This window comes from Pelmatolapia mariae, linkage group LG10_11 (genome assembly GCF_036321145.2).
Source record: "Pelmatolapia mariae isolate MD_Pm_ZW linkage group LG10_11, Pm_UMD_F_2, whole genome shotgun sequence".
In the NCBI taxonomy this organism is placed as follows: Eukaryota; Metazoa; Chordata; class Actinopteri; order Cichliformes; family Cichlidae; genus Pelmatolapia; species Pelmatolapia mariae.
In genome coordinates, this window is record NC_086236.1 from 9,880,276 (window position 1) to 9,952,218 (window position 71,943).

The window sequence follows — 71,943 nt, forward strand, 5'->3', positions numbered from 1 at the left end:
GAAGGTGGTGAGGACAGGATCCAAGGAGATATCAGGGATGATGCTGGCATCTCGAGCCACCGAGAAGAGCTCCTGGACGGTGGCTTGAGAAGGAAGACACAAACTGCGGCCCGTCAGGATCATGGCTGAATCTGTCTGTGTGTGCTCAGTGTTATCAGTGTTTCTAACCCACTGTGTGTTTATTTGACCCAGTCCGAAGGATGTTATCAGCACGACCAGTCCTATAAAAGAACTCATGAGCAAAAACACTAATCAGCGAACCATTTGCTCAAATAAAACAAGGTTTTTACACACATACATATAGTAGCTGCACAAAAAGCTTGTTTTTTATGTTGGTGCAAAGCTGTTTGAGTCAAACAGTGACTCTCTTGTGTGCTTTTTAATTTCCTGTCTCTAAATGTGCAGAAGTAGGAGTGGAACAGCAGGTGGTTTGGTGCTTATTTTGGCATCAAACTATTTATATTTCTACAAAGAAAGCAGTTTCTGTACCCTTAAAGAGAAGCTTAACAGTGGGTTGGTTTCACTTCCCTTCATCCTTGAAGATTTCGAGTCTGGTTCACCTCAGTAGTCAGAACACTCTCATCATGTTCAGTCAATCACTGAAGTCAAAAATCTTTCATAGGTTTTATTGCTGGGGCAAAAAGGAAGTAGAGCAAGTAGATGCATTCATACTCCATACCTCTCATGGTCTGTATCTAAGATTTGTATGATCAAAACTCTGAGGTTTTTGTGTCTTTTGAAGAGCTGAGGTATAAATTCAGTATAAAAAGAATAAGTTACTTTAAATGTGATTTTTCTGTATATAATGTTCTGCTTGAGCTGTTTCCCTCTCATTTCTTAACATTTTGCTTCCTTCAAAAAAAAAACTTTGTTCACATTTCTTTAGCTAAATCTACAAGAAATTCCAAAGATTTGACATTTGACAGGGATAAATTGTATTTTTGGACCAGCAAGGTGATTCCACAAGATCTGTTAGCTCATATCCTGCCATGGTGTGCAGTGCACTGTGTCCCTAAAAACACTTGTGGAACCTGGAAAAATGAGGGACAGAAGAAGACATGGCAGCAGTAGAGGGGTAGAGTAATATTTTTTTAAATGCCTGTCAGGGCATCCCCACTGAAAGTGGGGGCCTAGGTAACCCTCTACCATCCTTTGATATGTCAACCAATCATACCCTTCACTCTCATTGGTAGTCTCTTCAGTCACTTAAATTTACTGTGCTGCCCTTCGGCAAAGTCTGAGGCTCAAATAAAAGACCATACCAAAGACCACCAAGCTCATTTTTCAGTCCTAGGTTGGTTAATATTTAGCTAACAGCACTTCTTGGCCAGGCCTAGGAAACATGAGGGCCTTAAAGGGTGACATCAGACTCTTACCCATTTGTTTGAGCTCCTCAAGATTCTGTTTATATTTTTCATATACAGAATGAACAGCGTACTTTCTCTATACAGTCCATACATTAAGTTTCTCTTTAGTCTTTCGGTTTATAATATTCAAAGTCTTGAGTTTAAAGTTTTTATGGTACTCTGTGCAGTCCTGTGAAAAGCTGAGTACATACCATGATTCAATAGTGTCATGTTTTGTAGTGGGTAGAGGACCCGAATGCAGGACTCCAAAGTAAACAAGATAAACAAGATAAACAAAAAAACAAACCTTTATTAAAGATCAAAGGTAAAAGTCCCAAATACACTTCTCCAGGGCAAAAGCATGACTGTTGAGTAGGGACACACAAGAACAACAAGCAGGGTAAAGTAAGACACTGACAAGGGGGAATTGAGGGCTATTAATAATCACAGAAAACACTCAAGGTTAATCGGGACGATGAAGCACAGTTGGAGAACAAGGAACAGGTGAAACTAATCAAAGACAATGAGACATTAGAAATAAAATTGAGGACAAAGTGGAAGTGAGATAACAGACTATAGTCTGTTATCTCACTTCCCATACCAAAATAAAATGGGAAGTGAGATAACAGAGGAACAGTATAAGAGCTTTGCATTGAAATGCTGTGGTTTTCTCCAAATATGGTGCAGTACATTATGGCCAAACATTTTCACTTGTTTGGCCAAGAAACCCCACGACGTCCAAGAAGTCGTGCGCTTTGCTCAGATGTTATGATGTACTTTTTCGAGAGAAGAGGCTTTCTTCCAGACAAATTATACATAAGTTTCACAAGCATGCAGAGTCTCGTTTCTATATTGAATTCATATTCAATTCAATTTTATTTTTAGAGCTCCAAATCACAACAACAGTTGCCTTAACGCGCTTTGAGGCAACTGTTGTAAACATGAATGTAAACGGTTTTAGACATGCACCCCAGGGGTCTGCCAAGTTTAAAATGTTTAGTTTCAGATCTGTTGTTAGGTTTGTGAAAGTTTTGTGCCTTTCTTCTGGGAGGTGTAAATTATAATGAACATGTAAGGACGAGAGAGTCAATGGGGGCGGGAAAAGTGAGAGTCAGTGTCGAAACTGCATATTGTGAATGATCTCAGCCTGTTCATCAATATGACAGCAATAACCCATCCTTTAAAAAAAGTCCTCCATCTGAAACCGAAGGCACTCTAACCACAATCCTAGGAGAGACCTGTACGTTTCTACTTCCGCTCCTCTGGGTAGTAAAATGCTTGCGAATAAATGAGATATCGCGTAGCTGCCGGACTTCCGTGTTGTCTGCGTGATGACGTAGTCGTCCGGACCCTCACGGTCTGGTCAGCATACCGGGCACAAACGCATCGGAGGCGTAGGTCTGTTTCCAGCTCCTGGACGGTGAAATCACAAACAGGTGAGTACCTGATCGGCACAGCGGGCACACGGCGTGTTCAAAAAGTAACAAAACAAGTAATATTTTAATTTAACTCCCTTATTTTCCTGCGACGGTCGTTAAAATACAGCTGGACTGGCTGCTCGATGACCTCCAGACTCCAGAAAAATTGAAAGGGAAACCTGATTGAAAGCTTTAAGGAACTTGAAGGAGGGCTAAAACTTGTGATGTGTGTATTTGCGACCATCTGATCTTGGCTAAATCGACCACCCGTGAGAGATTTGGGCGATACAAAAATACAGGGTAGCGAAACATTTTCGTAAGGAGGGTCATTCTTCACTGATTGGACTGCTCGGGAGCTTTAAATCTGCTCTGAAGCTGTAGCTGGAACGTATTAACGGTTTAACAAACCCTCTTTTGGAAGCTGGAACAAAGAAGCAGCTGGGGGTGTCGGGAGTTGCAAGAGCGTTCATGGCCCTCTTATGGTTGTAATGGACAGGGCAGCTCCCAGGATCACGGCAGTGGGGGGCCCACGGCAAATCAAAATGCTTGATCCGGAGAAAAACAGATGTGGAAATCGCTGCAGCCCTGTGTCCTGCAGAAGAGTTTAAACATTGTTTTGTCTTGAATAAGAAGTCCAGTAAAAGTCACACCCTGCTAATCAGTTTTAGCATCAAAATATACTTAAAGAGTTAAAGTAATCTTTCTTAGTGTTGCAGCTGGTGGTGATTTTAATTACTTATACACTGTTGGGTATCTTTAGCTATAATAATACAGCATATGATATGTTAAAAACGGCTAATAATATGTAAATAAAGTTTTCATATGAATGCCCCCTGGGGGGGTACTTTCAACCTGCAGCTATTGATACTATTGCTACTTGGGACTTGGGACACTTACATGTGTGATGTGCTATAAATAGAAAACAGCCTCAATATAAAAGAAAAGTGGGAGCTTGGATTAATGATAAGGTGGGGCTAGGTTTCACAGCGGGTTCACCTGAAACCTTGGCTGACTGTGACCTAGACCCATTTTCACACCTTGGCTCGTGTGATTCGGTAGAGGATCAACAGGGGGCCCATGTCTCTCTTGGGGGGACACTCGCATAGGGCTTTAATCTGGGACTCTCCACTGACCCTAGAACTGAAGAAGCTTCTCGGATGAGAGGTGAAACGTCTTCAAGCAACTTAGAGAAGTCCAGAAGCTTTCCTTTCCAAACTCCTTAGACCCCGAGCTTGGATTAAATGTGTCCACTGAGGACAGCGCGCGGGTGGACATGTGTATGAATAGTCACAAAGGTATTAGTAGTAATCTATGGGAAAAATTTTGATTGGAAGAATAAATTAGGGTTTTTTGAGACCATCAGGTCTCAGCATCAGATAAAGATTGGAGGAGCTGCAGGTTCATTGGGGATCATGTCGTCTGGGCCTGTCCAATAATCCGGGGATATTGGCAGTTGTTACTATGTTCTTATGGTGTTTGTACTTCCTCAGAGCGCTATAGGATAACTGTTAACTGGAGGAAAACATCACCACCAACACTAATCCAGTGGATGCTTAGACTAATATAGTTAATTGAGTGCATGACATCATAGGTAACAGTAATTCTGATGTATTTGAATGCTTGCTCAGAGGCCTCGAATACTGCATTTTTCATTAGTTTTAATTTTTATTATTATAATCTTTACTTTTACATCTTCTTAGTTTCAGCTAGCTTCTGTGTGAGTTCACGTGTTTCACTTTAGTTTTAATTTAGTTTGTAGTAGTTTCTGTATTTGCATTGTCTGCTAAACGAAAAAAAAAACCCAAATAATTATTTCTTATGCAGAAATAATTCAGGAAACACAGCGATCCCATTCACTCTGAGGAGTATTTATCATTTATTACTGCTGTTCATGCAACATTTATAGAATAATTATGAAGTTAAATTGAACAAAGTGAGAACTGAAGCAAATAAAATTGCTGTAATATGTGCAATATTCTCATTCTCATGTTTTCAGACTAATGTAATTCAATCAGATGTAATAATACTGTTTAAATTATTAAATTCCACTTCCACTTAGTGCTGTTTGGCCTGCTGTGCCATTTGACTTAACTGACAGTAATGAGGAAAAGCTAACCTATGAAGACGAGTTTTTAGCAAGTTTAAGATTCCTGATAGAACCTGATAGGCTGAGAAAGGCTGTTCCAAAGTTTATGTGCTACAACCTTAAAAGTGTGATTGCCTCTAGATTTAAAATAAGATTGTGGAGCCTCTTAGATCAGATGAACTAAGAGGCTCACTGCTGTTATAAGGTCTCAGTAGCACTGCTATATATATATATATATATATATATATATACATACATATAGGACCATGTTGTGGGGTTTTATATGTTAGTAATAAAATGCAAAAATGGATTCTGAATTTCACTGGAAGCCAATCAAGGGTGGCAAGAATACGAGTGATGCGTGAGCACCGCCTAGTTTAGTAGATAATGTCAAAAAAGCAACAGAATAAAAGCCAGTTGGTTTAAAAAAAAGAATGAATAGATATTCCACTACAATAGATTCCTACATAGCAAACAAAACAGCCTGCTTTGATGACAGTGTTTTTCCACTTTGCTGCATATTGTCATTTGCAGCCATCTTTTGCCCGCAGTGTCATGTTCCCTGCATTTTGGGAGCTCATGATTCTTATTGATTCTGAGAACCTGTCATTAGAGCCTTGCATTTTAGGTTCACCTTTGGAGTGGGTCATCTGTATGTCTATGCTCTAGGTCAGTGTTTCCCAACCTTTTGGAGCCACGGAACATATTTCACATTAGGAAATACACACGGCACACCACCAAACAATAATATCACAAAAAGCATATTAATCATTTTCCCCCCGCGCATCAGGTATAGCGGAATTGACTCGGTTTATCCCCAGTATACCTTTTTGTTTTCTTTTGACCACTAGTCATGTTAGGACCTTCATCTGGGTCGGAATTTCTCCAGGATCCAGGTCAGATTGACTACTTTTTCTTTTCAAATATTTATCTATTGCTATTACACGCTGTGCTGTCTCACTCACAGCATGACTATTATGTAATTTCTTCTTCGTCTTCTTCAGTTGTGCTTCCCTCTAGTCGAAGACAATGTAATTGTTCTGCCCATTACTCACGCCGGTCGCTTAGAGTACTAATCAGGTGGAAACAGATAATCTTCCAGGGCACACCTGATCATTTCTCACGGCACACCTATGTGCCGCAGCACAGTGGTTGGGAAACACTGCTCCAGGTAGTACTTAATTTACTGCTTGTAGAGTTGTTGCTTTAATTTAGTTACTTGTATTTAGAAGTTTAAATGTGTTTTTTATTTTCTGATGTGCTCTTTGGGCTGTTTATGGTTTGAGCTACGCTGTATTCTTCCATCTGTTTTAGACTCTGTTAGCTTTAGTTACCTGTGACTGAGGGTCGTATTCAGTTAGTTCCCATTTTGTGTTTTCATTCACTTCCTCCTTCTCTCTTGTCTGTTTGTCTTTTGACTTTAGGCGTTCCCCTGCCTTCCTCTTTCTTCGTTCATGTCAAGTTAATCTTATTTCAGTTTTATTCTCAGTTTTCCTTTGTTGTGTCGTCTATGTAGCTGTTTGTATTTCTAGTGATTTCTGGCTTTCCTCCTTGTGTATTCTCGCATTTTGGACTTTATAATTCTCTATTCTCTTGCTGCATTAAATGCTGACTTTGTGTTTGATTTTCACCTGCTGCTCTTGGAGCTGTAAAACTATGAATAGGACATGCAAATCTTCATACTGAGGAACGGGCAACTCTTAGATCATAGTTAGAGGTAATAAACAAGTGAAACTGGCTTTGTGTTCTACAGCGTCACAGACCACAGGTTTTTTTGAACAATGCCATGAATTACAGGCAGGTTAGGGTTTATCTGCTCTCAGGATTGCAGGTCCTAAAAGTGAAAATCATTTTAGACTGATTCCCACCAAGGGGACATGCAGAATATTTACTTTAATTATTCTGACACATCTGATACATTCTGAACTTCTTAAGAAGTTCAGAAGAGACTTTACTATACTAACTCAGGCACCAACGCCAACCCCATTATGGTTGCCTGCTGCTTAGTGCGAATGTACATTGACTAGCTAAACAACAAGCAGAAATGTGTACATGCTGACATTTGACACATTGATAGTCACTCAGATACTCGGATCCATCATGGAAGTTGTTACAGTGGTAAATGTGGTATGTGTCCCTTTAGTCACGCCTCTTGAGTAGGTAATCCCCACTTAAAGTCTCGGTTATAGAAAATCTTTTCAAAGCACGGTCTGAAACCACACTACAGTGAAAAAATAATTAGCATTCATCCAAGTCAAGGCTTTTATTCTCTGTATCATGAATAATAATACTGTTAGATAAGAGGAGTTTGAGACACAGATTGCAGGTCATGCTGGTTGTTAGAAGAGCTGCAGGTTTAAGGCACTCTGCCATAGGGTTCAGGTCCATCTTTTATATGCAGTCTATGGTTAATTGCATAAGCAAATACTAGTCAAACAGAAAATTTAAAAAATGCTTAGAAGTCATTGTATAAGGGTAAAAATAGAAACTGTAAACTATCAAAAATTCACCAGAGGGTGCTAAAATAACTTTTCGTCCTTTGATTTCTCTCAACTTTCCTGTGATGGACTAAGATACAGGAACAGGTGGAAGAAATCATGGATGCTGGGAAGTAAGGAGAGGAGAAAGACAAAGTGAAACTGAGTTACGAAGAGTCTGTATTAAGACTGTTTTTATTTTAGTCTGTGTCTGAGTGTTACGGAAGAACTCGATAATTAGAGCGTTCCATTTTTATTGCAGAGTGTTATTAGTGTAGCGCTGCTGGACTGGCATGTTATTCCTGCCTTAACTGTGTGTGTAAACTGTTTAATAATCTGAGCTGCATAAACAGGCAGTGCCGGGGAGATGGGTCTGACCAGCAGCGCATACAAACACACTAATAAATCAGATGATGAATTTTTCATCCCGTGTCGTCCAGCACTATGAGTCAGCGGACGGAGCGACGGGGGATACACGTGGACCAATCAGACTTGCTGTGCAAAAAAGGATGCGGTTACTATGGCAACGCAGCCTGGCAGGGCCTGTGCTCAAAGTGCTGGAGGGAGGAGTACCAGCGGGTACGGCAGAAACAGATCCAGGACGACTGGGCACTGGCAGAGAAGTAAGACCTTTAGCAGCTAGTCCTCAAACGTCTCCAGAGGAAAGCAAAGTGTGAGACAGGCTAAAAGCAGAAACACAGAACATTGTTCTAAATAGCTCCATTAATGAATGAACCACTTTATAAATCACCAGGTGCATTCATTTGAAAAGAAACAGACATGCTCATTGCAAGCTTATTGTTTCCCCTCTGATCAACTTTGCTTGGTTCCAGGCTGCAACGAGAGGAGGAGGCAGCGTATGCCAGTAGTCACGGCGTGCAGACTCAGTCCACAACGCCCCCGCAGCCTGGACATGCCTCGCTGGGTCCGTTCTCCAAGTTTGAAGAGAAGAAAACCAACGAAAAGACTCGGAAAGTGACCACCGTCAAGAAGTTCTTCAGCCCTTCGTCACGAACTGCTTCTAAAAAAGGTATCACATTCATTAACATCAATGTGTGTGCACTCGGGGTGCTTTGTGAGTGTTTTGTTGATTGACTCGCAGCTGCATGCTTTAGCTTGAAATAGTCAGGGGTTGGGATTAGGTGGATATTGGTGTTAGTGTCTTACCACGTCCTGGTTTTTTTTTTTTAGTGGGACAAATGCCAATAATAAGCAACTGCAGGTTGTAAAAATTTTTAAGGTGGAAGGTTGTGGTGATAACAGCTCTGCAAATGAGGATGGTTACTGATGATAAGTCATCAGTTAAAAGCAGGAATATGAAAAACTGGTGGTTTAATATACAACTGGAGGTCCCAAGAGAAATGAAGACTTCAGGAAGCACATGCTGACTTTAGAAAGTGGTTTCTGTCCTAAGAACAACATCTATATTCTTCCCCTGTCATCAGAGCACCCAGCTGCTTGTCACATTAAAAATGGCTTAAATGCATAAAGCTTAGTTTGCTTTGGCTGCCAAAGCTGAGGAGAATTGCTGTTTTTCTCAGTCCATTCAGTTAAAAGAACCTGAAAGTAATATTTAAATGTTTATAGCTTTCCTTTGTTTTTAAATCTTAAGGTTAAAACAGATGTTGTTGTTCTAGGGGTATCATGCAGTTGTTGGTCAGGGGATAACAACAACTGAAGTTCAAACCAGGCATCAGAAGGATGAAGAAAGGTGATTTAAAAGATTTTAAACGTGGGATGGTTGTTGGTACTAGATGAGCCAGTATTTCAGACCCTGCTGATCTGCTGGAAGCATCTCTGGGGTTTAACAAATATAGTTTGAAAAAGAGAAAATCCCTCATTGATGCAGGAAGTCAGAGGAGAATGGCCAGAGTGCTTTGAGCTGATAAGAAGGCAACAGTCACTCAGATAGTTATTGTAGAAGAGGATCTCTGAGCTCACAGCATGTGGAGCCTTGAAGCAGATGGGCTGAAGCAGCAGCAGAAGACCACCTGACTGCCATTTCTCTCAGCTAAGAGCAGTAAGCTGAGGCTACAAATCACATAGGTTAACCAAAATTTTAAAAATAGTAGATTGGAAAAATGTTATCTGTCTGTGAGTCTTGATTTCTGCTGTGGCATGTGGTAAGGTCAGAATTTAGTGTAAACAACATGAAAGCATGAACCACCTGGCCCTGTATCAGTGGTTCAGGATGTGTCCGGTGTCCAGGATATGCTCTTGGCACACTTTTGGGCTCCTTAGTACCAACTGTGCATCACAAGCCCACAGCCTAGCTGAGTATTGTTGCCAATTATTTCCATCCATTCATAGTCTAATCTGTTGGTAGCAAGGTGTACTTAATACAGTGTTTAGTGAGTGGACGTTACAAGTGTCCTGAGTTCTTCTGATGGTTTAAGGGGGGAAAGAGCGATTCCTTCATCCACACTTGATGTTGCACAGCATTTGTAATAACTTGTGACAAATGACAAAAACATTTTTTGGTGTTTTGCTGTGAAATTTAAAAATTTTGCTCTGAAGAGGTAATTCTTGCAATTATTTAGTGGCATGACAGCTGTGTAGGGAGTTATGTGTCCTATGATGAAAGTAAATAATACATGTTTATCTGAAGTACCTACATATATACACCCATTGCGGGGGAGAATTTCTTTTTAAAATTTTAAACGTTATTTTTTTTTTCCTAACTAGAAACCCAAGAAGGTAAAACCAGTCCGTCCATCAGCCGCCACGCAAGCTTCGATACGGACCAAGTGTCCAAAGACTTTGTGGAGTTCCTGAAAAACCTCCAGAAGCCCGGCCGGGAGATCCACAAGCAGTGCCGAGCCTTCCTCCTGAACATGTCAAGCAAGAAGGTACGACGTACTCTGACGCTCAGTGACTTAATGACACCAGTCGTTTACTTTTGAATGTTTCCATGACTTTCCACGCAAAGAACCTTCTAAGGTCTTTTGTCAACAGGACCTGGGTGCCGATGAGCTGTCAGAGTGCGTTCAAGATTTCTACCAGAATTTGGCCGACCGCCTGATGACTCACTTTAAAGGTAGGATTGCAGAAGTTGCAACTTTACCTCAAGTATTTACAACAATCATTAAGACGTTCTCAATGCAAACAGTCTGAGAAGCCACTAGATGGCAGCACAAGCAGTATTTTATATGCTCTAATGTGCCTTTGTTCACCAGGATCCTCTGAGTCTGTGGAGCAGGTGATGGACCAAGTGGAAAAGTACATCATGACTCGTCTGTACAAAAGCGTTTTCTGTCCAGAAACCACTGATGACGAGAGGAAGGACTTGGCCACACAGAACAGGATAAGGTGGTTCTTCCTGGACTCAATAACTCAGCACAGCCTGATGTTTTTACAATATAATATTTTATGTTATATTGTCATTTTTGTGGAGTTTCCTGGCTTTGGCATTAGATTTTGTGCAAACATGGGGTTTTTATGTGCAAGCTGTGTGTCTGCCTGGTGAATAGAAAGCCTCAGTGCACAGCGCTCGCCTTTAATCTTCATCCGCCTGTGAAAACTTCAGTCTGAATGCTTTCTGAGTCTGTGCAGTTGATTACACAATAGCCATTTTTAGCTGTGTTTTTCTTACATGTGAAAGCACAGTGGCAGCTGCTGACTGCACGTGTCTGATGTGTTTGTCACCCTGGAGCGAAGTGACTGTAACAAATGTGTATGGTTACATCATATCCAGACACGCAAAATACAAAAAATTAGGGTGTCAGGCTTATGTGAATGAACACAATGTTGTGTGCCTTTTTTTTCTCTGATTCTGATTCTCTGTGTTGCAGGGCTTTGCATTGGGTGACCATCCAGATGCTCTGTGTGTCCATGGATGAAGAAATCCCGGAAGTCTCTGAGAATGTGGTGAAAGCGATAACAGGTCAGCGAGCGCTCAGACGTGCTGTGTGATTGTATTTGAACCTAGCGGTGCTGTCGTTTTGCAGTCTTGTCGTGAACTTCACCGAGACCAAAATCTGAGTTAAAAAAGAGTGAATATTTTACCCCATCAGATAAACGATTGCTCATGAGTATCACCGCTGTCCTCGCTTGTTTCTGCCACACACAATGTGTCCACATTAAAACAGTTTTGGGGAGTTAAAAATCCAAGTAAAATTGTACAGAAAATGGCTATAAACCACAGAGTCACTGGGTGCTGGAATTCACGTGGGCATCTGTCCACCTGGTACATGTTGTTGGAAACCTAGAAATGACTCCCAACCCTTTAAAGACAGTGGCCTACCCCAGAAAGATAGTATACCCCACCATTCTGCAGAAAAATATTGAGGAACAGCTCGAGAAACACAATGAAGCGCTTCCAAGCTCCCAGAATTGCAATCCATCCATCTCCAGAAGCGAAATGTATAAATCCACCTGAATATGGGCCATCTCTCCTGTAGGGATCCGTTGCAGGCAAAGGCCTTGGCCGTCTGAAACCCTGCTACTGAAAGTGATTGAAAATGTGAATTAGAACCCAAAACTAAAAACTGCAGTTTTTCTGATGGCCACTTGAGGCTGGCTCCAAAAGTGACTCTGTCCTCATAGACTCCCATGTTAAAATCTTAAAGTTAACAGCATTAAAAACCATATTTACAGCCACCTACAAAACATGGCTTTGACCTCTGTGAATTATGCCTTTTTATAACATCTCTATAACTTCACACACAGATGTGCCAGCAGTCCATGAGGGTTTACCTTCACTGCTTAGACTCACTTAAATTTAGTTTGACTCATTTACTCCATTTATGAGTCTTTTATTAGAATTGTAGGTGTTGCAGCATGGGAAAAGGTGCAGACTGAGAAATCCTGACTGTGCACATCTTTACATCAATGTCTGCAAATATTTATCAAAATTAGGGGCAGAGATAGCTGAGTAGGTAGAGTGGTTTGAAGGTCGGGGGTTCAAATCCACTGAATGGCTATCCTGAAGTACCCCTGAGCAAGGTACCGTCCCTACACACTGCTCCCTCGGTGCTGGATTGGCTGCCCACTGCTTCACTAGAGTGAATGGGATGCAGAGAGTAATTTCCATACAGGGATAAATAAAGTATACATTATATTACAAATTTATGTCAGAAAATGTAGTTTATTGAACATTTTAACCATTTCTGTTGTTTAAACTCCAAATAAACAACATTTTGTCCCGCTCAGTGCAGCCACACACACCTAGAAGGGCGATGGGGTCAGTGAAACTTGCCCCCTTTAATGACGCTGGCAACCTTTCCATCTTGGGCCTGAGGCAATAATGCTGTGTGGTTTGCAATTGATTGGCTGTTCTTGTAAACCTGGTGAGTTTTTATCTGAAGTTTAATCATTTACTAAAGTTCAATAATCCAAAGAACAGAGACAGTTTGACACAGTTAAGTTAAGCCTATCAGCCACTGCCTATCTACAGGGTCCTATCCCTTGCACGGGGCCCAACGGATATGAGCCACAGGACACCTCCTGATGGTTTTTGTAGCCCAGAGGGGACATAGGCTGTTTCAGGCAGGTGTTCTTAATATTGTGGAAAAACAGTGTATATCTGCTCTTTGTTCTATGTTCTCCTTTGAGAAATAAGCAGCCTTTTTTCTGCCTTTGAAGAGGTTTTTCTTGTCTTTGTAGTCTTTAAAACTGAGCTGTATGGCTTTCAAACAGTCGCTCCATCCATCCTTCATGTGTAGAAATGAGCTTAACTTGCTAATGGATTTGATCTGGCAGCGCCGTGCGACGTCTGGTGCTGCAGATGGTGAAGACAGACGCTCTGCTGTGAATATATAATGTTCTTTAAGTGCCAAGATGGAAATAAGTCATTTGTAAATCATCCTTATATATATTTTACCTCCAGAACAGAACAAATAAGTTTTACTTAATAAACATACGATCTGATTAGCTCTTTGTTTCAGCCTTCATGAGCGAATCTTGGTCTGTTCCAGATATCATTGAGATGGATTCGAAGAGGGTTCCTCGGGACAAACTGGCCTGCATCACACGCTGCAGTAAACACATCTTCAGCGCTATTAGGATCACCAAGAACGAACCGGCGTCCGCCGACGACTTTCTCCCTGCGCTCATTTACATCGTGTTGAAGGCTAATCCTCCACGACTTCAGTCCAACATCCAGTACATCACCCGATTCTGCAACCCCAGTAGGCTGATGACCGGAGAGGATGGATACTACTTTACCAACCTGGTCTGTTTTTCTTTCTTCTTGTCCTACTTCAAAGCCTGTTGGAGCTGGTGGGGTCCAATTAGGGTTTTCTCTCCAGTAGTTTAACATGTCTGTAATAGTGTTTCTCCTGCCTCACCAACAGATTTTGAGGGGTGATTGTTCATGAGAGCACAATGACGTCATGCACGAGAAAGGCAATGAGTCTGAGTTGCTTTACTTGAAAGAATGCACAGAGAAAAAAAAGTTTAGTTGTAGTGTCGGTAATTTCCTTCCAGGATTCATTATAAGGAATCGATTTGTGTTGTTTTACCTAAGAAGTGTGTTTGCTTCAGGTGGCAGAAAAGCTGATTTAATGTGTTTTTGTATACTTAAGCTAAATTGGCAAACATTATGCATGAACATTTTCTGGTCAAAGCTTCTAAACTGTGACAATTTCTTCTTCTTCCTGTTGGATTTTATTGTGAACGGATTAATTATTTATTTTTAGTTTTTACTCGAGTCTCTGAAAGTTAAATTTGGAGGATTCTGTGAGATTTTACAGTAAAAATTGATGAATCCAGATAATGAAAAGTGAAATAAGTTTTGTGTTATAATTGTAAAGTCAGAGTAAAGATTTCAGTGGTTATTTAACAGGCAACACATGTTAACAAACATCAATACACCAAACCTAGCAAACCTGCTAATTTACATAACATAAGACCACTGTTCAAGATGAGCCTTAAATGCTGTGAATGTGGAGCACCTCTTTATTGTCTTTGCTGAGCTATTCGTGCACTTAGTTCCCTTTACTGATGGCACAGTTTGTCCAAATGTAATTAAACCCCTTAATGAATAATATCCAAATATATGTGGGTGTACGGAGTATTTAATGAGTGTTATGTCATAGACAAATACATTTTTCAGATTTGGAGGGCTTAAACGTCTCTGTCTGCTTTTTTTTTTCTTTTAAAGAAACAAGAAATAACCTTATATAATGCTTATCTGCCAGTTTTAGAGGCACTGATAGGTGCAATCGCATGGCCTTCAGACAGAGCCACACAAGCTCTTCCTCACTAAGCTAAGCAGAACAAGATACACACTCAAAGGCCACTTTATTAGTTATACTTTGCTAGGATGCCATTCTTGCAGCTTCACGGCATAGTAGGAACAATCAGTGTTACAGCAGAAACCGAGACTCATCAGACCAGGCGACATTTTTCCAATCTTCTGTTGTCCAATTTTGGTGATCCTGTGTGAATTGTAGCCTCAGTTTTCTATTCTTAGCTGATAGGAGCGACACCCAGTGTGGTCTTCTGCTGCAGTAGCCCATCTGCTTCAAGGTGTGATGTGCTGTAAATTTAAAGATGCTCTTCTGCACATCTTGGTTGTAACGAGTAGTTATTTATGTTATTGTTGCCTTCCTAACAGCTCAAAGGAGTTTGGTCATTCTCCTCTGACCTCTGGCTTCCTCATTTTCTCCCAGAGAACTGACCGCTTTCTTTGGCTGTGTGGGAAAATCCCAGCATATAATCTGTTACTGAAATATTCGGGCAAACGACCATGCCACGTTCAGTTTCTCTTATGTCATGTTTTGTCCTTATTATGATGCTTGGCAGGTCGACTACATGCCTAAATGCACTGAGTTGATACCATGTGATTGGCCGATTAGATATTTGCATTAACGAGTGGTTGAACAGGTGTATCTGATATAGTTGCCGGTGAGTATATTTCCGAGTTGGTTTAATTTTCACGTGTGTTTATACCTGCATCCTAACAGGCTTTAAATGAGGCCTGCAGAGACGTTTATTTGAATCTTTAGAGAAGCATAATTGTCATGTCATGGCACTCTGTTTCCCAAAATGTTGGACTAACCCTTGTAACGTAAGGCCATCTGGCTCTCTGTGACTCAGTTTGACGTGCTGTCAGAAAATCATCCATGATTTCAGTTGGTTTTCTTTTTTTTTAATTAATTAATTAATTAATTTTTATTTTTTAGTGCTGTGCAGCTGCCTTCATCGAGAAGTTGGACGCTCAGTCTCTCAATCTTTCCCCGGAGGAGTTTGAGCGTTACATGTCAGGCCAAGCTTCGCCAAGATGCAGCAGCGCAGAGGGCGAGTGGCCCCACACCGGTCCAGGAGCTGGCGTGGCTGCCACCAACCCTGTCCTGGCCCAGCTCAACCACAATCTGGAGCAGCTGTCGACCATCAGCAGCCGGCAGGAGAAGGTGATGGAGGCCGCTCAGAGCCTCCAGGCTGACCTGCTCTCGTGGACCGAGAGCGTCCAGCGGGAGGTGAACGACATCCTGGAAAAATATCCGCTGACCTGCACAGTTTCTGCCATTGATGCCAACAACATAGACAACGACAACCTGCCGCCGCCGCTGACCCCCCAGGTGTTCGCAGGGTAGTAAAGTTAGTAAAGGGAGAAGAAGCATTTCACATGCCATGAAGGTACTTTTACTTTGAAAATGGGAGTTTCCCAGTAGCCTCTGCACCTTAAATTTAAAGTGAAGTCATTTCAGTGAAAAAAGAAGAGAGAGGGGTGAGCTACAGGGAGAAGCTGCTTTTATTTGATTACTATTATTATTATTATAACTGTAACTATAAAAACACACTCCACGTACAATTGTTAACAAGGGATGCACGAGCTATGGAACATTTCTTTTTGTATAAGTTTGTTGTATTTTGGGGCATTTTACATGGAAGTTTATGCTGACAGTCTCCATTTATGAGACTGCCTCATGTGGCCATTTATGGAACTGCAGGAACTGTATTTGGCAGCTCAGTTTTGGCTTTTAGCCATCAAGGTTTCTGCAGTTATGTTGCACAGTTCACTTTTATTCAACACCAAATGGACAAAAAAGACAAAAATCTAACAAATTTGAAACAAAACTTAGTAGGTTCAACAAAAAGGTGTGGTCAATGGTCATTTTACAAGAAAATAGGAAATTTATTAGGAAAAAAAACCTTGTAGAGTGGTGAGAAAAAACAGGCAAGTTTGCATTAAAAAATCCAGAAAAAATTACAAAGTTATGAGGAAAAAAATGGCTAATTTCTCAGAAATAAATTGTCCAATTACAAGGAAAACTAGAAAATTCATAAATAAAAAAAACTGAGAAGTTTTAAAGAAAGAAATTTGTGAGAAAAAAAAAAACAGACAAATTTGCGAGGAAAAAAATCTCAAATTTGCTGTAAAAATGGTGAATTAACAAAACGAAAATGAACAACTTTATGAAAAAAACAGATAATTTTGCAACAAAAACCAAACAAATTTATGAGAAAGAAATGGCAAAAATATAGCACATTAAACTGGCCAGCTGCTGTTATACCTAAAACTTATCACTATTTTGTCCAAACATAACAGGCAGATGATGCTAACCGGCTGGAGAAGACAACACTCATGTTAGTACTAAATGATATGAAATAAACGTACCTAAATTTACGTAACAATTAAAATAGACTTTAAGTGCGCAAATACAACAACCAGCTTCAGATGACTATCACTTATTGTCAGCTGTGATTTCGATTTTGCTCTTATTAACGGCAAAATAAGCTCCTAAATGTAGACTGATGATAAGCTTCTGTCTGCCCACATTTCTTTACATGTTCACTCTTTATTTCACTTAAAAGCGATCCGCAAAAAGGAATTAAATTATGTGTAAAAGTAGCAGAGCACTGCAGTTAAACCTTTGTGTGTGTGTGCATTTACAGTTTCCCTGTAACGCCTTCAGCTGCCATTGTTATCTGCCACAGTCTTTAATTTTTGTTGGCGTAGAAGTGCAAACATCCGCAGGCCTGCAGATCGACGTTTTAGTCTGAGGAGTTTCACGTTTGTCATTTGGTGGAGAACTGCTCACAGTTATCCCGCAAGAGTTAATTTACCGTGAATACACACTTCAGGTTTTGTGTAATTTAAGTTCCAATATTGTACTGTTTTTTTTGTTTTGTTTTTTTGTTTTTTAAAGACAGTGTTTGTCTGGCTTTCTGCACCACATACCGGCCTCTGTAACAAACCATTGCAAAAATATGCATGTAACATGATAAAAATACTATTACTAATGTATTTTAGATATTAATTTTTTTTAAAAATCTCATTTTGTGTACTGTATATTGTTAAAACAGTCCAGTGTCTGCCACTTTAAACCACTCCTGGTCCTGTTTCTGTGTTTATTTATTGACCGAGGATTTTTTAAGTACTGTCAAATTCAATAACATTGCTAGTCGCTGAAATAAAAGCAAAGGGATCGTATAAAAGCCTATAAAATGTTTGATTACTGTAAATTTACTCAGCTGCAAAAAGCATCTCCATTTGCCACGTGTGGCTTGTTTAATCCTGAGTAGCAACTGCTTGATCTTGAAAAGGTTTTTGCTGTATATTTCTTTTTCTCTGTGCCACAGAGCTCTAATATCGGAGCGACATGTTGAGGCAGTAGCAGCAGCGCCAAATGTGTATTAATCCACAGCTGAAACTAGTCCCATGCAATTTCACTATTCACTCTAAGCTACAGTTCCCAGCTATTTCATATAAATTTTATATGTTTGTGATTTTAAAAAAATAGATTTATGCCTTAAGACGTAATTGAAATATTTTGAATGTGTATGAAAAATAATTAAATCTGTTGAATTGAAATGGTAAAATAATGTGTGATGAGCCAGACTTGTGAAGTAAGTCTGCTACTTTAACTTTAACTGATACTTAACTAAAGTTTTAAGTAAATTAAAGTGAAATCTTCAGATGAACCACATATGAAAAAATTAACACAGTTAATAAATATTGGAGTGATGGATGATGTTTTGTTTTTTTTATTTTTTTTTTCTGAGTGGAATAAAGAAAACAAAAAAAAATGTTTTGGTCTTGTTCCTTATTCCAAGGTTGTTAAACATATGGCCCAGGGACCATGACAGGCCCACCAAAGGGTCCAGTACGGCCCACTGGGTGACTTTGAAAAAAAAAAAATTTAATCGGTGAAGAAATTTTGACTTTTAATGTTATTTGTTGTAAATAATAGGACATAAAAACAGAGCTGAAAGTGTTTATGAATTCAGAGCCAGAGGTTTAAATCATTGTTAGTTTTACAGCCATCATACTGACAAAGACCTCACCGATGGTGTGTACACAGAAATGTTAAAAGCATTAACCCTGTCAAGACCGAACCATTAAATGATTACAAAAAGTAATCATTTAATGGTTAAATCTGGAGTGTTTATTGAACAATTTAGCAATTTAAAAACAAAAGAAACATCAATTTAAATTTTTATCATTTTGGCCAAATCCAGCTATTTTTGTGCAGTTTCAGATTTATCAGCAATTTCCTTTACAAAGGTCTCATGTATCAGAGATCAGGGTATATTCCTAGTATTAGTAATGCATAAAATAACAATGCTGGGGATTTAGTTTTTCCAGTTGAGCTGAACACAGTTCTGCTCAATAGTAATTTTATCTCTTCATGGGTGCAGCCCTCCACAACAGTCTCTGTGGCCTCTGCTAGATGAACCGTTAAACGCCAGAAAATTCACACAGTAAAAAAACAAATAAAATTCTCTTTTAATTATGGGTCATACTGCAGGTAACGAGCTGCCAGTGTCAGTATGTGTGGTTAAAAAACAGGCTGTCCATCATCAGGTAAAGGGAAAAACTTCACACACTAAAAAGGTTATTAGGAAAAAAACAACAATGATTTTAGCACACCAGACTTCATCTAGTCTGTGAACAGGAGCAGAAATACACTGTACACCTCCTTATCTGCTCCTTAATGCAACTATCTAATCAGCCAATCACACGGCAGCAACTCAGTGCTTTTTTGTAGTCATGGTGAGAATTAGAGCTGCAGTAAACAGAAACTAAACAGTTAATTTAACCATGAAATAAGAACCTAAAATATGAATTCAAAGTAAAATTACATTTCTCATTATTTTTACTTTAATATTCCAAAATCAAAAGCGTTTACCTAAATGTACATCTACAAATTATTTTACCGTCTCGGGACAGTCAAATCTTATGTTTTGTTGCCAGTTTGTGGTCAAAGTCAGCTTTTCCACATGTGCAAGTGAACAGATGCATGTCAAAAGAAGGAAAGGTTTTTTGGACGTTTTTTGTTTTTTAGAACACCTTCCAGTGATGTTTACCTTCTCTCTCCTTCGCTGCAGAGAAAATGTTCAGTAGGGTTTAAATCTGGTGCCTGAAGTGGACACTTTATTTAAGACTGAGGCTGATAAAAGCTTTGGTTGCACCTCGGTGTGGCTGGGGGGTGGGTGTCACTGTCTTGTTGCAGGATGAAGGTCCTGCCAAAATAATCTTTACACTTCTAAACAACACCTGCTGCTCCCCCCTGCTGTCATCTGTTCCTCTGTCAGTGAGAATGAATTATCCAAGTCTGTCGAGGATGACGGTTTTTGCTGCTGTGTTCTTCGCTGAGGAGCGGGAATGATTTGAGTCAAGGGCACTTTGTGGTTTTCTTCACACTGTTGGCTTTCCCTGACTTTGGCAAAGGTTGCATTTATGCTCTCATCTGTCTCATAACTTTGCTTCAAGGCCAATTTTGGGTGCACACCACCAACTTTTTTAACGTTTTTGAGGCTGTTGATTGTTGTGCTGTCACACTTGTTTTGTGGTTGTTCTTCAAAGCTTGGAGGATACAGTTTATTTTGAAGTCCATCACTAGTTTCTTTTCTCTGTTTTCTGAGCTTGATGTCAATCCTTTACTTTTTGTTTCCTCTTCTTACAGATAAGTTGTTTTTCTGTCATGTTCAGCTCTTTGGTCTTCGTGCAGCCTCCTGGCTCCAACTGATGAAAGATGAAAAGATGTGAAATAATGAAATGAAGGCTGGACGCCCACTGCTCTCACCTGCTGTGAAGAACTGATTCAAAAGGAAACACCTGGGCAGCGAGTTACACCTGCCACTGTGTTGCTTGCTAACTTTTGCACAAAAGACTCCAGCCTCTACTTTTGCCAGTTTGATCTCAGATTTAAAAGCCTGAAATTACTAAAATCAACAAATTTTGCTGTACTGTTTACACACTTTTGAAGTGCTGTGACGGAGACATTCATATTTCATCTTCTGTCAAGTTACAAACTAACAAAGATTAACCAAGAAAATAAATTAAGATGATCATTACTTATGTTGATACCTCACTTTTGTTTGTGCTAAGCATTAGATTATCATAGTAAATTAATAAAAGCTTTATTTTTGGATACATATTTATGAGATAAAAAGGACACATGTTACAATGATGCAGGCTTTAGTTGTGGGTTAACAAACTCACACTGAAACTTGTCCACCTAATTGTAGGTGTGCAAAAAAGCAGTGGACTGATGCGCTACATTGATGGACATTGGCTACTTGCGATGTCAACCAGTGGTTTGTGGAAGACTTCACCATTTTGTTTGTAACCATCTGCGTTTTGGGAGGACAGTCACAAATGTGACGTGGATCTGATTGGCGAGGACCCATGTTTGCTTTTTATATGGTAGTCTATAAAGTTGCTGCTTGATTTTAATTTATAAGAAACAAAAACATTTTATGAGTTACAGTGGTCCCTGCTATTGGAGTTACGTTCTAAAAATAACCCGCGATAGGTGAAGTTTGCGATTTTTTTTACAATTATTATAGATGTTTTAAGGCTGTAAAACCCCTCACTACACACTTTATACACTTTTGTCAGACAGGCATGAACACTTCACACTTTTCTCTCTTGTTTAAACACTCTCAAAGTTCAACCCTTCGTAGAAAAGTAAGTCCAGTATTATAGAATGAAACCAAAGATCAAACCCTGTTTTCAGGTCCAGAACATGGGAATAGAGCAACATTAATGAATCAATGGTACGGAAGTAGAGGAAGCAAGAAGAATGAGTTGAGTAAATTTTGACTTATCCTTATGGTCCGAAAAATACGGTAACTTCTACCTTCCTTTAGCATATCCAGAAGTCCAACTTTTTTGTGCGATGGGTAGCATCTTCCTCTGCCTTTTGGGTAGGGGTGGGTTTTAATAATCGATTCGTCGATTAAAATCGATTCTGGCTTGGATAACGTGAAATCGATTCATTAAAATCCTGAATCGATTTTTTTTATATAAATTTATTTTGCCCGAAACGCCAGAATCTCAGGTGAAACCTCACAAAATTTCAACAACCACCAAACAGCTAAGACAGTAAATGAGAGCAGGAACACGGATTCTGCACAAGGACGTAAACACACAGCGCGGACCCGCGGATCAGAATCAGTGAGATGTCGCCTTTCTCACCTGACGGGCGCTGCAGCTTTAAGCAGCTGCGCGCGCTCCCGCGGACGGCAATCACTTTGGCACTAATGGCTTGCCATACTTTCTGGCACAACTGCACGGACACGGTCGGGGCTGAAAGCGACAGCTCGCTGATTCTGATGTTTCGGCGGGTCCGCGCTTTGTGTTCACGCCCTTTTTGCGCTGATTCTAAAGCTGTTAGTTTTATCTCTCTCCAAACAATATTGACTGAACCAGCAGCAAAAGAAGATCCAAACTACGCTTCACATAAACATCGTCATGGATTCCCTCTGACTTTTGCTGTTTTGCTTCTACCACGATAAAATCACACTTCATGCACAGCTCTCTCTCTCTCTCTCTCTGTACTTCAAGAACAGTTTCCCGTCTAAAAATCTGTTTTCTGCATTATTCGCTTGCTTGTTACCCACAAGTCTACCGTTGTTTACAGCGCTGTCGGCCGCTTTTTTTTTTCGTTTTACATACTTCCGAAAAGAAAATCGAATTTCTGCCGTTCAATACTGAACAAATTTAAACTTTTTAAAATTATGCAAAATGCAAAACGCTTAGCCGTGTGTCTAATAAAACCGCTGTAACGTCAGAGGTAACTTCATATGTTGATTAATGGTTTTCTTTCGTTTTTGATGTATTGCAGAATATTTTTATAAAATCCCAGGCCAGGAAAACCACCTTCATGTTTTTCTGTGTTTTATCTTCAGCTACTTTGACACAAAGGCATCTGCTGTGATGCTTACACCTTTGATAAAGTCTTGCGTGTGTCAGCTTCCTTTTTATAGATACAAAAATATGTAAATGTACTGATCTGAATTATAATATTTCTGACTGTCAAAATTTCCCAGATTCAAATCGAATTTAATTGAATCGAATCGAATTGAATCGAATCGTGGATCGAATCGATTCGGGACCTTGTGAATCGGAAACAAATCGATTCTAGAAATCAGTGACGACACCCAGCCCTACTTTTGGGTGCCACCGGAAGTGCCTTTAACGGTGCAAAACGTTTCGTCGACATTGTTGTGTTTGTTGGGGGGGGGACTTACAAACATACAGTACAGCACTTCAGAGTCACACTGCTAGCGATCGAAGATTTATATAAATTTGACAAGCTGAACGCATTCTGTACCGTACAGGAGACACTGCATGGAGGAGCTTGGACAATGGTCTACAGCCAATCAGGACGCAGAACAGATGCGCTGTGGAAAAAAAAAAAAAGAAATCATGCAAAATTGCGCAATAAAAATCCGCGAAACAGCGAGGCTCGTTATAGCGAGGGACCACTGTATTCAATTTTATGTGCAAATTTCAGAATTCGTAAACTAATAGGAAAAGCAGACAAAAAACAAAAAGGTGTCCTGAAAGTACGTCAGTAGATTCTGGATTTGAGTAAAAGTGTTACAAAAACCACATCTCACCAAGTGCATAATAAGCAACTTACTGTTTATTTATTGATACTTTTAGGTGACAGGTGAGTTATTTCTGGAGACTCAAACAGCCACTAACCTTCATCAGAAGACTCCAGTGTGCAAAAGTGACAAAATGCAGTTTTTAAAGGGCCATTGTCTGAAGTCAGTCAGCTGTAAACAGCAACTCATGGCTTCGTGTAGTACTACTTTAAACAAACACTTATCATTGGGGAAGAATCTTTCATTGGTTTAAACTAGAGTTTGCATCCATTGAACTGTATGTGTTCCTTATAATAATAATAATAATAATAATAATAATAATATCATCATACAGTATATACAGAATACAAGATAAATCAACTGCAGATAATGTTTATACATGCTTATATATTCCTGAAAAACAAATAATGAAAGCTTTATACATACAGTAAGGCAGATAATATATACAGAACTAACCTAAAGGAAGTAGTATCAAACATGTGTCAAATATTCACACTGCAACAAAACAAAGAATTTAAAACATTTTGTAGTATATACAAAAATACTTAGCAAATGCCCCTAGGAATATCTTAATAGAAAAAATAATAGGAATCTTGTCAGGAGGACATCACATTATATTTGAAACATGCACTTGCCGCAGGGGGTTTTCACTCCAGCGGTGGGCCACATGTCTACGTGTTTTCTCGTTTTTGGGGTAAATGTAAATCACTGAGAAAAAAGCGGTTCGTGGTGCAGGGGTACTTGGTCTACTGTGCTCATTGGTCCTCAATGGGTGGCCTTCCTCGGCGGGAGACCAACAGTACAGTCCATTAATCTCGTTTCGACCTCACGCTTGGCTCTTGCCACGCTCGCTACACTTTGGACTCACTCTCTAAATTGGCAATGTCCCCGTTCCTCTCGGTCTTCTCACTCTTCCCCTGCTCGTCCAGGTTGGTTTTGGTCTCCTGACCCTCCTGTTCAGACTCTGGCAACCCCTGCTGGCTCAGCTTGCTAGCCAGCGACCAAGTTAGGGGCAAGCGGGCGCGGTTGGCCATATCAGCGAGCTCTTTGGCACTGCAGGTGGGTGTGTCAGTTTCGTAGATGTCGTGGAAGCTGTTGTAGTCCACCTCGTAGAAGCCGTCCTCCAGCGTCAGGACGGGCGTGAAGCGGTAGCCCCACTTGATCTCACTGCTGACGTAGGAGCTCCTTGCCTGGCAGGTCATACCTGGAGAGACAAAACAAAGAAAACCATTAGAAACTGTGGAACTAGTGTAGTCTTAGCAATCTTTAGTCAAAATAGGAGTCCTAGTCTATTTGCAGTAATTTATCTTTGGCTGTAAGGCTCCAAAGAGCAGCAACAGACACAGAAAATCTAGCATTAAATGCATGGGTGGAGGTGGGTTGCAAAGCAGCTTGCAGAGGCAGCAGCAACTTTATGTAGGCTAAAGCAGCTTAAATAGCACGCCCCATCAGAGAACTTTAGAGCGTATGGACTGGTATCATTGTCCTTTTGTACCACCCAATTTCTGCCAATTTTTAGCTGTTGGACAGGTTGTTCTAGAATATTTATACAGACGCAGTGACTTTAATCATCCCTCCACCACCATGCTTCATATCTGGTTTGAGTGTTTGTGCTGACATGTGGTGTCATCTGTCCAAAGGGTTGTTCAGTTGCGGTTTTGCAAACCTAAGCTGTGCTGCCATGTTCTTTTAGAGAGAAGAGGGTTCCTCCTGGTAACCCATCCAAACCAGCTATTTGTTCTTCAGTTTTTCCCAATCGTACTGTCACGAACTTTAACACTGAACGTGCTAACTGAGACCTGTAGAGTCCGAGATGGAGCTCTTGGGGTTTTTGCAGTTTCTCTGAGCACTGGATCGTCTGACCTTGGGTGAATCTGCTGGGATGGTCACTCCTGAAAAGATCTGGATGTTCCACACCAGTAAACTGCCAGAACACTTGCTCTTATAGAGGTTAACCAAGTAGATTTATATATATATATGGGTTTTTTGTTGTTGTTTTGTTTTACAGTTTTGCAAATTGGCACCATTTAGTTTGCTGTAACAGCAACTATCACAAATAACTGGATTATTTTGATATCGAAGACAGATTTAAAAAATGTGACAATTCTCAGGCAACGTCGGCAGCTATAGGGAGCATCTTTTTTCTATAAACACTCAGCAGATTTATGGCAGGTTATTTGCGATAAACAGCAGGAATAATGATATCCTCGGAAAGTGTAAATTACTCAGGGAAAAGGTGTGATTTTTTTCCCTTCCCTCCCTCTGTCCTCTGTCATCACTCCCAGGGTCCCGTGGGGGTCTTCACAGCTCAGAAGCAATAGTAGATTTATCCTGAAGCCTCCCCGAGGCTCCTGTCATCACCCTGGGTCACCATCCCTATCTGCCAGATGCTGCTCACACATTTCATCTTCCACAAACAACCCATTTGCTTCCCTTTGAATTGCTGCGATCAAGTGCATTTTAAGTGCTATAATTCCCTCTGCATTACAACTACAGTAACTAACTTTCTGTTATTTTCAAAGCTCCTGTCCCTTTCACCTTACATTTGCACCTATCTTTGAAAAATCAAAGCAAGAAGTGACAGCATATTCCAGTTTCCCGCTTTGTTGGGCAGAAGAATGATTTCTGAAAAATGGGCATTGGTGTCATTTATTTTCTCCTGTTTGAGCTGTGGTAGCGACATGATAACGATGGTACTAGCAGGTAGAGTTGGATTTAAATGAGGCGTATCCCTAAACGTTCCCCTGGATGTACAGGCGTGTTGTTGTAATCTTTACAGCGTTGTTACTGCAGGTGATTTAAACACACTTCCTCCATGGTTAGTTAACTGTAACCAGGAATGGGTCTTAATCACTTTCCAGCAGCGTTTACTTGTGTTTTCATATTCATCAGTGAGCTCTTTGGCTCAGCTGTCTGCAGGAAACAGAGTCCTCTGTGAGCCTCCAGCAGCTGTTTCAAAACACATCACGCAACCATTATGTAATTGGTTCTTTTTGTTTCATTGAGTCTGAGAGTGAGACAAATGATCGAACACCAGTTCAGAATTCAGGCATTTCAGCAACCGTCTCATCTAACATGGTGATGCGAATCATTTCAAGTGATTTTTGGGTTGGTGACGCAAATCGTTGGTATCTCCCTCATGTCTCCTGCTGCCCATCCAGATGTTTTGGTCATCCTGCTCTCGGCTGTGCAGCTGTGCTCTGCAGAGGCTCTCATCTTTTTAAATCTCACTCTAACACTTTACATCTGTCTTTATATACATCTCTGTTAGTGTTTCCTCATCCCGGGGACATTCTTTAAGATAGACAATGATGATGTGTGTCTGAATTGAAAACATAGTGTAATAAAAAAGAGCTACATCAATTGTGATATGACTGTTGAGGCATGACTGAAAGGAAACTTAATTGGGACAGATTTTAAAGTATACCAAGTGAATTTGATGGCTCAGCTATGATATTACAGTTTGTCATTTCTTAATTATAACATTCTACAGTGGTGTTTACAGGTAGTTGAAGGTAACAAAAGGAACAGAGCAGTAGAAGTGGGGAATAATACGAGAAAAAAGATTAATGCTGGACATATACAAAATTGTGTTGCACCTATTGTTTACATGTGTGGTGTGATGAGGTTAATTAAGCCTTAAATAATGTTGCAAAAACTAATTTTTGTGCATCACATAAATGCCGACCACATGGAGACCAAAAGATGGATAAATACCTCTGAAAAGCGATCTTGAAACCACTGACTATCCCCTGTCTACACTTTAGCATTTTACTGGCTTTATAAAAGAGTTATCTGCATTAGTAAACGACGAGTGGCATGTGGAACAGGAAGTCTTGTCCCAGTTATCTCCTGCCACCCTAAAATTATCCGAGGCTGTCGTCAGGCTTACTGATGGGTTCCCAGATTGACCCTGTGGGAGACATGTGTGCACCAACTTTCAGTGGAAATCCCTTCAAAATAAGATTCTTTATGGTCGTGCTAGAGGATGAGTGAGTGAAACTTAAAAATGTTACAATGACTTAAAAATGACTGTATTTCAAAGGACATTGTAGTACATCAAAGGTGCAGAGTGCAAAGCAGTAAATGAGTCGCCTCCAGTGTCTTAAGGTAAGATCTGGTTCATTGTAGGTCAGCAAGCTCTGACTACAGGTGAGCTTTTGTACTGAAGCCCACTGCGTTCTAGTTTGTATTACAAATCCAACAACAATACTGTAAGTCAAAATAAACTTGAAGAGATGTTTTTTTGATAACCTTCTGAGATATATGAGAAGTTGTGGCCATCAGATACACTGGTGTTCTGTCAAGATTGGCTATTAATGGCAGATCCAGCTTAATGGCAGCTAGTTCACTATTATCAGAAAAAAACTGAAATTCTAACAGCAGATTTAAGTATTTTAGCAATTAGTATTCATGCATACATACTGAATTCTTAGCACTGAAAACATGTTTGTAATCATTTTGTTAAAATTACAAAATTAACTGAGCACTACTCCAGAGATATGGTGAGGCAGTTCTATGCAATAAATAATGCATTAGAAAGTCATTGTGTGACATTAGATCCACTAAACAGCAATTATTATACACCTTAACCTCTGAGATTTTGAATCTGATGACTCACCTGTGGCCTCCACCATCCCCTCGAGGATCACAACAATTTCCAGCTCCTCCTTGGACAGGTGGGCCTGTGAGATCTCCCAGAAGGGGCTGTTTTGATTGATCTCATGGCAGATGATGAGTGGCGATACCAGGAAGAGCCTGTCATCTCCTGTGTTGTAACCCACGTTTATATCTGTCTGGTTCAAAGGGATGAACTCCCCCTCCTTGGTCTGCTTAGACTTGATAAGCTTGGCCCTGATTGAAGCCTCGACGATGTGCGAGTTTCGGAGGTCTCCAACTCTGAACATCAGGCACAGCCGACCATCTCTCATGGAGATGACCGCATTGGTGGAAAACACTAGTGTCTCAGCCCGTTTCTTGGGCTGCGAGATCTTAACAAACATGCAACCCACCATGAAGGCATTCACGATAGATCCCAGCACTGACTGAACTAAAAGCAGCACTATTCCCTCGGGGCATTTGTCCGTGATCACTCTGTATCCATAACCAATGGTGGTCTCTGTTTCAATGGAGAACAGAAACGCTGATACAAACCCGTTGAGGTTATTGACGCACGGAGTCCACTGGTTGTCTGCTATATGGTCCAGATCACCCCGGAGGTAGGCAATAAGCCACCACATGAAGCCAAAGAAGAGCCATGTCACCGTGTACACCAACACAAAGATGAAGAGGTTAAACCTCCATTTGAGATCTACCAGTGTGGTGAAAATGTCTGTCAGATAGCGGTATGTCTCTCGGACATTTCCGTGATGGACGTTGCACTTCCCATCTTTCTGGACATACCGCTGGATCTTTTTCACCCGGTCGATTTCTGCCAGGTGTTTAGGCAGGTCCTCTCTGGCCTGCTTTGGCAACTTGGGCTTTCTGATTATTGGGCTCTCCACATCCTGCTCCATGGGGTTTCTCGGTGGATTCAAGCCTGCAAGAGGAAGAACATGGCAGTGATCATGAGTTAGCAAGTGCAGGAACTCTAAGATGATGGTGACACATCTAGATGGTTGTTCAGGACCTAACTTATTCATATTTCAATACAATCAATACAATGGGTGCCTCATTTGCCGTTATTTTACTTTAGATGCAGTGTGGTGCTTTAGAGAATAATATTTGACAGACAAGGAAGTATAAAAACAAAGTCCACATTTGGAGCGTAAAAGAGCATACCACCTTGGTGTTTTGTAACCACATGTGATAAGTGAACTGCAACTATGACTATCAAACCACATGCTCATTGGCTAACAACTTGTCAGTCACATGTCATTAGCCTACAACTACATAAACTAAAATATATCAAATCGAATGTTTATTTTTTCAAACAATCATTAATTAAGGAAAATATGCTGGTTATAAACTGAATACATTCCAATCAAGAAATTTAATTTTACCAGGTTGCATTAACTTTAATGTTTCACAGTGTAAGTGTAACAAAATCACGCAGGAAATTTACATGTAAACAAATTACTTAAAGTCAGCATTTTGAGCATAAATAATTTGAGATGTATTTGTTTGTTCTTTTCAGAAAACACATATATCATATAAGAAATATTTTACAGTTGTTTAGGTTTGTAATTGGAACTTAAATTTTAAATATATTAGATCTGTCTAATTACGGTGAAAACAAGATAATATGAGCCTGCACAAGTCATTTTTTCACACTGGGTTTTTCACCAATCAGCCATCTCCAGTTGTTCGCCCCTTCCCCCCTTCAGTTTCCCAATAAACTGGAGCTGCCGCGACTCATCCAAAACAACATCATCACCATAACAAATTGTACTTGACGTGTAGCAGTGGTGGTCTATTTACACGCAGATGTCTGAATTAGTTTGAAAGCATGAACAATTGAAGAGTTATGGTAAGAAGAAGAAAGCTCCTCTGGCTTGGTTGGCACAGAGGGTTAATTATTTTTTTCATTTGGACATGAATTATCCACACTGTGACGCCAAGTCAAGAGCGGGGCTTTTAATGAAAATACCACCCGAATAATAAGATTCAGAACTAGCTTTGGAAAACACGTCACTCAGCTCAGATTCATTAAGGAAAACAATTACAACTAAGCAATATTATATTGTTATTCCCAACGTTAAATGGCTTTCACCACTGTGCGTACATCAGTGCTGAACCCAATTCATACATTGGTTAGATTAGCAATTTAAATTTAATTCCACGGCTCCATCTGCAATAACAATGAAACCATTTGTGTGTGGAAATTAGCGTTCCTGATCGTATTTCCGTTGACCTCTGCCCACAAAGAAACTAACAACAAATTAAATTAATGCAAATGGACATTTTTGTAATGCATATTCGCTTCCGTCTCACTTCCCAGACAACTCAACAGATTTTACTAAACAACACATTAATCAGCACTTGTTCTTGAGCTGCTATGCTGCCCCAATTAAAACCCACAAACTGAATTTAAATGTACAGCTTCTGTCATAAATCTGACCCTTAAATGGACATCCCAACTGCATGTTTTCTTTATTGGCCTCTACTATAGTAGCTTTGCATGATTCATTGTTTAAAATAATCTTTATTTCTATTACTGGGCTTTGGGGCTTTAGCTCTTCTCCCTTTAAGCCAACTTTGTCCTTATCACACGTTGCTCGCAAATAGAGGCAGTCAGTTTATGCATTTGTGCATTTGATGTGACCATATTAGGGATATCCCCAGCAAACATCATATAGAGCCAATAGAAGAAAGCAGTTTGATGTCTGAGCTTGTCTCACAGTTTGTTGAATGCAAGACCCAAAGAGCAGGCAGAAGTAACAAAAATGCACCTTTTATTAGGTTAAGTCCACAAGGGAAATAAACAGAAAAATCCAGAAATCAGAGTAGGAAGGTAACACAGATGCTTTGATAAACACTGAAGTGAAGGACTGGACTATTTAACCACATGGTAATGATCAAAGTGGAGGGAGCTGGGGAAATGAGTCACAGGTGGAGACACTGAGGACACTCAATGTCCTCAGTGTCAAATCAGTCACAAAACACCTGACAAAATGAAACAGGTAATAAGAAGAGAACTAAACTAAGGAAACTCACTGAACATGGGAAACTGTGGCAGGTAGAATAATAAACCAAATACAAAGACCTAACTCCAATAACAGACTCCAAAACGCTAAACTAGAACTTACACACTACAGAGGACTAACAAAAAAGAACAGAAAACAGAAATACATCACCAGAATAATAAAACCAAGGCAGTGGCTCAACATAAAACACAAGCCCTGAAGACATAAGAGTCTAAAGTAAGAATACTGGAACATAGAAAAATGCCAAAAACAACTTTTACATACGTTGACCTCATTATTCTAAGCTTTGTACATATTTAACATGAACATCCAATATTATAATTGTGTATAGATATAAATATATATGGATAATAAGGACAAAACTTAATACTTCCCCTTTAAGCCAATTAATCCTGTAACAGTTCCACAGCCGTGAGGGCAAAATGAGCGACACTGGACTGTATTGGTAACAGACACTAGGGGGAACATGTTTCCACCACGAGGCCAGAGAGGTTCAGTAAGTAACAGCCATACTTGATGAGTCAGTAAACACTGAGGCTGTTCTATAAATTCTCAACTGCAACTCTACCAAATTAGATGCGGCAGAAATGAAACACAACAAAACGCTACATCCAGTTTAGTCACAGTAATACAAGGCAGGCTCTTTATCGAGCCTCTCAAAGATCACGTCGAAGTCTACAGGTTGTCCGCTCTTTACATTCTCTCAGTTGAAGCTGCTTTTGTGAAAAAGGAAAACGTCTGGAAGGAGTGCTCACAGATGCATTTACAAATTAAACCGACTTAGTGTGGACAGTGTGAGTGGCAGCTACACAAACAAGGCACGCATGCAAATAATATCATAAACAATAGACCTCCTACTCTGCCATTGTTTAAAGCCCAGTGCGCAGATTCACCACCGCTAATAAACAGGCTCAGCGTGAATCCGTGCAGCTTCGGGTGCAGCTGAGGGAAAACGTGTCACCGCCTACGCTGCCAACAGCAAACTACGCTTTGTCACAGTAACTCATCCAGTGCAGAGCGAGTGTGTAACACCGAATTCAGGTTGTAATTCAGCTCCGTGGGTGCTGAGGAGCTCCCCGGCACCCACGAGGAAGCCATACTGCGAGGTGAGATTGAGAGCCATCACCCAAACTCACTTCGTATCCTGACAGCCCGTTTAAGACGTCATTTTTAGCTCAGGTTGGAGATTTAACTTAGTTTCCCAACAAAGCATTGTGTACAGTGGAGTATTCTGTGTGTGCTGTACTGTTGTGGCAAAGAGGCTTGGACAGGAAAACTCACGCACGTACAAAATACTCATATATAAAGGTTTTCAAGCAACACTTTTGAAGTTGGGCACTTATTGGGATTTTCATTCAGTGCAACAGGATAGTACAGAGAAGACAGGCATTAAATAGCCTCTGCATTAGTCTTATGGCAGTGAGTCACCTAGTCAACCCAGTGAGCTACACCAGAGACCATCCAGTCTCTTTTTTAACTAAAAGCTTGGAAAACTGTGTGTATGTGACATGAGAGTCGTCTAATGACATCAGAAAAACTGAAACACTCTTTTTAGAAAATGAGGAACTTGTGCAGCTGCTGCGGTATTGCTATTATAAAATAGTTTACACCATTTGGATCATGACATTTCCGGCTTTCAAGTGATGTAAAACTAAGGTGATGCTATTTAACCTCCGCTATTCATAGCTTTTTAGCCCTGCCACTTCTTCTTTTGTCTTCCACTTGTCCAGTTTCTTCAAAAGTTTTAAGAACAAACCGCACACCATGCTGAGATATGCCACTGTTTGGAAATCATCTTCTTGGTGCAAAAATTGAATTTTATGTCTGTCAAACTTTTGGCATTTTTCATAGATTCAACTAAAGAAACACTAGTAACAAAATACCTAAAGATACCATAAACACAACACTGGTTCATCCCTTAAGTTAGCTGTCTTTTTTATGCTTGAATGACTCATAGGTCAGTGTTAAATGGCTTACGAAACAATAACACAAAAAAATATTCTTCTGAGCGAAAAAGGAGCCAGTGTCCAAAGACAAACTTTGGACCTTCAGGAAGCCTGGAGAAATAAGGAGTGGCTCAAGACTGAAGCATGAAGAATAGATTCAACTAAATTTAACTGAGACTTTGGAGTATATTTTTAAATAAAGCATCAATATGGAAATTACATATTCAGATAACATAGGGTCACATAGGGAGACCTCACAAGGTTAAATTAGAGCAGAAGAATTATCACTCGGTCCATGTCAGGGCCTCTGAGTATTAGGAGGAAGAAAAAGGGGTCTGTGTCATTTTGTTTGACAGACATTATTAAGATATTAATGTCATTATTCACTCTGTCCATGGGTCACGCTCTCTATATCGAATCTCTTAATGATCCCTGATCTGCTTCCTGCAGCCTACACTTGTTGTATGATCTCTGAGTGTGAACGCTAAAAACAGAGCAGAATAAAAGGCTCGTATGTGACTCAGGTGTCCAAAAAGCTCCGCTGGCTCGAGTTTGACATCATTGTTATGAAATGCACAACTGTCAGAAAAACATGCCCGCATTGACAAAAATAAATAAATAAATAAATTGAGCTCTGAGGACAATTTGGAACCAGTTCTCAACTGAACTGGTTCTTTAATCCACACTGTGGTTGCACAAAATTAACTCGGGGAGTTATAAAGTTGGTCCTGCAAGGTTAAACTTTGCATAAAAATAGAACTTTTAAAGACACAGAAATGAAAGAGTTGCTCTGTTATTTAATTTGCTCGCTCTGAAGGTGGAGTTTAGTTAGGAGGAGTGATTCTGTCAATGTTATTGAACTGCCCTCATCTAGCCTATAATTTAAGGCCCAATCATTTAATTATTTAACACTAGTTTGAAATGCTTTTCTGGTGGTTTATGGTAAATATTGTCATATAAAATCCATCCATCCAGTTTCAGGTCATGGGGGCGCTCGAGCTTATGCCAGGCAGGGCAGATCCTGGAAAGCTCGCCATCCCATAACAGGGCCCTTGAAATAGCCATGGCAATTAAAATTATATCATCCCAATTTTTTGTACTTTCTTGAGGCTGTGCATATTGTGTTTTTATAGATGTAAAACAAATTGTGTGAAAAAAGGTTGGACTGCTTGGCCAGAGAGTGGTCTATAATACGATATCCAGGACAAATGTTGAAATCGGGCCTCATCATCATGCTTTCGGACAGAGCTGCAGATAAGAACCGACACTAATTGCATTTGGTAAAAAAAAAAAAAAAAAAAGGAAAAAAATAACCTTGAGTCAGATTTAAGGAAGGCTGCACTCTGTAAACCCCTCAGCCTCTTAAACTTCCTGAACCTGACCTCTCCTCCTTAAAGGTCCCTGCTGCGCCGTCCTGTCCGTTTTTATTCTGCGTGTGGTGCTGAAAACTGAACACAGCGGGGCTGCTGTGTGATCCCTCTGATAAGTCTGTCACATTAGGAGTTTCTCCCCCCAACCTCCCACACCTCCCACCCCTCCGCCTGAGCCCGAGCCTGCGCCTCGGACTGTCCTGAGATCAGCATTGATTTCCTTTACTCCGCACATACGATCCTAAGCCACCACCATCAGCGTTCCTACCACTGGAACAAATGGCTGTGCTGAAGCCGTTCTGCTCTCCATTCACGGGGGAATATTATGAGCTTGAGCAGCACTGGTTTCCATGGCAACGCACAGCTCAGTCTACCAAAGTGCTCACAATATAGCAGGAATGTACTGGATGAGGCCACGGCGTTGGATAACATTTGTCTGTTTCATCTCGTTTCAGCGGGGCCCGAAGGAAGAACAATGTGCTGCATGTGCTTTGTGCACAGAGCTCCCATTCATGTGACATCTGTTTTTTTATTCTAATGCTGAATATCTGTGAATAAATATCTGATAACACGGGCTTATTAAGAGGATGTTTGGCACAGAAAACAATAGAACCCAAGATAATGAAATAAAAGTTTCTAAGGCTAGTGCTGCCAAGTCTCACGGGATGAATTTTATCTCATTTGTGTGATCAATAAGTAAATATTGATAACAAATTACAGCAGCTGTTATCACCATACTGCTACTCTGCCCCTCAGCTCAGTGGAGCTTTTCAGCATCTTTGAGCTTTTGGTTTTGGTTTCATAAACCACAACTTTACCACTTTTGTCTCTCATGGCTCTTATAGTCTCCAAGTAGCTGCTCTAAATATCTCTAGACAAATGGTGACTTAAATAGCTATTACATACGTATTAAATATACATATTACATAATATACATATTAAAAACTGAGTGGTGGTGGTGCAGGAAACTCTGACAAAGGAATGCTTTTTCGGTGAAGCTCACTGGTTCCAGAAAGGCTTTGTGGTTATTATCTGTATAACAGCTGAGAGAGAGAGCGAGAGAGAGCTGGCACACACGAAGCAATCTCTGTGAACAAATATCTGCTTATGAACATGCAGAATCTGTGATTACGAGACACGATTTTTAGTACCAGAAGCTTTCTGGTTCTCAGGCGTAGTGTCTGGATGCTGCTGACCAATCATGCTTGAGCGGGCTTTTGCAGCATGCGGGTAAACAGACGGAGTGGAGAACAAAAAAGGGGTTAAATTTTCCAAAAAGGAAAAAGCTGCTGCTTTTAGGGATCACCATAGCGGGTCATTGACCTCCATCTCACCCCAGCATCCTCCCCTGTCACACCAACCCTCTTCACTACAACCATTAACCTCCTTAGAGGTTTTCCTCTTTTCCTTCTTTCTTCTTCAAGGCCTCCTCTGCACATATCCAAACCACCTCAGCCTCTCCTGTCTATTTTTTATATTCCTTCTGTCACAAATCACCCCTGAGACTCATCTCCGCCTGCTCCACCCTGCCTGCACTCTCCTCTTCTTTACCTATCTAGTGCACCGTCCCTTGCTTCTTCTCCTTGCAGCTTCCCTGTTGCACCTGCCTGCCTCTCCTTCACACGCATGTGCTCTCTTGCTTCTACTTTCATCTCTCTTCACTACAGAGCATACCACCTCTGCAGCCTTTCTTCCACCTGCTCCCTGCTCTCACTAGAGTATCGTCTGCAAACATCATAGTCCACCGAGACCCCATCGGTCATCCCGTCCATCAGGACTGCAAAGAAGAAGGAGATCTGACAGCAAATACATTTTCTACAGTTATTTATAAATGCGTTGATGACTGGTGCATGAACCAAGAAGCTCCTATGTAGACATTAAGACTGAAAGCCTCCAAATACTGTCTGCTGCCCCGAAAGGCTAAGTCAAGACAAGCTGATGGGCTCACAGCTGGAAAATGAATCCAATCAAGTGCCAAAAACTGCAGTTCCTCAAGTGGCCACTTGAAGCTGTCTTCAGTGTGCTTAAAATGTTAAAACTTCACAACATTAAAAAGCATGTTTACAGCCTCTGTGGATAGTTCCATCCAACATAAATACACTGACGGGGGAACATTTATGTGTGCGCCCTCATCAGCCTGCAGATTTGAGCTGATTATTAATGAAATATTTGTGTTTTATTGAACTCTAGTATTTTGAGCTTCAAAGCAGGAAGTCTGTTCCTCTCGTCAGAGTTATTATAGCTTTGAATTTTCTAATTAGTTTTTATTTTTATTTAATTTTGACTTCTTGTTCTCAATTCATTTTAGTTTGGTTAAGTTTTTTTTATTTGAAAATGTTTCGTTTTTATTAGTTTCAGTGTTAGTTTTAGTCTTTATTTTATTAATATCTAAAATATTATCTTTTATGTCATCAGTAATATTTAGGAAAATCAGCACAGGTATTACACACACAGTTTTGTAGACAAAGTCTCAGTAAACATGTAACAATTTTCACCAAACTGACACATACTTAACCTTTGTCAATACTTAATATTTCCTCTCTATTTTTATTTAATTTTTACTTCATTTTCAGTCAGTGTTAGTTGTAATTTTTATTTTATTTTATTTATAATATACTAAAATGTTTGGGGGGGAGGGGTTTAATTTAGTTTTAGTTAACTATAATAACGTTGCCCCTCGTATACACTGTGCCACCCCTCCCTCGAGGATAGTTCATCCAAATAAGGCTTCAGTTACAAAGGCCTACAAACTGGTTGGTGACCCCCAGATGACCTCCGGTTGCCAGGAAAAATGTGTTCTTTGGTTGGTTGGAGACTGGTTACTGACAAGTCTTTTTTTTATCACTGTCAGTCTGTGGTTAGGCTACACATGAAATTAACAAGCCCATCTATAAACCGTATATGGCCTCATGAGGCCTAAAGGTAGATAAAGATGACTTTTACAGGAAAGCATCCCCCAAAACAGCTCATCCCACCAGATCCCGCTCATGAAGCTACAAACGGTGCTAAACTGAAACACTGGAGGTTATTACACACAAGATGGTCCGTTTCACAGATGGTTACACAAGTGCAACGACGCTGAACATCGTTTGTTGGCCTGCAGCAGGATGTGCTGCATGTAGATGTGCTGTGTAGGATGAACATCGACTGATGACATGCGTGAACACAACAGCAGCAGCAGACAATCGTGTCATTGGTGCTTCAACTTCTGCGTCTCTATTTTCTGTGTCTTTGCCGTTTGGGGGTGATTGTTGACCAGGTAGCAACATCCAGATGTGGCTAAAATCCGGCAGAAGCCGCATGGGGACTCGAGCTATTTTTAGCCACACAAACAGCTGAGGACAGGCACTATAGACGTCACATGCAAATAATTTTCACATCCTAGCACAGATTTGATCTGGATCTAACCTTGTGTGTTTTAAGTGAGCTGACTCTTTCACAGGAAATGTGTGGGCCTGGTCAGTAAGAATTTAAGGTTATTCATCAAGTCTGCATTAATCACCAGAAGTCATTTGTAAAGGCTAATGGGTTTGTTCATTATTGATAAATTGACTTTTGTGAGGGCATCACCCCGTGGGCTGAACTCTGGGTCTCAGTCACAGTTTTTTTAAGGATCTTTATTAATGGGTTATGAAATCTGCAAAGCCTTTAGTAATCTTAAAGTAAGCAAGTTTTGAAACACATTTTAAAAAATGTGTAAATGTCAAAAGCTCCCTCAGGCTTTGAAGCTCATCTGTGCAAATATTCATGTGCACATTTTGATCATCGTTGATATGCAGCCACCCAGAAGTCTAGGCTTGGTGTCTGTGTGTGTTTTTCTGTGTATTACGTTGCTTTGATGTTCAGTTTTAATAGTAGAGTGTGCGTAGTATTTTTTTTCAGCCCTCAGTTGTGATTTTATGTATTAATTTTGGGTTACACACCACACATGCATGTATTCATTAAAACCTGACATCCTTTAAAGATGGGCCAAAAAACACCTTTCATGTTTGAGCAAACTTGTTCATGCTCACATCATCTTTGTTCTCATAAAGAATGCAAAAAGAAAAGCATTAATTTTTCACCTTTCTGAGCTATTTCGTTTCATCTAGGTTGTTTTTTTTAATAGAAATTTCAAAATTGTTACACTTAACAAAACATATTTCAATTGCATTTTATGTTTTATTAATCAGTTTTACATTTGTTCAGTATCAGCCATCCAGGACTGTACAACGTTTTTTTGTCATTATTTTGTGGAGGAATCACAGTTTATAGAAACTATATTCCATGTCTGCAGCATGTTACCACAGTTCCCAAAAGGATGCAGCGTTTTGGGAACTGTGGTAAGAAGGTATTAAGCAATTTGGCCATTGCTTAATATCTTCATTTAACCTGCGCAGCTTGAGAAAAAAATCTTAGTGCAAGAGTAATTCTTAAACCTTTATTTTACTGTTAAATCAACTTCTCTAACCCTAACCCATTAAAGTTGCTAACTGAGTTTCTAGAGGCAGGACACGACAGCTACTGGGCAACAAAAAGCTAAATGAGAGAGTTATACTGTAAACAGCTTTTGTTATTGTCAGTATTTTTAGTGTTTCTTCATCAAAAATGAAAAAAAAAAAAAAACACAGACACCCATCATAAACTTTATGCTAGCAGCAAAATGCTTTCAGCCTCCGATGGCAGCAAAGCAGCAAAAATGTGAAGCTATGCTGAAAAAACATTGATAATATAACAATATTACTTTATAAACCTCTAATAATTTCTTCTTCTCCTCCTCTGTCAACCAGCTGAGGCAGTATGCTACGACTCTCTGAGCCTGGCTCTGCTGGAGGCCTCTTCTTGTTAAAGAGGGAGTTCTTCCTCCCCACTCTCACAGCAGAGGTCATTGATCGCTGGGGTTCTCCCTCTAATATTATACAGGCTGTTGTTGTAAACAAAAACCAACTTATTACCTTCTTTAACATGTTACCTAAGGCCACTTATAACTGGGTTTATAGTGCAACCTTTGGATGCTTGTTCCACCTACACACTGCTGCAGACCTGCACTCTCCAGCAGCAGCAGCCTCCTCCACCACAACAGCATCTTCTTCTATAACGCTTAGAAAAAAAACTGCTCGGGAAAGATAAGCCAAGGTTATGGCCTGGTCTCCAAACTCCCCGATTCCTCCTCCAGGCCTCAGCACAGGACATGAAATAGTCAGGAAAAAACAGTCATGGACAGGAAGTATATGTCCATGTCTGCAGCATATGTTGTGTCCAGGCTCTTCAAAGGCAACGCAACCAAGAAACAACTTGGCAACTATATTTTAACCCAAGTTGCGATATTTATAAACCTAGCCAAGTAGCTTCTTATGATTGGAAATGCTTTAAAAAAAACACAACTGAAGTGAGGAAATCTAAATGACTCCCATCAGTTTCAGAATGTGGACTTTTTCACCCTTTTAAAGGAGAAAATACTGATTTTGAGCACATTGACAGAAAAGCAGCACACGTGCCAAAAGAAACTAAATAACAGAATAACAGTTGGGACTGTATTAGAAACTGCTGTGAGACTGAGGTGGATTCTAATATGATGTTACTGTGGATCAAGCTCTGAGGCCTCAGCCATCAGGACCCACAGGATCTGCTGCCAACGTCCTGGTGCCAGCCACCACAGGACAGAGGGTCAGAGCTGCTTTGGCAGCAACAAGGGGAGAAGGGGTCTGCATGTTATTAGTCCGGTGGATTGGTTTACGCCACAAGAACAAGAATATTATTACTAATGACCTGATTTCTGATATTTTGACATGTCTAGCCAGGGTGGTAGGACATTCAGACAAACTCCAGGGAAGGAAAATGAGCCTCAAACTAAAAACATACATTTTATGCAGACAAATGCAAAGTGACTATCAACAGAACAGGATTCAGTTAATATCAACTCTGCTGCTTATTTTATGACTGTTAGAGACACAGTATCAGCAGGAAAACAAGCACAGAGAGAATTCTGCTGAATCGCGTTACCAGCACGAAAACGGCGTTACTCCAGAAGAGGACCACAGAGCGGGGACCGGCATGAGCCTCAGGTAATCGACTTAAATGAGCAACACAGAAGAAAATGTTTTTTTAAAGGAGGCTGGGATCCAATGTACTCACTGTCTATTGGATAAAACTATTTATACTATACTATTTCATAAGGAAAAATCACTGCAGTTGGAAACTGTGAGTCAGATTTACACCTGAACAGATTTTAATGGCAAATATCTTCATAAAAAGAAAGAAAGAAGAAAGAAATCTTCATAAATTCTATATTTTAAGGCCTTAAAATGAAAGTGGTCAAGGAATTACCGGTTTCATTAACTGCTTGAGATCACAGCCCAGATTTATAACCCTAAAGGACATCAGTGGACACTGAATCCCCTTTCACATTATATTTTATAACAGAAAAAGAAAACAGGCTGTAGAAGTTGCCAAATCATGTCTCTCTTCTTCTCTTTTACATTGTGCAGGGTACAATCCAATAACTAAAGTGCAGACTGCCCTGAAAAGCTTTATTATGTGGTGTCGCCTAATGGTTTTTATCCGTTGTGGTTGTGTTGCTGCATATTTGTTTGCTGCTTGTGCAGAATTATTAATGTTTCTCGGACCACCCGATTAAATGACTTATAAATAATTAATTACACCACTCCATTTCAGTTAATTATACCCCGGCAGAGCCTGCTTTTGACTGCATTTCTTTTGCGTTTCAGCGCCTTTCTGAAAAAACCTCCAGCTCATCCCAGTTTGCCCAGTTTATAACCCCTACAGCACATTTCTAAACCACGACTGAAAGGAAATGAACCATTTCTGGACTTCGTGCTTGCTTTTGCACCATCTCAGATTTATAAATGTTTCTGGACACACATCTTAACCTGGCTGCCTTATGAAATTAAGTTAATGAATGAATGAATTAATTAGAAGGGGCTGTGTCACGACCTGAGGTTATTCAAGTGTGAGGAGCTGTTAGTTTAAACACATTTTATCATTATTACAGTCATTTCAGTTTTATATGCGAGTATAATTTCTGTTTAGGGGAAATACTCACAGTTTCAACCTTTATTTAAAAACTTTTATATGTATTAAAGAAAAACACGAGTGAGCTGGTTAAGGGGAGGAGGAGGTTTAGCTTCACCTGTAATCCAGGGAACAGTGAAGTGAATATAACAGCAGGAGTTTTTATTACGACCCGGCTAAATGATTTCTTTTTTTTCCCTGGGATCAGGTGCATCCGCAGGAAGCGAGAGCAAACCAAGCAGGAGATATTTCCCCCGCTGTCACGGGTGTGGGGGGGTGTAGGTGATCGCGATTACAACAGCAATAATAATGATAATAATGATGATGACGATGGCCTCCTGTCGTTGCTTCATTTGCTGCCTTTATGTGCTGCAGTGTTGCTCGTTTATTAGCCTTATCTGTGTCCTGTGGTGACGTGAGGCCTGCAGGCGCTCACAGCCTGCAACATTTTCTTCAACACCTTCCAGTTTCTTCCATCCGAGCGGCTGCTTTCCTCTCCTTATCATGTCAGCGCACAAAACCAGCCGCCGGGAGCTTCCTCAGTCAGCTTCCACCATCTGAGATGCGCCTTTCCCCCTTATCTCTCTCTCCCTCTCTGTGTGTCTGTCTTTCTCTTATGCTGATTATTATTGTCTTAATTAATCTCTGATATGCACTGTTATGTAACTATCCACCCCCACTGCCCTCCTCCCCCCCTTCCATATAAAACACATGATTACATTTAACAAGCCGATCATCAGCGTCGCCGCAAGGAGCCGCGCAGGAAGGAGAGGCTCTTACCTTGTGCAGCAGATCAGCGATCACTCCCCGGCTCATTTTAAGCCGTTTCGTTCCCATGAAAAATCTCCGCTGAGGCTGCTGGTCTCTGATTACCGGGACGCTGTTGTGAAGACCGAGTGAAGAGGAGCCACTAATTCCCCCTTTCCTCCATCCCCTATCCGCTGAAAAACCATCGGCCGTCAGCCTCCACCCCTCTCAGCTGGGAGAGAGACATAGGTGGGCAGTGAGGGAGAGAGAGAGAGAGCGAGAGAGGACGAGGAAGGTTGAGCAAAAAGAGAGAAAGAGTAAGCAGAGAGAGAGAGAGAGGGAGGAGAAGGAGGAGGACTGGAAATATGGGAGGTGATACAACACAGTGCGGATACACAGTGCATGGAAACATCAGGAGAAATAAGCAATATATCAGTAAAACATTGCAAAATAAATGCAGAAGCCTTTCTGAGATCATTGTTAGACTCGTGAACGAGGTCGCTTTAAATTTCTCAGCAGTTCGTTAGCCAATAATTCAATAAACTTGAAAAAAATAAAAGAGGCATCATTACAGGAGCTGCAGTATTTTGGTCAAATAAAAAGGACGTCATTATAGGACATAAGCTATACTATGCATACACTTAGTGGCCACTTTATTAGCTGCACCTTGCTGGTACCGGGTTGGATTCCCTTTTGTCTCCAGAATTGCCTAAATTCTTCTCAGCTTACATTCAACGAGACGCTGGAAGCAGAGAGATTTTGGTCCATGTTGACATGATAGCATCACACAGTTACTGCACATCAATGATATCAATCTTATGTTCCACCACATCCCAAAGATGGTCTATTGGACTGAGACCAGGTGACTGTGGAGGTCGTTTGAGTGCAGTGAACTCACTGTCATGTCGAAGGATCCAGTTTAAGGTGACATGGCGCGTTATCCTGCTGAAAGCAGCAATCAGAAGATGCTACACTGAGGCCACAAAGGGATGAACATGGTCAGCAACAATATTTAGGTGGGCCAAGGAGCACCAGTAAAATATCCCAACACCATTATATCGCCAACAGCCTGAAACATTGATACAAGGCCAGAGGGATCCATGTTCTCATGGTGGTTATGCCAAATTCTGGCATTTCATACTAGCTGCTTACATAGATACTTACCCTACATCTGAATATCACAGCAGAAATCAAGACTCATCAGACCAGGCAACTTTTTTCCAGTCTTCTATCGTCCAATGCTGGAAACTCGTGTGAATTGCTGGGCTATATCATAAATAAATGCTCAGTTTGAGGCAACAAGGACTAACGATCCTCTATATATTAAATGAACATATAGTAAGAGGAAAAATGTAAATATATTTTGCTAGCATGTTGATTTTGTTATTTTTACACTCAGGATGTATGCCTCGGTGCTCTCCATGGTGCTGAACCTGGATCCTCCGGGTCTCCACTCGCATTGCTGGAAAAATCCAGGCAATAACTCACCACCGCTGGCAGAATTGTGCCGACTTGCTAAAGTAGCATCCAGTGGTTTAAGGCGCTTACCCTCATTCCACTCATCCTGGACATCAATGTCGTGGTAATTTTGGGCTGTTAATGATTTCTGCAGCATAAAAATGATTTGTTTGACATCACTGGACTGACAAATACTCAGATTAATGAGAAAGTCCAAGGAACTCTGAAGATCTAAGAAGCATAATTGAAGTTATAATTATATAAATATACCTGTATATACCTATATCTGACATGTCACCACATTGCCAAGGTCTGGAAAAAGACCAAAACTATGTCACTGTCCACTGTGATGGACTGAGAGGCCAGCCAAATGCCTTCTGCAGAAAAGTTTTATGGTCAGATGAGACAAAGACTGAGCTATTTGGTCACAATGACAAGAGGTATGTTTGGAGGAGAGGTGAGGCTTTCAAACATAAGAACACTGTACAAACTGTCAAGCATCGTGGTGTAAACTTCTGAACACAGCTGTGTAAGAACATTAAAAATTTTATTCGCTCTTTTATAAATACAATATTGTATTTAACTTTATTCCTATGAATCTTCACCACAAAATGGTCAATAAAACAAGAACAAAGCTGTGGATGCACTTAACAGTTTTAATTTTTACCATAAATAATAAAAATGACACATTAGTCTTTCACACTACAAACAAACTGAAGTCGACTATATAGAACCAGAGCTTCCTGGAAGCTAACAGAAACAGATAAGTAACCATATAAAAACACTATAAACAAACACAACGCTGTAAAAACAAATTTACAAGTAGTGCTCCAGGAAATAATGTAGCATCGCTCCTGCATAATCAATAAAATAAGCATGTTTGCATTTCTTAGTAAGGATAACTGAAGTGAGGCGACACTGAGGTGAAACTTGGAGATGTCTTTGTTAAAGTTTCAAGGTGCTCTGACTTTATAAAGTACAGCAGTGTTAAAAGAGGTGGAAAAATAACAACTGAGGTTGTTAACAAATATTTCTGAATTCTAGACAGCTTCACATCTGCTGCATTAACTACAAATATTCATTAGTGTGCAATAAAACAAACTCCTTCAACCCACACTGTGAATGGCAATATGGATACAGCCCCAGCTTCCTTATAGCTTTAAAAACTCGCAGCTTAATGAAAATATACTCTGTCTAGATTACACCTGAAGCAAGTTAGTCTTAAAATATACACATCTGACTTCAGTTTAATCACAATATACAATATCCACTATAAGGGCATGTGTTCAAATGATGGCTCTGGAAATGTGGTGGGTCGTGAACCCTGACACAGATCAGATCAAAGCTACAGTCAGACTGATAAATCAGGAAATGAATTAATGCATAAACATACATAATGGTACAGTTAGGATTTAGAGCTGGCCTTTAAAGTCGATCTGTGGTTACATCACAGACGTCTTACTTACTTCTTACAGCTTGTCTGCTTAACCACAGCACTGCTGGTGGCTCAGACACAAAGTCATCATAGATATACATCAACAACCTTCAAACTTAAATCACAAACTTAGAGTCGAGATTATCAGATTTAAAATGGGGCTGATTTTCTATAAAACCATGACATTCCTGACCTTCTTTAACTCCTCTGTACATGGTGGATAAAGTCAGCTAATGATTCAAGAAATCTCTGCATGTCCTCAACTGTTTGTTACATCTATTTTAAACTTGGCGGGTAAATTTCTGTGGACCTGAGTAAGTACAGTGCTGAGTTTCAGCTGAGCTAAAATCACGCAGCAAACTTTAGAGCTGAAAAATGAACCAAAAACATTAAGTGGAAAAAAAATGTAGTTCCTCAAGTGGCCACTTGAGGCTGCCTCCAAAAGGCAAAAAGTCCCCATAGACTCCCATGATAAAATACCCACTTTCACAGCATTAATATGTTTACAGGTTGGCACTAACTGTGGATATTTCCCTCCTTCATATCAACTGTACAGGGCGTGGCTTGACCTTCACTAAGCGTATTCACTGAACTCGACCTCTTAAAGGTCTTTGTGTTGTTCTAGAGGCTTTTGGAGCACTTTTAATAGAATTAAATAATCTCTGCTAATCCAAGACCGCGTCCGGGTTTTAGATTTGGTGAGTGAAATTCTGCTATCTTTTCGGTCGTCCACACAGGAAACAGTTTCCTCATTGTCTATCGCTTTGTAGCTGATGGGTGATAACAAGGCTTCAGATGCTCCCTGTCACAGCTAAATCAATGTTATCCCTCGCTCTCATTGAATGTCAGTGACTTTCTACATTCTTATCCTGTGAGGACGCGCCTTAATCGAGTGATATATGTGTCCTCGAAATATAACTACAGGTCGCACGGACGCAGCCGCAGATTGTAGACTACTGAAATCGGCGCCTTAACTACCAGCATTTCATCCTACGTTTTTTCCCCAACGTCTTCTTCTGTTGAAAGAGAGAAACTTCATCCCCATACAGTGTTTGGAAGCAAGGCTGCAGAGAAAGCGAGGGACACCGTGCACAAGCAAAACTGTTGGTGGCATAATTGGGAAAGTGGTGACAGGCTGTCCTCACATGGATGCAGCTGTCGCTGAGGAAGCACTGCAGGTCTGTGCTGGAGTGCAGATAGGTGATCACACTATATGCATAATGTGCCCGAGTGCAATGATGGCTCACTTACTCGCACCTTGGCACAGCACGCAGCAAACAAACTGGACTCACTCTCACCTGGTGTGAGTACACCAGGTGTACTTGTGACTTCATTGGCTGATGTTTCCTAAAACTGTAAGTCTAACAGACAATGCCGCAAGCCATGTGGATTAAATATGAAGCGATCAGCGGTTTACATCAGAAGCAGCCGTACTTTCAAATTGATCCATGTTAGAAAACAATGCTTTTTTCCCTTCAGAATCCACCTGCTCGCATGCTACATGTGCACAGCTGATCGTGAAGCACTACTGTTTCTATTTTTCTATGTTTAATACATAATTGTACATATTGGTCTCAGAGTTCCTGCATGACTTAAATGTGTTCCTTTTTAAAGGTCAGTGGATTACTTTAGTCATTTAAAGTGAAGTCAATCTTTCCATCAGGAAATTTATATCCATCCGCGTGTGTCTAACAGAGTAGATATGCTTCAGCTACACAGGTTGCCTTTCACCCATGCCATTTGTGCATGATGCATAGCATTTCCTTCATCATTTGTTAATAACTCTGAGTATACATGCAATAAGCAATAGGTATGATGTATGCGGCCAAAACATTTCCTGCTTTGACATTTAAATAAATACATTAACTCCAAAAATGACCAAAGTGCAGGTTGGTGCTACGATGGTCAGTGCTGCCACCTCAGAGCAACCTCACGGGGCCTTTTGTGTGGCATCTTCATAGGTGTTCCAGTTTCCTGCCACAGTTCAAAGACAAGCTTGTTAACTTCCCTGGTGATTCTAAATTTGCTATAAGTGTAATTGTGAGCATGAGTCTCTGTTTTATCCCTCTGATCCACTGACTGCCTGTCCAAGGGTACCCCGTCTCTCACCCAATGTTAATGCTGAGACCCTCGGATTGGTTTCTCAGAGTAAAGCTACTACTCTACATCAATAGGAGCCAGCTGAGGTGGTTCAAGCAATTCACTAGCGCCTCCCAGGTGAAGTGTTTGGGCATGTCCAACATGCTGGAGGCCCCGGGTCAGACCAAGGACAAATGGAAGAGATTATGTCTCTCGGGTAGCTTGGGAAAATCTGTGTCCCCCCAGGAAGCGCTGGAGGAGGTGGCTGGGAGAGAGGTAGGTCTGGGAAAGTCTGCTTAGACTGCTAGAAACAGCCTAATTTAATGTGTGGATAGTAACCTATTAATAGGCTGAACAGCAATCTAACTGATCTAACTGAAAGCATCACCTCGTCTTGAAGGCTAATGAGTGTATCACACATGCGCACCTGTGGTGATCTATTGCGGCACACCTGCACACCACTGAATCAAGGTAAGAGGTTAAACTAGAGGCCACCAGAGTTAGGGGTGTTACGGTACTCTCTACAGTACTTTTAAGATGCTATAGAAGGTTTTTACCTTGTACAAGAAGGAAAATATAAAACATCTTGGGGAAACTGAATACTTACAGCATGATTTAAAGGGTCACATTTTTAAGACATCAGCACAAAATACTGGCAACGACAATACAAAAACCAGTATCGGCTGAGTTAAAAGTGAAACATCCATCCCGTTGCTCTTTGGTCCTATCAGTCATGGAGCTTCACCACCATGTGATCTTGAACTCGTAGATGGGCCTCTTGCAGTAGTAATGGTTGATGAGGTGTTTATCACAGACGCCGATGCACTGCTGCTCGGCAGCGATGCCGCGCTCGGCCAGGTCACTGACGATGCAGTGCAACAGGTCATAAACGTCCGCCACCGCCTCCCACGGCCCGAAGGAAACGTCCACCTCGCAGTGATGCTCAAAGAGCTTGGCCTCACTGTCCGAGCGCTCGAAGCGCAGAGAGTTAAAAAGAGGGCGTTCGTACGGCGTGATGGGCATCTCCTCCTTGTAGACGCAGATCTTCAGCTTTGCAAACCGCGCCTTCTTCTGCATGGCTCTCAGTTTAGCGATTTCCACGATACGCTCCAGATTGTCTGAAATGAGAACAGAAGCATTTATCTATACTTGGGATGGAGCTAGGTAATTAGCTACAGTTTTTTAGAAATAGAAATAGTAACTATTTGTAGTAGTTAATTTCTTTGCACTGTGTCTGTACCTCTTTGGTCCCTTAAGTCTTACTATTCGTGTTTGTCTGGATATTTCCTGTTTCTCTTTGAAGGTTAGTTATCTTTTGTGTCCTGCGTTAATTTTGCTTCCTGTCTCCCTCTTCCCCCATTCTTTAATTATTTCCTTATGTGTATTGTTGGGATGATAAACATGTATCATATTGTCTTCTACTTTAAGTAAGTCAATTTAGTGTTCACATGTTCTCATCTGCTGTACGGCTGTATCTGATGTTTCTATAACAGCGACTGCTGAGCTGGCTGAACTGAGAGACTGTTGCTTCCTCTGTGATCAGGGTCGTGACCGCTGCTTCGCTGTCAGAGGCAGCAAACGCCACAGCAGATGGTTTACTCCACAGCAGGAGAGTCTTTAATTTTTTGCCATCTTTCATCTTTCTTAAAGTGATTTTAACTCTCTAAGTGAGAGCATTTAGACTCCTCATGGAGGAAAACTGTCGGCACGTCATTTGGTTTTAGTCGTCACTTGGCAACAGCATCTGTGGCTCTTTTAAGTCGACTAAGGCGAGAACACGAGCATTTTCTCACTCCTTAACCTCTTCTTATCGACAAGAAAAAGCTATGAACACCAAAATCACTGTCTGTGTTTGTTTTTGCCATGAAACTGTGCCTTTTTTGATGCTTTTCAATCTAAATAATACTAATTATAATACCAATAATAACAGCTGAATGACTATGAATGACTCACACTTGCACAAAGTAATCTGCAGCCTTTGTGGGTCAGTATGTGCAAAAACTGGCACAAACGGGATGAACTCGTCAAGATGTCCTATAATATTAGCCACCCTTAACGACCTTTAGCATCCTTTATATGATGAGCTTCAGACGATTGCATCAGTGCAAAGGTTTGACTTTCATCAAATTAGCACCACCAGATTCAGATTCTGAATTCTCTCCCTCGTGATTCATGGTAACAGCTTTGTATATTGTACCATATGTACTGTAAGTGTGTATGTATTGTGTTGGACTATTGCCTACAAAGCAAATGCCTTAAGAGGACATTAAAGTTTTACTCTACTCCCTAACAGTGTAAATATTTCATGTGTTTTTAACAGCGGGCTTTTGTAGGACAGGACATTTATGACGTATTAAGACTCAAGAGTTACCATGTAGTACATGGTACATGGTAACTTCAAAATGAATAGTCTTTAGTCTGTAGAGTTTATGGATTTTTATTTTTATATGTATTATTCTAGACACTTCATTTGCTTTTTGTGTGCGCCACAGATAAATAGCTCACTTTATGTGTTTATGAAAGCATGTGTTTTATTAAGTACACAACCAGTCTTGACTCAAATCACTGTCTAATCTAGTTGCTTTCTTCCATTTTTAAATAAATCTGCCCGAGTACAGCCTCCCCGCTTCCTTTTCTCTTCCTGTCATCTTTTGTATTTATTTTAAATCAACCTTAATTCACATCTTATAAATAAACCATTTCCTTGGTATGAGGCCATTCTCGCTTCCATTAATCGAACAACACTTCACACTTCACACAGGATACGCCAAACTCATTATCAGGAGCTGCATCTCGTCAAGCTGTTTCAGCCTTCAGCAAATAAAAATCTCATATTAGACTTGATTCATTTACTTGTTTTTTTTTTTTTACAACCCTATCAGCTTACTTATAACAACCTGAGGGTTTAAATGCTAATGACAGCCAGGTTAATCCAAAGAGCATGGGGTGACTTCAACACAATGAAATAAAACACAACAACACTTTAAATATTGAGGCTCTAAAATGTAATTATTTGGTTCAGAAGTCGCAGAGACCCAAGAGTGTGCTTCCACTGCATATAATTTACACTGTGTGCACATCACACACATTGAAAAGTTAAATGTGTAGCTGTCACAGCAGTATTACAGTCTGGAACATCTTTGAAAAGTTTTCTTTCACAAAGGTTGCATGTGTGAAGGACGGACTTCCCCAGATACCTTTGTAGTAGGGCAGCAGATCGAGGAAAGCTTGTCGAACTTTCTCCCCTGTGAGTGGCTGGATGTCCTCCAGGCTGTCCAGCAGCGGGCCGATGGCATAGTACTGAGCCTCTCTGTATACCGTTCTCACTCTGTCACGGTGAGGAAGCTCGCCTTCTCGGAGGAAGTTCAGGATGTCCCTTTGGATGGAAAGGCCATTGATAAACTCATAAAAAAGCCTTATTACTAAATCCCAGCAGTCACTGGTTATGTCTGAGCTTTCTCAATATGCAGAGTGTTCTTCCACAGGAAGAAACACTTGATTGAAATAGATCCACAGATTAACAGAGCCTGATTATTGATCACCTTCTGTGCTTTGACACAACTTAAATGGTGTAAACGGCTGGCTGTAATTATTCTATTGTCACTGTTGCCTCTTTTGAAAGCTGAAACTATTGTTTTTTTTAATATTGATTAGCCCTGCTGGGTAAAATCTGTTAAACGATGAATGTACAAAATGGCAAATATTATGCAGAACAATATTCAGGAATCCTTTTCCAATAGCTTGTTGTGCCTGGAGCACTGTGCACAAAGCAGACAATATTAAGGTTACCATGTCTGAAACAGCAAATGAGCATCCTGCTCACATAAACAGCTGTGAAAGCAATGTGTAACCCTCAGCTGAGTCTGGCACATCCTGATGGCATTTATATTATTTTAAGATCAGTTTTTACTAATCAGAGACAAAACATAAAACTCATTTTGTCTGAACACAGTCCTGGCAACTATTTCCTTGCATTCAGGTGACCAGTTCCTGAATATGAGGTCTTCAGGTATTGGAATAATGTAAAAGGCAGAAAAAAGAAGAAACACAAAATGTACTTGAATGCCCTTCAGTCAGGACAACACATATCAGAAGAAGATTATTATTGTTATTTGACAGATGTGACACTGATTAATATCATAAACAATATAAAAGAAGGAGCAGAGGTGGAGGCGGGTTTCAAAGCAGCTTGCAGCACCTCAAGCCAGGCTAATGTAGCTTAAATAGTGTCCCTGTATGAGATTTACCAACAGGTATCCAGTCTAGGAACACATCAACCTTAATGTCTTATGATGACCTGCTCTGTGCAACCTGTCATTGCTTACAAATGCAGATACATTTAAAAGCTAATACTCTAAATGGTAAACATGATAGCTGAGGGTTGTGAGATTGAATGCAAACATTGAATGCAAACACAGGCTTTGTGTAACCAAGGCCTGCTCAAACACAAGTGGCAAATACAAATAGTAAGAGTGGACTGCAAAGGAAATCAGAAATCTTCCAGTAGCAACACTTTTTCCAGAGGACCATACAAAGCAAAAGGGTCACATACTCGACAACTGAAGAAAAATTTGGTTACACTTAAAATAAATGTATACATGTTTAAATTAATCTGCCCTGATCAAACACACTGCATTGAAACATAGTTAAAAAGCATTAAAGACTCATGCAGTCACTTATCTTGACTGTCATGGGTCAGTCACAGCCCCCAGGCCATACTTTGCCCATGTGTGATCTAGGTGGTGATTATCAAACTAAAATAAACCCACTTGGTGTTACTGAGTGATCCTAAAAACCATTGACACCTGACCCAAATCAGACAGATCGTAGCACACCTCTCATCATCACCTGGAGATGCTGAACACAGCATCTTTTCCTCTGGAATAAAACATCGTCCACAATACTCAAATCGTTAACCAGAAACGCCTCCACAGCAGAGGAAAATGATTGCGTGACTGCACTTTCCTTTCAGCCAGATGTGCCACTGCCGTACCAAGTCAAGAGAATCCTTAGCAATACTGAAATCATGACAGGAATTTTGAATCCAATTTAAAGTGCTGGAGCATATCCTAGTAATCACACACCAGGCGTCGGGCCATTGAGACATACAGCTGCACGTCTCAATACATGCATACATGTTTGTATGCCTTCTTCATATAGTTGTATGTCTTTTCCTTTACTCATCCTGCATATCTCATGTAGATTCACTGAGAGACACTGACTCAGAAAAGTTGGTTTCCTTCTGTTTCTCTGCAGCAGAGCCTGGAGGGCTTGTGAACTTAAGAGGATAAAATGAATGCAGAAAAATACTGGACGAAAAGCTGCTGCAGTGCACAAGATAACAGCAGCCTGAAAGAAGATTTATTTTCCAGCGAGACAATAGGAACCAGAGCACAGGATTGGCTAAAAACATCCCAAATGAAAAGGCTCCTTCTGAGCGTGTGCAGCCTGCAGTGCCAGCACCCTCTGAAGTTTTCATTTTATTACTTTATGCAGTTACTGTATGTTCTACCTTTCAAGCTGATCGAGTTATGTTTTTAAATCTTTAATTACACCCCTTCACACATTTCAGCACTGAGCTCAGGTCAACCCACTTCTTACATAAGTCATCTACTCCGTTTGCTTTTGTATTCATATTTAAAGCTTTTCCATTGTAGCAATGGACGGCTCTGGGGATGATAGTGCTGGTGCGCCTTCTTTTACACTAAAATACCTTTTGTACATTCAGGATGAAGCCTATTGGATTCCTGCTTTATTTTACTACTACTGTAAATATGCAAAATAGCTCTAGCTTTAGTATCACGGTATCACGGCAAATTTAAAGTTTGTGTAATCCTTTAAATTCTTGTTCATTACTTGAGGGTTTTATTTTGGTTCTTAGGTTGTTTACTGTTATATTTAGAAATAACAGAAGTACTTTTATTCTCATACGTGCATGTAAATAAAAACATGGGGTTTATACTGTATGATTAAATTCTTATTTTGCCAAATTCTTTTCACACAGCAGTCATAAAAAGTCATAATAAATAACATAAATTAAAAAATAAGAACTCAAACATTGGAAAGAGAAAGTACAAGTAATGACTATACAAAAAATTAAATGAGTTAAAGAGAAACGTGTTTAAAAAAACCCCGAGTTGTATTTATGCTTGTGCAAGTTTGCAAAACAGGTCTGTCCAGATTTTTGTGACACTAGATAATAATAATAATAGTACAGTAACAGTCAGTCGTGATGAGGTGAAGGAGGGGGAGTACTGACTGTTTTACTCAAGAGTCTAATGCTCTTTTTGACTTCGGTTTCAGACTCCTGTAGAAGTGTGAACATCTGAGGTTGTGGGTGTGTACTGGATCTAATGATGTTCTCGCCCTCCTGGTGGTATAAATTGGATTTTAGATTGGATTTTCATATCTCTTGAGCCTTTAGTTCTCCGTTTCGGTTTCTCTCCACTTGAATTCTGGTTGGGGTTTATTTGGTATAATTACTCATGTTAGTTTTCCTAGCTTTCTCCGACCCATCTTCTTCTATATATCTTTTATATTTCAGTATGTCTTGCCTAAGTGTTAGTCACTGACTTCCTGTTAGATTTTGGCAGTCATGTGTCCTTTGTGCTTTGTGTTTAATTTTACTTCCTTTGTCTCATTATCCCTGATTAGTCTCACCTGTGTACCCAGCTGTTCCCTATTCCCCTTTTTAAGTGTCAGTAAAAATTATTTCAGTTATCCTTTGCTCTTTGTCACAGTTTCAGTTGCCCTTCCCTGTGTGCTTTTTTTTCTGGATAATGCTTGTTGCATTCTTGCTGGGCTTTCCAACTGTAGAATTAAAAATGTGTTTTCTGTTTACTCAGTTTGTCTTGAGATTTAAACTCAAGACAAACAGGTAAACTTGTCGATCAGGTGGTTTTATTAAGGACTCTCCTGGCCACAGCGCTTCCTCTTTACTGCTCACTGTGTGTCAGAGAGGACAGGCTCCAGCTCCACTTAAAACTAGGACAGAGTTACATTCCCAGCTACTGTGTCACTGAGCTTTTTATTACTGCCTGTTTTTCTTTTTTTCCCAAAAAACAGGTTACTTGGACTGAATCTGGGAATAATTCCATTCCCACATGTGCTCCTGCATACATTCACAGTCTGCGTGCACTTACTGCAAATGCCAATAACATGCTTGTGCTGTCCTGTACAAAGAGCATCGCCTTCCTGCTGTTCTCCACAACACTAAAAAAAAAACCCTAGTTATCACGTCAAACTCTTCTTTAATGCAAAAACAGATTACTGACAGCCAGATAATAAAATACTTACTAACAGCTATCACTAGTCCAAAAATGCAGGCAGCTAGCTAACCAATAGGCACCAAAATACTCACCAATCAGATAGTCTAATTAAGACTCCAGTCGCACAGGCCTAGAGACCAGTTGGTGACCCCAGCCCCTGTGGCAACTATTGATTGCTAAGGAAAATTATGTCTTTCCTGGCCAGCTGGTCCATGGTTTTTAGCGGGTGCTACTGCCTGTAAATTCAATTGTTAAAGCCCTACTCAGGCAGGCTTATAGACCAGTGACTGACCGCCTGGCAACCTCTGGTCACTAGGGAAAATATGTATTCCTTAATTGGTTGGAAAATGGTTGCCTGGGCTTGAGGCCAGTCGGTGGTGAAACTGGTCACAAAGAGGTATACGACGCTGCACCAAAAACTTCTTCTGCAGAGACTGTTCACCTTCAAAGTAAAAGCTAAGCCTCACTGCTGTAGCAAACATATTTCAAAAGGGGCAACTTTTACTTTGGCAGGCAAACATTCAAGTTTTCACTTTGCAATGCACATTTTCAAGTTTCACTAACGGTCCACCAGTAGTTGGGAAGTGCTTGCAGAGAAGTTGGCATCTTTCAGGCAAACTTTGGGAGACTGCAGCAATCTGCTTCCAACCAGAGCAATCGCAAAATTTTTACTGCTTTGCAACAGCTAGCAACCACTCACCAACTACCTGACAAAATACTAATTTTTCCTTAGCAAACAGAAGCAGCTATCCCCTCAGATATGTTTTATTTTATCTGGAGAATGACTGACCTATGTGTGAAACACAAAGTTTACAGATCTCAGTAAAGTCTTGTTAAACTCTGCTGAGGTTGATTTTTATCAGAGATGTCTAGACAGTAAACTCTCTTTTTCCTTTTTAATTTGCCACACCTTTTCTGTCATTGATTTTTAGTATTTGTGACACTGAGTTTTGCTACTTGTCATCTTCTTATTGTGGCCTTTCTAATCTTCACAGTGGTTTCATTGTGTAATCAGTGCCCTGTGTGACTCTGTCGGTCTGTTTATGCCCCCATTGCCGTTTCCTGTTTATTGAAAGTGTCACCCTTCATGCTCACTTTGGATTCCAGTTTGTTTCTTCGGATAAATAAAGGTTTTCTTTCTGTTTAATGCATCTTGGTTCCCTCTGCACCACTCATCCATGACATTTTCAGTCCTTTTCTGCTGACTTTGTTCGCAACTTGTCTGCCCTCCATAATCTGAAATGACAGCAATCTAACTAAAGGCCACAGTGTTATGTTGTGACAGAGGCTGCAATTTTCATCCTATCACAAATACAATCCCAGTATGGACATTATATCTTTGGAAATAAGCAACAAATAAGAAAAAGCAGCGGCACAGAAATAGATATGTAAATCAACTTTGAGTGCTAGCAGAAGAGACCAATTTATTTCACAGAATACCTGATTCACCGAGACCTGTCAGAATATAATGAGCTGTCTGCAGCAGCTTGAAAATCTTCAGATCACAGAGCATGAACCTTTCAGAAACTAAAAGTTTGTCCTCCACTAAGCTGCCTTTTAAAAACTTTGTACTCCCACATATAACCCTCCTCTTCCTCAAACTCATAAGGAGATATCACTGCAGGCAGCAGCACTGATAATGATGGTAATATCTTTGCTTGAATCTCACCCAAAGTAGGCTCCATCCCGATCGATGAAGTAGCGCCCCTCGGCATCGCGTGGGATGTAATGACGGCCGCTAAACATGGCAGCCAGCATGGTGTCCTCATATCGCCGCAGTGTGGACAGGCGAGTGGTGAAGTATGTGCCCCCAACGTTTAGAGAGATGACCTCTGGAAACTTAAAAGGAGAAATACGACAGGTTTAAAACGAAATGCATATTTTACGGCGCATAAAAAGCAAATCATAAGTAGGTTTTAAGATATTTCCAGTGAAATTCACCATGTGCATTTTAAGAGGCTTTAAGAGGCCAAGGTAAAAGTGATATTACACCAAAAAGATGGACCGGAACCGATCTGAGATTCCAGTTAAATTTGTTTAGATCTTCTGATAATTTACTGGTCAGCTTCAGTCTACATCAACAGCTTTACTTTCTAAATCATGTTCTTTCCAGCTGATGAAGATTTATTTTTAAAATGTATGGTGCAGTAAAAATATCTTTTTAATATGATGATTTCACTTATGAAGGAAATACAGTTATCCAAACTTGCCTGCCCTGTCTTAAAAAGTAAACCTAATAAGTGGTTGTGCCAGCCCTTAGCAGCAAGAACTACAATTAAGTGTCTGTGATAACTGACAGTGAGTCTTTCTGTGGTGGAGTTTTGACCCACTCTTCTTTGCAGAATGTTTTAAATTCAGCCACACTGGAAGGTTTTCCAGCATGAACAGGCTGATTAAGCTCATGCAAAAGCATCTCAATCTGTTTTAAGTCCACAGTTGGCCACTCCAAAACCTTCATTTTGCCCTTTTTCAGCCATTCAGAGGCACACTTTATGGTGTTTCAGACCATTGTCCTGCTGTAAGTCAGAGTGCTTTTAACCTTCAGGGCATGAACTGATGGCTGGACATTCTCCCTCAGGATTTAATGGTAGAGAGCAGAATTCATGGTTCCATCAACTACTGACCCTCACTGAGCCAAGTGAGGCCCACGGTTCTTCAGATGTTGTTCTGGGTTCTTTTGTGACCTGCTGGATGAGTTGTTTTTGAAATTTGCGGATAATGGCTCTCACTGTGGTTAGTCCCAAAGCCTTAGAATAGGCTTTGCAACCCTTCCCAGAGTGATAGATGTCAGCGACTTTGTTTCTCGGCTGTTCTTGACTTTGACGTGTTGCTTTTTGAGATTTTTTTACCTGCTTTGCTTTGTCAGATAGATTTTATTTAAGTGATTTCTTGATTCAACAAGTCTGACAGTGTTTATGCCTGAGTGTGGCTGGTGAAAATGAACTCAGCTTTCCAAAAATGTGATCTATTACAGTTAATTTATGATTTTTGGGAGGAAGTCAATTTCTTTTTCACATAAGGCCAGGTACGTTTGGATAGTTTGAAGTAAATTTAAAAACTGTTAATTTAAAAACTGTATTTTGTATTTACTTGGGTTATCTTTATTTAACATGCAATTTGTTTGATGATCTGAAACTAAAATATTTCTCGGCAGCTTTAAACTACATAAGAGGCAAAGTTAGAGAGGCAAGGCTAAGATGGCTTGGGTATGTGCAGCTGAGGGATAGTGGATATACTGGAAAACAGATACAGCATATTTAGCTGCCAGGTGAGAGCAAAGGAGGAAGGCGACAGAGAAGATTTATTGATGTAATGAAAGACGAACTGCAGAGGGCTGATGTGATGGAAGCAAGAACACTCTTTTCACTAAGTGCAATAGGAAAATGAATATTACTTTATTTTCTATTGCACATCAAGAAAATCTTGCTGTGTGCGCAGGTCTCAGCAGCCTGTGGTTAAGATGATTAACCTGCTGTGCCCGTGTTTAGCTCCATCAGTCATGTGACACAACTGCTAGCCAATCATCACAGGATTCAGCAGCTCAACCAGCCTCTGACCTCTGCATAAATATGTATACCCATCAGCACAGTGTTGTTATTTGGTAGCAATAAGGTGGTTATAATTAACGGGAGGTTTATGAGAGTGTACCTGCAGTTGGTGTTTAATGAGTATGAGTTTTATATGAATATGAGTATTTCTTTATGTTAGAAGCTGTGTTGTTTGGTGGCTTGTGCCATTGTTTTGTTTTGTTTTTCCATGGAAAAGAGGCCTACCTCCTGTTCCTGGGTGTTCAGCGAGGAGCGGAGTGGTGTGCTCAGAGCCAGGCTCGGCGAAGGGGAGGCCGGCTTTCGGAACTCGTCCTCCACAGAGTCCGAACTGGACATGGCATCGCCCGGTTTCTCGGTGTCCCCAGCGGCCGAGAATACCACCATCACTCTGGGTAGAGGCAGCGTCCGTCTCTCCTGAATGAAGCGTCTCACCCGTGTAGCGGCGGGCAGCGGGCTGAAGGACAGAGACTGGCGCTCTCTGCTGCTGCAGCCGTCAGAGCCGTTGGAACCGCTCGAGCCATTCTGCTGCATGCGCGCGGCGGGCCAGCTCTCAGCCAGGCAGGTACGGCACAAAGCAGAGCTCGCGACTGTTGGTACAGAAAACAAGAAGAAGAAGGAGAGGGCAGGAGCGGAGGGTGTGGCCCGAGCAGCTGCCAGAGCTCAGTCCGGCTTTCACCGGAGCGAAAGCGGAAGAAGCGGTACCCCGCCTCCGGCAACAGCAACGTGTAGGTAGGGAAAAGATGAAAATTTAATCCCGACGTTAGCGAGCAGCACGGGGACCGTGAGGTTTTTGGAGCGTGCGTACTCTGACGTTCCACGTCGTCATCACGCCAAGAGAGTGAAGTACGCTGAGATTCAGTGAACTTATAATGTTGATTGCAGTTTTATTTTTATAAATGTAATAGTTCTAATGCAAATCCCCCTTTTAAAATACGGACTGAAACTATATGTCAAACATTTCTTCAGGAAAAAAATCTATTAAAAATATTTCACATTTTTCTTTAAATATTGTTTTTCCTGATTTTAGTAAATATTTGTAAAATTTTATTTTACAAATTTTACTATTTTTTATTTTAATATTATATTTTATTTATTTATTTTTAATTGATTTATTTTATTTTTAAACGTTGGAAGCCAATTGAAGTTCATCTTTACATGTTGTTTTTGAAGTTTTTTCTTTGAATATTTTATTTATTTTTAGCTAGTTAGTTTTCAAAAAAGAAATGGGATTTAACGTACTTTCTTTAAAATGTTGTTGTTGTTGTTGTTGTTGTTTTCACTGACTGACCAGTCAGTATTTAGAAGTAGAATGTGAGGCAGAGCCTTCAGCTTTCAGGCCCCTCTTCTGTGGAACCAGCTTTCAGTTTGGACTCAGGAGACAGAAACAATCTCATCTTTTAAGATCAGGCTTAAAACTTTCCTTTTTTATAAAGCATATAATTAGGGTTGGATCAGGTGACCCTGTATCCTCCCTTAGTTATGCTGCAATAGGTCTAGGGTGCTAGGGGATACCCATGATGTGTTGCATGTTTCTTCTTCAGTTACCTTTTTCACTCACTATGTGTTTATACAGCTCTCCACATTCAATGATTTGTTAATATTAATCTCTGGAAGAAAAAAAATCAACAGAGTCCCCAAGAGTTTTTCAAAGGAAAATGTTTAATCTGGTCAAAACAGCAGAAAGGATAAAAACACCCCTCACTCTGTGAGACATGGTCGAACAGGCCACAGTTCTACAGCACCTTCATGTTCCAGTTCCTGTTTTAGCTAATTTCTTCCATATTTCTTCAGTGTAGATTTTTTGTCTGTGCGTATTCTTCTTTTACATTCTTCCTTTAGATGAAGGTAAAAGGTGGTTTCTTATCTCTGGTGCCCTGGATAAGGACTGCCACTGCTTGGCTTGGCTTTTTGTTTTTTATCTTTAGCTTTCTGTCCAGTTCTTGGTTTATTGGTTACAATTTAATTTCTTGAGTTGTAGTTTATCTTAGCTTTTCATCTCCTGTGTCATGCATTCAGTCTTACTTCTCTTGTGTCCTTATCCCTATTGGTTTCAGCTGTATCCAGTTACCCTCTTGTGTTCACTCCCCTCGATTACCTCAGTGTGAGTATTCAAGCCCTGACTTTTACTTTCTGTTTATCCTTTTGTGTCGTTCCCCACATGTGACATGTCAAATAACAATGTCAATCACTGTTTTGCAATATGATATAGAAGCAACGATTCCAGATTCTTTTTTCCTTTCTCACCCATTCTCTCCTTGGTTATAAGGTGTTTATCTTCGTCGCGTGATGCTATCTTGTTTCCAGCATGTATTTGAAGTTGTAACAGCACAAAATGCCCAAGGAGATGGGGGCGATCGTGGCTCAACCTTTCGATTACCTTCTTGTAATCGGAAGGTTGCCGGTTCGAGCCCCGGCTCCGACAGTCTCGGTCGTTGTGTCCTTGGGCAAGACACTTCACCCGTTGCCTACTGGTGGTGGTCAGAAGGCCCGGTGGCGCCAGTGTCCGGCAGCTTCACCTCTGTCAGTGCGCCCCAGGGCAGCTGTGGCTACAATGTAGCTTGCCGTGAATGTGTGTGTGAATGGGTGGATGACTGAATGTATTGTAAAGCGCTTTGGGGTCCTTAGGGACTAAGTAAAGTGCAATACAAATACATGCCATTTACCAAGGAGATGCATCTTTATAGATAATGCAGCTTAATTGGATTGATAAACACATGATTAACTGGTCTGTCTAGAGATTTTGTTTGCTTTTACTGACAACTTGGTGGAATCTGAAAGTAACCCACATGTGTGACGCAACCACTGAATGATAAATCATAGACTGGGAGTTGTCACAAAGCAAATATAGCAACATATTAGAGTGGCACTGGAATCATTATTCATGGTAAATAAAATAAGGACCTCCAAATGAAAAATGAAACTATAAAACATTTTTGAGTCTTGGTGTAATGTCTGGATAACTGTAATAATTGTGACTCAATGAGAAGACGTTTTAAAAGGAAAATGCAAAATGCAGTTTAATTTATTTTATTTTTAAAAGTTGAAAGCTAATTGAAGTTTATCTTTATATATTGTTTTCGAAGTTGATATTAATAATAACTAATGATTAATATATAATTCATAGTTCAGCATATTGGGAGAGAGTACGACCATGCAGGCTATGTTATTCACCAGATTACCATGGTGTCATTCCACTATTATTACCAATGATTACCACCCCCGCTAGAAAGTAGAGATGGGCAGTAACGTGTTACAAGTAACGTGCTACTGAAATCCGATTACTTTTTTCAAGTAACAAGTAAAGGATTACTATTACTGCGTTACTAAACCGTGATTTTGTTTGTGAGAGTGTCTCATGAGAATGACATACGAGCCTGCGACATCCGTGGCAGCAACAGACGTGTGTTAGATCAACAATGGATAATATGGAGTGCGGGAGAAAGTATGGCCATGCAGCTTTTAAAGTTTGGACATTACTTTGAGTTTGATTCCCCTAAAAAGTGACAAAAAAACAGCGAAAAATCTGAGCAAGCACCTAGCAAGCCCCCAGATCCCCCCACTGACATGACCCACTGAGGCACCAGGCAAACCTCCACCGACTCCACTCCTGCTAAACAGGTGAAAATAGATTTAAGAGCAACAGGACTTAGTGCCACTGAATCTTTTATTTTATTTATTTTTTGCTGTGTTTTACTTGCATCTATTTGAAAGAGTGAGTGTAAACACACAAAAAAAAATTCTTTTATATGCTGGTATATGCAGAAAATAGGTTCAAATGTTAAACAAATTTCTTCAAGTCAAAGACTGTTGCATATCATTTATTTTTTGCTTGATGCAATGTGCATAAAGTTAAAAGATTAAAACTAATAAAACAAGTTTTAAAAAGAGACTTTTTCATTTGATTCAATTTTATATGATAGATTATGAGGAAAAAGTAGAATTGGGCTGAAAGGTCTATTGCTTTAGAACATATTCAGGTTGTGTATCATGTTTTTAAAAGTAACTAAGTAATAAGTAACTAATTACCTTTGAAAATAAGTAATCAGTAAAGTAACTGGATTACTTTCTTCTAGAAGTAATTACTATTTTCAAATAACTTGACAACACTGGTTATGTGACAGCTTCAACCAGCTTGGTTCAGAGCAACACTCCCCAGTAACAAGCAAGTCATTCCTCCAATCAGGAACTCACAAAGACCCTCACCAAACAATAAAAGAGGATCTGTTGATTTGCTGACTTGTTAAAGACTTGGTGACAGCCCTGGCAGAGCTACCATGGTTTTGTGGTGTGGTGTTACTCTCTCTCTTTATCCCCACCTCCTCTCACCTGCTGTTGTGTTTGTTATTGAGGCAACATTTTCCTATTCTGACCTGTGCTTTTCCTGTCCCGATGCTAAAGCTAGGGTCTGTTTTGTCACAGGTCTTTTGTGCTTTGTAGCATAACTCTGTTGAACAAATATGGGTATGATATAGGTGTCACTTTCAGATAGTATTATTTTATTTTTTGTGTTGACATAACTGCTGCACTTGTTGTCGATGTCTTTAATAAGTGATGTCTGATAGTTGCCAAAATACACAAATGGAATTTCCCAGAGGGCAATAAACTTTAAAAGGGGGCAGGACTGTGGGCAAAATTTAGCTCAGTGCCTGCTGGTTATCTCCTTTCTGCATAGAAAGGGGAAAATTCTTACCGACTTACTGACCGACTTGCTTGCAGGAGGCGGGTGAGTGAACGGGTTTCACAGCTCATGAAACTTAGAAACCGACCTGGTGACTAAAACTCAGACACGAGAACTGAAACTCAAGAATGAAAATGAAATCAAAACAAAACTTTAAACACTTTGAAAAGTAATAAAGGCAAACTCAGGTATATTTAAAATAATTCAAACCCCCCCAAATATTCAAAAGCCATTTTAAAAGTTATTTTAAAGTTAGTTTAAAGAAACGGTTTTGTCCTGATTCTGCCTTCCTGTCGCCTTTCTGGGAAATGTGGCACACGATTAACACGTGTTGACTCAGTGTGTGTGGCTGCTGCATGATGTCATGGATGGCAAGGTGGTGACGGCTGCATTAAGCTGTTAAAACAAGTTGTTAAAACCACACAGAAGTTCTGTTCCAACGTTTTTAGTTGTTTACGTCTTTTTTTTTTGTTTACTAATAAAACCACAAATATATTTTAATACTATGAGAGACTCATGACAAACAAACAAGCAAGAAAATCCAAAATAACTTGCACAAGGACTCACATGACTACTTTAATGTATATATAAAAGGTCGATAAATGTTATTATTTGAAATATTACTACATAAATAAATACATTACTGTAAAACTGTTAATATTTTCTAAATGAGTTTTTGGGCATGACAAGCAAGAAGCAATTAGTGAAAATGACTCAAAAGAAGATAAAGTCAGATGTCGTAACTGACCTCAAAACCAGATACAGTTGCGACACCTGAGTGGTTGGTGTAGTGGAGACAGTCTTTGAATAACAGTGTTTCAACCATTCCTTATCTCCTTAACTGCACCACTCATCCGCACCTTCGTTTCCTCATTAGATGAGTACAAGTCGCTGTAAATATGCAGCTGTTGAACATTTATAGCTGGTGGAAATACTCAGCAGCAAGGATACTCATAAATACTCCATGTAGGGAACATGTTACTTCAGAATTATACTGTTTATTTAATGTGCAGTTCAATTTTAGATTCTACTGATTAATTTTAAATCACTACATGGTATGGATGCATAGGGCGGCAGAAAGGGCGAGGGGTCATGTTAGATTCGTAGTAGGTGAAAACACAATTCCTTTGTTTCCAGGATCCCATTAACTCAGGCAAGTTTTCACCTGAGTAGGTCCTTAAGTGACAGCAGGTAGCAGACTCATGAGGAATAAGTGTGTCTGCTGAAGAGCAGGACGCAAGCACGATCTACTAGTGGGCGGAGTCAAAGGCAGGATCTACTCGTCTCCCCTGAGAGCAAGGGGAATTATTAGAGAGTACATGTGAGAAATATGCAAAAAACGGGAAAGAAAAACCATCAGGAAATACGTTTTTACACCACTGTATGGTCCAGTGACATTGGAGGTAGCCACCATCCTTTTTCTTTATCGTTTCAGAGTCATGTGGCTGGGCTTAGTCTGTGTCAGCTGTCATGAGGTCAGAGGAGGGGTGCACCTTGCACACGCCTTGCACAGGTTGCCAGGCTATTGCAGGTCCAACACAGAGAGAGGGGCAACCATTCAGTCATATAGTGCAGGTCTTTGGACTGTGGGAGGAAGCTGGCGGAAACAAGAGAATATGCAAATTTCACATAAAGGTTCCAGCTCAGATGAAAGTTTAACTTTTTTGCAAGTGCTAACCATTGCACTGCTGTGCCACCATAAGATTACATTTAGTGTGAGAACAGCTGAAGAATTCGGCTTAAAAATATCAATGAGAGTTGTTGCTTCTAAATAAAAAATGCTAAAGAGAGTGTTTTTGCATGTGTGTCCACTTCAAACCACACAGAGTTTACAGTTGAGTGCTTGACGGATGTGGGGGGTGTTGAAAGAGGAAACGCAGCGTGTCGTTACTGTGCTGCTGCTACCAGAAACTGCAGAAGAATGAAGACAGACGGACCACAGAAGGTAACACAGAAACACAGCAGATAAAACACATTATTATTATTATTATTATTATTATTATTATTATTATTATTACAATTAAGGCTGTATAACATCGATATGTAAAGGATTTTTTTTATCTGATGAGATGTTGGAACAAAAAAAAAATCCAAATCATGATTTCACTGGTTTCTACATTTCTCTGGTGGCTCAATGGTGTAATGCTTAAACAAAAGATCCCCAGTTTGATTTTGGGGTTGTGTCCAAAAGGGGAACTGGCATAAAAAGCCGGCCTAATCAAACATGTAGAACTACCCGCTGTGAATAAGTGAGCAGCTGAAAGTAGTTTCATCCTCTACATTTATCTGAAAGTTTAAGATTTTACCTGCAAAAGATGTGAGCAGCTCCTAAAAATGAAATGCTGCTCCTTAAACCGCTAAAGAATTGATATATATAAAAATAAAAAAATCTGCACCTCAACTAAAAGATTGAAAAAAAAATATCACAGGCATTAATGAATACATTATTAATGACGGTCCAAAGATATAATTCTCTGACAGGATATAACTCTCTTACTTTTAGTGCTGCTTTAAGTGCAATAAGGTGCTTATGATTTTTAAAAAAAAATCACAATTAGGATTTTAATATGGTTTTATTTCTGCTTATTCAAAGACTGTATTAATTTAATCGCAAGTCAATGGAAATATTTTAAACTGCTTGCTTAAAGTACCAAATGTATTTAGTGCCAGAAAGTAAGTAAAGTACTTTATGTCTGGGTATCTGCTGGCAACTGAGGGAAGTAAGTAATGGGATAAGATTTACACAGTAAAAGTGTACAAATTCATCATTTGGATACAAACAGGAGGAAAGCGAAGAAAAAACTTACATTTTAGCAGCTATTATTTATGAATAAAAACACACAGATGGGCCAGATAAAGAAACACTGTAATATACACTTCAGATGTAGATTACAGTGTCAGAACTTATTAGATATTACAACATAAAGTAATACTAACATTCAGGATTCAGAGCTTACATTTGTCCCAGGTTTAATTTTTAGTAGAGAAATTAAAATAAGGGTCTGCGATAGTGAGAATGAAAGATTAGTATGAAAACGCAATCATTAATTCAAATGTACAGAATGAAGATAAGAGCTGGTGTACTGTTTGTCGTAGTAGTGGACAGCTATTTGTTGGCGAATATGTACATATGCAAATATTCAGTGAGAAGGCTTGACTTAAGCTTCATTTAGTTAAAAATAGTAAAGACAGCAGTCCTACATCATTAGAAAAAAGTTCCTTAAAAAACTTTACATTGAGTTTTGAGAGTCAGGAAGTCAAAATGCGAAGGTCGCTATATGCTATATTCATATTGGAGTCCATTAAAAACCTTTTAATCTGCTCTGAAAACCAATGCATGATTTTGCTGCCAGATTTATAAACACTGCAAGATTTTTCCACCATTTTCCTTTAGCATACGTTCACTCCATTGCTCATGGCGATAGATCCAAGTTTTTCCTTCATCGGGATTTTTGGCGTGCCAATGTGAAATTTGTTGCCGCTGTAATATTTAATTTTTTATTATTGTGGTTTAAATGACTCAAACACGGTTGGATTTTTGTTTATCAGATGAGAAGTGAATGCACAGATTTCATTTAGATAACAGGCATTTTCACTCTACTGTGCATGGACCAAAGGCGTTAAATGAATAACAGCGGATAGAGCGATGTTTGGCATCATCCAAATACCGAACACGTCCACGTTTCTCTGCAGCAGGACACAAAATCTTTACAAATAGCAACAAAGATTCATCAGCGCTCAGAGGAAGAGTACGTGCTGCAGTGGGGCTGTGATGGAAAAACTGCCGCCCGCTGGAAAGACAGACTTTCCAATGAGACCACAACTTGAGACGTGAAACCAAAGCATTTCACAATGGATGGAAATAATAAACTATGATGTAGAATGAATAACTCATGTTCTAACCCAGCACTGAGATGCTGATGATATTTAAAGGTGTCAAATATTTACATATTTATACATCCCTTTCCAAAACGCTGCATTAAATGTTGGCGCCTTACTTAGATCCCACGCAGTTCACTTGGACTAAATGTGTGAATTTTGCCTAATTGTCACTGTCTGCTCATTGTAAACTTAAATGCATTACTTCATTCATGCAGATTTGCTTTTATACACAGTAAACAAATATTTACAATTTTATGAAGCCTGATGAGGAAAAACCTGTTCAGACAATTGAAGAGAAGTGACAATTTGTTAATTTAATTAATTTATGTGTTTATTTAAATCTTATTCAGCCTCTAATATATACAGACTCTTGCAGGGGTCATTTTCTGTAGACTTAGATAAAGACCAGTCATATAATGTCTGACTGTAGCTAATAAACTGACTACTTTATTAGCTACATCTACTGGGTTCGACCATCTCTTGCCTTCAGAGCGGTCTTAATTCTTAATGGCATCGATTCAACAAGGTGCTGGAAATATTTCTCAGAGATTTCAGTCCATGTTAGCACGATAGCATCACAGTCACTGCAGATCTGTCAGCTGCACATCCACGACAGGATCCCGTTCACCATATGCCAAAGGTGTTCTATTAGATTGAGATCTGGTGACTGTGGAGGCCATTTGAGTACAGTGCACTTACTGTCATGTTTAAGAAACCGGTGTGGGATTATTTGAGCTTTTTGATATGACATTTATCCTGCTGGAAGCAGCAAGCAGAAGAAGGGTACATTGTGGTCATAATGGGATAGACGTGATCAGCATCAAAGCTCAGGGAGGCTGTAGTGTTTAAACAATGGTCAGATACAAATATTCCCACACCATTACACCCCCAGCAGCCTGAATCGTTGATACAACGCAGGATGGCATAACAGCATAACCCTTTCATGCTGTTTGCATCAAATTCTGACCCTACCATCTGAAGGTCGCAGCAGAAATCCAGACTAATCAAACTAAGCAACATTTTTCCAATCCTCTGTTGCTGAATTTTGCCTGCGTGAACTTTAGCGTAGGTTTCCTGTTCTTAGTTGACAGGAGTGGCATCTGGTATAGCTTTCTGTTGCTTTAGCCCATCTGCTTCAATTTTTGAGATGTTCTGCATATCTTGGTTGTAATGAATGCTTATTTAAGTTACTGCTGTCTTCCTATTAGCTTGAAGCAGTCTAGCCATCCTGCTCTGACCTCTAAGGCATTTTCAGCCAAAGAACTGCCGCTCACTGCAGTTTTTCTCTCTGTGCTTTGAAGTTCGCATGGTCGTCTTGACCATGTCTAGATGCTTAAATGCACTGAATTATTGGCATGTGATTGGCTGAACTAGACATTTGTGTTAAAGAGCTGTTGAACAGGTGCCCCTAACAAAGTGGCTGGTGACTGTAGGAGTTGCATGCTAATCACAAACACCAGCACTCATACAGACACAAAAGTTTAATATTTATCATTATTACCTGTAAATGAATAAGCTATACCAAATTTTCAATTAAAAAAAGTTGATAATTAACTTTTCTTTGAACACAAAGGCAGCAACAGCTTTAAACTTAAAGTAAACTTAAATTCAATTCAATGTAAAAATTCTCTATTTTATGAAAACACAACTGAAGCGATATATTGTGAGTAATACTTGAGTAGTTTTAGCTTTTCAATCCAGTTGCACAGCCTATCTGACCTCTCACACTCCTCTTAAATAAATTTACGTTACATTTTTTTAAAATCAGATTCTTAAAATTTGATTTAATCTGCACATTTGTTGAACTCTCTTAACCTTAACCCCAGAGATTATTGCCTTTGTTTATTCTTGGAAAATGAGGGCTGACCAGACTTTAAAAGAAATGCGCTCGGTGAGAAAGTTGCAAAAAAAGTTTTCCAAAACAAGCCTGATTAGTCAACTGCTGCAGATGAGAATGAAATGACCTTTCTGAGATCACACTATAAAATAATGTGTCCTTGAAAAATAGTTTTCTTGCATTGGGGTGTGTGATGCTTCTTAAACGGTGTGGGTAGGTGTTAGTCCCATACACAAAGCAGTGTTTCAGTTTTGTTTTGGCTGACCACATCCTATGGTTCTTTGCCGTGTTAACAGGAAAGCAGCAGCAGCTGCTTAAGCCATGTAGGTGTGAATGCCTGTTGACCAGTAATGTCTGCATTAATATAACTAAACAAACTGAAGGGATCAGTTTGAGTTGCTCTAAAGTCTTTCCTTTCTCTCCTTTGTGTGTCTCTCAGGTATGATAGGAAATTCTGGCCCGCTGCCCGCAGTCCTGACTGTTGCGTCAGTGGCTTTACTGAGTCTGCTGACGCTGCTGTGTCTGCGATGCAAAAGGAAACCCAGTAAGTACATTTCTCAGAGAGCTTGGACCGATGTGACCGATTTCAGGTGTGAATAGTGATATACACAAACAACTGAACTGGAGACACATGCGGGCTTTGTTTTACTTCGCTTGAACCACATGAAGCAGTTTGGGGGGAGGCAGCTCTTCACGCTGTGCTGTCTCTACCCGCTTTCCATTCTTGGGTCAAGCACAGTAAGTACGTCCTCCATAGGGAGGTCTACTGCACAGCTGCAGAACAAATGAGTTGAAAGATCAGCAACACCACACGCTGTATGTGGGTCACAACGGTGAGGACAATGTGGGAGCATGCTGGTCCCCTGCAGAAGAACCACATGCAGTCTTTATCTTATCTTGATCTCTTTAATCAGACATGAGTGCTATTCAGCTTCACACCTACAGCATTTTACAATCACAAAGACACCTAACATACATGTCTCCGGGCTGTCAGAGAGAAACCACGCAGGCACGGGAGACCTTGCATACTCCTCGCAGAGAGGCCGGCACCACCCTGCCGCTTCAAAGCAAAGATTGAGATGTGAAAAAATCTATTTAACCTTGCTTATTTTACACATCCACACAGACCAGACATGGAGGCAGGATTTGGGGGAATTAAAAATTTAGCCATTATAGATATATCATTGTAATAACATACGTTCCATTAACACATTTGTCCTTGTCAAGGTAAAGACCCTCGAACAAATGTTAACAGCACAGTGATCCGCTGCAAGCGAGCACCCAGCCCCCACAAGCCGTCGTAGCAGGAGCAGAAAGCAAAGAGACGAAAGAAAAGCGTAGAGCGAGGACAGACAATAAAATAGCGCAGAAGTCAGAACCACCGAAAAAGTTCTCATATTTCAAAAACCCCCCAAACTGTGGTGTAGTATTAGTCCAGCACAGAGGTGTCAAACTGATTTTAATCTGAAGGGCACGTGCAATTTAATTAGATTTGACATGGCTAGAAAAAGTATTGTATAATAACCTAAACGTGCTCCTTTCAGTGCAAAGAAGCACAGACGCACTTTGAAAACATCAAACTTTATAGATTTAGAGATGAAAATAACTACAGTTTGAGGAATATGTGACTATGTTTTATACACTTCTGTCATTTCAAAGATATGCGACTGTTGTAAAACAAAGAAGCATAATCTAACCAGACTGTGGTGTGGCAGGTCGTGGGTGATGCCTCTCAGTCAGAAGCATGTTACACTGAAGATGATTCAGATGCAGGCTCAGAGGAAAATAACAAGTTATACTCTCATTATGTGATACATTCTTAATGACTTCACAAAATAATGATTCCTTGCTATGATAGGGGTCTGATCATGGAGGACTTTGTATGTGAGGATTTTAAATTCTATTTAACAAAGAGCCAAGATCACTTTAAAAGGGGATAAAAGCAGAAGATCAGCTCGAAACAGCCTGACCATTCTTCTCTGGGATCAACAAGGCATTTTCACCCAGAGAACTGCCGCTCACTGAATATTTAAAATTTTTCAGCCTATTCTCTGCAAACCATTGAGCTGGTTATGTGGGAAAAATACCAGTATTTAGACTAGCTTTTAAAGTCTCTTAAATCACCTTTCTTTCCCTGTCTGATGCTCTGTTTGAGCTTCAGCAGGTCGTCTTGACCATGTCTACATGCCTAAATACACTTGCATGCATTAAGGAGCTGTTAAACAAGTGTTCCTAATAAAGTGACCAGCGAGTGTATACAAAGAAGTCTGACAGGCAATGAGAAACAGGAGAAACACATTATCAAAAAGGTAAAAAAATAAAATAAAAAATCAGGGAGTCCAAGGACAATAAACAGGAAGCAAAACTATCACCTTATACCCAAGAAAACATCCTTCATCGCAAACACAGGAAATAACCCAAAGACACTGAAAGACATGAACACTAACACAAGATGACAAAAGCAAAGGGAGAACAGTGGGACCAAGAAGAAACACGAGATAGACTAAAACTAATGATAGAAAGGATCAAAACACAAGAAAAATACAAAACTGAACTTATTTTTTGAAGCCATTAAGTTAAAACTAAAAGAAAGAGACTCAACATTGCCAGGACTAAAACTTACAATGTGTGAATAATAAAGAAATCAAAACAGGACTCTGAACCTCGAAGTTGAATATATCAACTAAGATTTCAAAACAGAAATTAGGGACAAATAACGGGGACAACTGAAGATCAGTTTTCAATAATCTTGCCATAATGTGGAGTCAGTCTGCGATTTGGTGGGCTCAAGAAGTTGGCAATTATATATTCAGTGCTGGATGTTTTTTCTTTTGAGCCGATTTATTGTAAGTTTGCTTGGCTAACATTATCTCAGAATCGTGATGCAGGAGATTCCCAGAGTATTTTCATATATTTATTTATTTTGATTTATTTATTAAAATAGCAATATTTGGTGTTTTTTGTATCAATACAAAATATTGCGATATAGCGCTCTATCGATTTTTTTCCACCACCATGTGTTTCCATTCATCGTTGTTGTGAGATTACTGGCTACTAGTTTGCCAAGAGAAACAACAGGTGGTGCCATTTAAAGCCCAGCAGAAGAAAAAAATGAGTCACACCTCCACAGAATTCTCATTTGTTCATGCAGCCTGCTTTCTTAATCATAAGATTTTTGCTTATCAACTCAACATGTTTTTCTGCATTGTTATCCTTTATCCTAGAGTAGCTTTGCATGAGTCACAGTTTAGAATAATCCTTTTTTAAAATCTTATACTTCTTGGTGCAAACCCTCAGTTCATCTTCTGTCTGAAAAAAAAAGCTGTTTAAACTCCTTCCCCTTTAAGCCATCTTTCCTTTGATTGGCTGCTCCTCGCAAACAAAGGATTTGAGCGGCAGGTGGGTGGGGCTTCTGCACCCACAACCACAACTGTGAGCCATAGATTACCATATGGCAATATTCACTTTCATTAACATCTTGTAGACCACCATTAACCTCCTGAGACCCTGTTTACTTATACGGAGACATTGGTTATTGCCTTATTGTAGCCTACACTTCATTCTGCTCAGCACAGACTTGTGGGATCACACACATCGTACATTTATAGTCATAAGACACAGCTGCAGTCAACTGGTATAAATATTGAGGTTGAATTCTTTCAACCTGTTTCTTTCTTCTGTCTTTTTTTACCTGCAGAGATCATTCAAGAGGACCGTCAAATATACAATCCACCAACGTTGTGAGTAATATCTTACATGATGATAAACTTTTCAGTCTATAGAGAGCTGTAAAAATGTCTGATAAAAACAAATAAATATAGAGATATATATTTTTTGTGGTTTTGTGGTATGAAGTATGTGACATTAATAAAAAGTCAGGTGAGCAAAGTCACTGCAAGAAAGAAAATTACAGAACGTGTTC

General features: G+C 40.1%; 3 protein-coding genes across 4 annotated transcripts; 1 reads left to right on the plus strand and 2 right to left on the minus strand.

Moving 5' to 3' along the window:
- The first annotated feature begins 2,677 nt into the window (after window positions 1-2,677).
- Window positions 2,678-18,274, plus strand: rabgef1 (RAB guanine nucleotide exchange factor (GEF) 1). 2 transcript variants are annotated; one of them, XM_063487641.1, is made up of 9 exons: window positions 2,678-2,782; window positions 7,768-7,950; window positions 8,161-8,357; window positions 10,013-10,176; window positions 10,283-10,364; window positions 10,504-10,636; window positions 11,119-11,210; window positions 13,243-13,499; window positions 15,454-18,274. In XM_063487641.1, the coding sequence occupies exons 2-9, from the start codon at window positions 7,772-7,774 to the stop codon at window positions 15,862-15,864; spliced, it is 1,515 nt and encodes a 504-aa protein (XP_063343711.1). In that variant the 5' UTR covers window positions 2,678-2,782; window positions 7,768-7,771; the 3' UTR covers window positions 15,865-18,274. The 2 variants fall into 2 exon arrangements, with proteins under 2 accessions (XP_063343711.1, XP_063343712.1); XM_063487642.1 differs by lacking the exon at window positions 2,678-2,782 and adding an exon at window positions 6,459-6,567.
- Window positions 18,275-23,133: 4,859 nt separating this feature from the next.
- Window positions 23,134-42,082, minus strand: kcnj6 (potassium inwardly rectifying channel subfamily J member 6). The gene is made up of 3 exons (XM_063486697.1): window positions 41,870-42,082; window positions 27,738-28,655; window positions 23,134-24,320 (listed from the first exon to the last, which is right to left on the minus strand). The coding sequence occupies exons 2-3, from the start codon at window positions 28,630-28,632 to the stop codon at window positions 23,968-23,970; spliced, it is 1,248 nt and encodes a 415-aa protein (XP_063342767.1). The 5' UTR covers window positions 28,633-28,655; window positions 41,870-42,082; the 3' UTR covers window positions 23,134-23,967.
- A 1,848-nt stretch (window positions 42,083-43,930) lies between these two features.
- kctd7 (potassium channel tetramerization domain containing 7) lies at window positions 43,931-58,401 on the minus strand. The gene is made up of 4 exons (XM_063485692.1): window positions 57,850-58,401; window positions 55,746-55,915; window positions 50,006-50,184; window positions 43,931-47,926 (listed from the first exon to the last, which is right to left on the minus strand). Exons 1-4 carry the CDS (start codon window positions 58,153-58,155, stop codon window positions 47,550-47,552), a joined length of 1,032 nt encoding a protein of 343 aa, XP_063341762.1. The 5' UTR covers window positions 58,156-58,401; the 3' UTR covers window positions 43,931-47,549.
- Between the last annotated feature and the right edge of the window lie 13,542 nt (window positions 58,402-71,943).

Excerpts from the sequence above, each read along its gene's own strand:
- rabgef1 (XM_063487641.1), top strand. The coding sequence starts at position 7,772 with ATGAGTCAGCGGACGGAGCGACGGGGGATACACGTGGACCAATCAGAC. Across the intron at positions 10,637-11,118 it reads GCCACACAGAACAGGATAAG|GGCTTTGCATTGGGTGACCA; the intron begins GTGGTTCTTCCT and ends TCTGTGTTGCAG. Across the intron at positions 11,211-13,242 it reads TGTGGTGAAAGCGATAACAG|ATATCATTGAGATGGATTCG; the intron begins GTCAGCGAGCGC and ends GGTCTGTTCCAG.
- kcnj6 (XM_063486697.1), bottom strand. The coding sequence starts at position 28,632 with ATGGAGCAGGATGTGGAGAGCCCAATAATCAGAAAGCCCAAGTTGCCA. Across the intron at positions 24,321-27,737 it reads GGGGATGGTGGAGGCCACAG|GTATGACCTGCCAGGCAAGG; the intron begins GTGAGTCATCAG and ends TTGTCTCTCCAG.
- kctd7 (XM_063485692.1), bottom strand. The coding sequence starts at position 58,155 with ATGCAGCAGAATGGCTCGAGCGGTTCCAACGGCTCTGACGGCTGCAGC. Across the intron at positions 50,185-55,745 it reads CGGGATGGAGCCTACTTTGG|GGACATCCTGAACTTCCTCC; the intron begins GTGAGATTCAAG and ends TTCCATCCAAAG. Across the intron at positions 47,927-50,005 it reads TCTGCTGCCCTACTACAAAG|ACAATCTGGAGCGTATCGTG; the intron begins GTATCTGGGGAA and ends TTCTCATTTCAG.